General features: G+C 50.7%; 3 protein-coding genes across 6 annotated transcripts in view; 1 reads left to right on the forward strand and 2 right to left on the reverse strand.

The window, feature by feature from the left end:
* Positions 1 to 7,184, reverse strand: part of RPTOR (regulatory associated protein of MTOR complex 1) — a 289,467-nt gene extending 282,283 nt beyond the window's left edge. For all 3 annotated transcript variants that reach the window (XM_034789588.1, XM_034789587.1, XM_034789589.1), the window contains exon 1: positions 6,495 to 7,184. In XM_034789588.1, the coding sequence (XP_034645479.1) occupies positions 6,495 to 6,656 (162 nt within the window). In that variant the 5' untranslated portion in view covers positions 6,657 to 7,184. The remainder of the gene's footprint in view (positions 1 to 6,494) is intronic.
* A 23,822-nt stretch (positions 7,185 to 31,006) lies between these two features.
* On the forward strand, positions 31,007 to 36,337 carry NPTX1 (neuronal pentraxin 1). The gene is made up of 5 exons (XM_034790537.1): positions 31,007 to 31,522; positions 31,857 to 32,064; positions 32,883 to 33,127; positions 33,580 to 33,759; positions 34,393 to 36,337. Exons 1-5 carry the CDS (start codon positions 31,073 to 31,075, stop codon positions 34,612 to 34,614), a joined length of 1,305 nt encoding a protein of 434 aa, XP_034646428.1. The 5' UTR covers positions 31,007 to 31,072; the 3' UTR covers positions 34,615 to 36,337.
* A 32,116-nt stretch (positions 36,338 to 68,453) lies between these two features.
* Positions 68,454 to 70,958, reverse strand: part of ENDOV (endonuclease V) — a 16,607-nt gene continuing 14,102 nt past the window's right edge. Inside the window, exons 7-8 of one of the 2 annotated variants that reach the window (XM_034790403.1) lie at positions 69,952 to 70,028; positions 68,454 to 68,769 (exon numbers count right to left, since the gene is read on the reverse strand). In XM_034790403.1, the coding sequence (XP_034646294.1) occupies positions 68,742 to 68,769; positions 69,952 to 70,028 (105 nt within the window). In that variant the 3' untranslated portion in view covers positions 68,454 to 68,741. Of the gene's footprint in view, positions 68,770 to 69,951; positions 70,029 to 70,475; positions 70,722 to 70,958 lie in introns of those variants that run through there. The other variant, XR_004648187.1, reaches the window with a different exon arrangement.

Here is a 70,958-nt window from a genome sequence, read left to right on the forward strand (position 1 = left end):
TAGAAGCAGAAGACATCTAATAAAAACATACCAAAAATAGTTACTAGGATTTGGGGTAACAACGGGAGATAAAGAAAATAGAGAAGACAACAAATAAAATAGTTTCTAAATTAAATTATCCAGTATTTTAATTGTTCACAGTATATCCCTATACTCCAGTAGGAAAAGCGGCTAGACACATATGAATGGCAGATGTGTACAAAGAACACCTGACAAAGTTAGTCAGATTCACAGTGACACCCATCTATATGCTACAACACAAAACACCACTGGATCCCAAGACAAAGAAAAGCTCACTTGACACAAGTGACAAAGTTCAATGTAGAAGCACCAACACTAAAAGTCTTGCGGCCTGCGCTATACAGGAGGTCAGACTATCCCAATGGTCCCTTCGGGCCTCGGAATCTATGGATATTTATGGTTCAGAAAACTTTACTGCCCAAGTTGATGGTTCAAGATTTGCTCCTGTCTTCTTCAGTTACAGAAATAGTACATAAGCTCAACAATAATTCTGCAGTTACGTTCACACAGGGCCAGCCGTGCTCAGACTGAGTAGCACCGTACTCCATGAAAAGCTCCACTGAAAATAATGGGGCCTCTCAGGGAGGAGGAAGATGCCACTTGGCATAAGGAAGGATAGTAGATTTGCACCCTCGATAATCTGTATGTTATTCCCTGATAACCAGAAACTTCTATGCTCAAACTCTTTTCACTATGTTTTTTTTAACATCATCTTAATAAAAATTTCAAATCTGGCCCACAATGATTAGTGTAACCATTTTGAAACAGGTATCAGAGTAGCAGCCGTGTTAGTCTGTATCCGCAAAAAGAACAGGAGTACTTGTGGCACCTTAGAGACTAACAAATTTATTAGAGCATAAGCTTTCGTGGACTACAGCCCACTTAAATTAGACATTCACTGTGACTATAGTATACATCATTACATGATGAAACAGAGTTGGATTTGGAGCCACTCTTATTTGAGCATATACTATAAATCAGGGGTCGGCAACGTTTGGCACGCGGATCGCCAGGGTAAGCACCCTGGCGGGCCGGGCCAGTTTATTTACCTGCTGATATGGCAGGTTCGGCCGATCGTGGCCCCCACTGGCCGCGGTTCGCTGTCCTGGGCCAATGGGGGTGGCGGGAAGCCGCGGCCAGCACATCCCTCGCCCGCACCGCTTCTCGCCGCCCCCATTGGCCCGGGACGGCGAACCGCGGCGAGTGGGGGCCATGATCAGCCAAACCTGCCGTGTCAGCAGGTAAATAAACTGGCCCGGCCCGTCAGGGTGCTTACCCTGGCGAGCCGCGTGCCAAACGTTGCCGACCCCTGCTATAAATCAATGAGAATGGATTTCAGGAGCCTTGATCAGGTCAGTCTCATTCCTGAACCCTGACAAGAGAACTTTTCAGGCAGGGGAGGAAGATAAAATAGAAGTTTCATAAAAGAACAGTAGTCAATGAGAATCCAAGTAGAGTGATACAGTCATCATACACCTCAGTTCAAAAATAAAACACATATGGAACTGTCTACTCTCTCATTTAAGATGCACAGTGGGATTTCAGCTGGGTCAAGCAGGGCTTTACATTCTGTGCCAGATTTAGTTTGGGTTCTAATCTTAGAGTCTGAACGTTAGTCCCATTATTGCTTTGCCAAACCAAGATTTCAGCAGATGACTTTGATAGCTTCAAGAATGCTACCTGCTATTCTTCAATCTGAAAATCAAAAGGTGTGTGTATTCCCTCTACCAGCTCTGTAGCAATTAACTGACATACTCGGTTCCCAGTACTGTGTTCTCAAAAGAGAGGATGCTGGGGTACAAACGTTTTGGTATGACAAGTTGCTTAGAGCCCTGCACATATATAAAATTTGTATCCACATCCGATCCGAGTTCTGCAAACATGGTCCAGATGCGGATATCCATATATTCGCAGGGCTTTAAAGATGCTTACATAACTTGTTTTTTTATTTAGTGGCAGCAATATGCTTAATTCCAGCTTTGTTTAAAAATACGAGCAAGGGAAAAGCCAGAGTTGACAAGAAAAAAAGGCAAACTAAAAATATTTTCAAACTTTTTGAAGGTTAGCGTTAAACATTAAAAATGGACTTGCCCTTTCAGACACTCTTTGGGGAATCACCACTCTTTGTAATCGCTTATATTTTGATGGACTCTTCATCTTTAATCATACATGCTGAACTACTAACTTCTGCCTTCATTATGAAGGCTAAAAACTATTTTCCACAAGGACATTCATATGCATTTATTTAAAAAATCTTTAAAAAAAAAAAAAAGTATTAAATTTAGTGCTCATGGAAAGTGCCCAATTGACAATACTAGAAATCAAAGTCTTCTAATTCAAACACAGACCTGGCATAGCACGGGCAGTAGTAATGCAAGCTTTTCACATACTGCTCTGTTAATACACAGTAACTCTGACTTGGAAAGATCCTCTAGTGCAAAACAGTTCAGGTTCCACAGGCCATGTAGTCCTTTGCTTCTCTGCTGAACCTACCCACACGTGGGTGTAGTGAAACTTAAGTATATATTAAAAAAAAACAAAAGCTTAGACTACAAGTACAGTCCTCCTTTTATATTACATTCTGCTTGTTCAAATATAAAATGTCACAAAATTAGAAGTATACTATGTATAGAATACCTTTAATCTGCCTACTCATTCTAGACTAACAGATACTTTCATCCCACAATAACTTGGTGCTGTCGCACTATATTTCTAGTGTTAGAAGTTGCACAAAATGTTTTATTAAAGAGAGAATGTCAAGGCAGATAGGCACAGAAAAACCTACCAGCTGTGTTTTGGTTTACAGAAATATGCAAGTCATGCTGCCCAGCTGCGCCAACTTGTGAGAAAACTAGGTAGGAAACTTACAAATATGTTGCCTGCAGGAAGACAAGATTCTTGTATTTTTCATACCTTGCCTGCTCATAAGAACTGAGGCACAAGCAGCAAATTACCAAGAGCAACCTGCATTATCATGAATTCATCACCACCTGTTTGTCATTAATGATAACCCAGTTGCACAGCAGAGACAGATCAAGTTTGTCTAAGATGCAGCCTTCTTTAGAAGAGCTGATAAGATTTTTCAGGATCAGGAGAATAGTAGATGTGTATTTTGTTTTGTTTATTTTTAAGTAGCATTTTTACAGTAGGTTAAGATTTGGGCCAGAAACAATCATCACATCCCTATAATGAAACAAGTCTCACTTTGATACTGTAATTTTTTTTTTTAAGTGACTTCTGGAACATTTGAGTTGGAAAATGAGAGAAGTATAATTCCGTTTATCTAAAAATCTTCTTTCTTATCCCCACCTTATCTGTGAGTTCTTTATGCCAAAGATCAGAAAGGAAAAGGGATTCAAAAAATGAGAAGTTACTCAGCACTCCACCACAATGCCCAAATTGAGCAGGCATTGAGTTTGTATTTGTTTTCAAAGACAACTCTCTCATTCTCTCTCTGGTTCATAGGGCGGAGGATTTCAGTAGCACCAACACGTGGCTATTACGGTTTTTAATGTTTTTTTTATTTGGATAGCTTCACTGGGACATTTAACTTCCCAATTAGACTTTTCATATAAAAGTGAAAGTTAAACAGAAGCATATAAGCACTGCTGAATGACAAGCATATGAGCCTGTATTCTTCTTATAGCATCTTCCATCCCCCAAAGCACTTCATGCATTTTACTAACTGTGCAAGTTATATAGTTCACAACACCACACAACAGTTTAGGGCAGGAAATAAAGAACATGTATCCAACTGAAACTACAGTTAATTTTTTGTGCATGAAAAACAGAGTTTGGACAGGACATATGAGTTAACATTCTGATTCTTAGTGTGAAATGACCATGTCAATGCAAACACGAAGATCCCACTGCACCATGACCTACAGAATCTGCCAAAGACAAGATTAAAATCCCACAACCCTCTATGGAACCACATCGAGACCCTTACACCAAACTTCGACGCTGAGGCTCAATGGAGAGTCACATGGAGCTTTTTGCCCACTCAAAACAAACAGCTTCTCATTGACCCTGCCAAGGAACCGCTAGGTTTTGATTTATGTCAGAAAGACTGGTGCAGATTGACTCGCATCAGGACATCTCATGGGAGACGTGGACAAACCCTCTTTAAATGGAAAATGAGGCCAACAGCTGTATGCGACTTTGGTCACCAGGCACAAACGATGGAGCACATCACATCTGAGAGTTCCCTTCATTCTTTCGCCAAGGGCCTGAAGGACTTCAGCACATTGCTGCAGCAGTGTGCTGATGGCTATCAAACCTAGATATAAATGTGTAGTCATTGCTAAGTACCCAAGCCGTACGAAAAAAAAAATGTGCAATGGAGTCGTTAATAAGCACAGAGAAGTCTCTTACATAAACTGGAACCTCCAGTATCTCAGATCCAGCTGAAGTTGCACCAGGTCCAGGGGATAAAATGGGGCTACATCCGTGCCCACAACATCCCCTGGACCCAGAACTGCGTATGGACAATAGGAACCATGCAGTGCCTCCCTTCTCACCAGCCAACTGGCCTTTGGGGAAAAACTGCAGGGAGGAGCCAGCCAGAAACTAAAGTAGACAAAGCAGATACAGAAACAGTTTAAGCAGGAACAGAGGATATTTTCGACAGTTCTGACTGGACTTGGTCTTACCTGTGCTGGTTGGATGTTTGCGCCAACCTCCTCCTGCCTAGTCTCTTTACCTCAGCTTCACAAAACCTTAACCCGCTTCCTTGCCTTCTTGTCCCATGCACCCTCCTTGTTTAGCCAATACCCTAACACCCCTTCCCCCTCCAAAAACACTGTGGAACTAACATGACTGCTGCCATCATTTTGATCATTCTACTTGAACATTAGATTATATCCCTTTCCACTACCCTTTGTCTATCTTGTCTATTTAGACTAAATTATTCAGGGCAGGGATTGGTACAGTTGGGGCCCCACTCTTGGTTCGTCCCTAGGCACTACTGTAATGCACATGTTTAATAAATTGTCTCAGTATTCCCACAGATTTGAAGTGTCAGTGGAAATTTGGAGAGGTTGTTTGAAGGGGTGATTATTAAATAAGAATGACATGACAATTATGGAACATTCTGACGTCACAATTGTATTATCATAGTATCAAGAAAACCAAAAATAAAAAGACCTATTAGGTCCCATCTAGTCCATCTCTATAGACCCAATGCAGAATTGCTTCCTGCAATACAATTTTCAAGTTTACAATAATAATTAATTGAGAATGTTAGTTTTTTAATTTGTCAGGTAGCTGTGGATTTGGGACACAACAGGTGTCCATACACAGACACACACACAAGGGCAGTATATGCCCAAGATCTCAGAAATTCTATAGCTCATAGCCGCTTCTGAGAGTAGATCAAGTACATACCCTTTTCCTTCCCACATTTAGAGATTTATATTTAACCAGAAAAGTTTAGCTGCAGCAACCAAGCTACAAAGGATTGCATGGGCTTGACAGAAAGGTTTGCCTTTTAGTAAAAAAGCTTAGTACAGCATCAGTTTAATGTTCAAGAGATATTTGGTCAGGGGACAATATCCTGCTTGGCAGGTAAACACGTTTGAGGATCAAATAGGCATTTTCCATCTCAAAAATATTATGATCCTAAGACTGTTTTGGTAAGAATGCATTACTCATATATTCCATGCAACATCCCAAAGAGGGACTAAACCCTCCCCCCACAGGACAACTTCACAGAATATAATGTCTCCATTTAGTGCACTGTCTGCCCACACCATTAACCCAGGAGTGGCCAACCTGAGCCTAAGAAGGAGACAGAATTTACCAATGTACATTGCCAAAGAGCCACAGTAATACATCAGCAGCCCCCCATCAGCTCCCCCACCCCTAACCCCTCCCGCTCACCTGATCAGCCCTCCCCCTCACCTCCCGATCAGCTGTTCCCTGGCACGCAGGAGGCTCTGGGAGGGGAGGAGGAGGAGTGAGGGCAGGCAGGCTCAGGGGAGGGGGCAGGGCCTGTGGCAGAGCCAGGGGTTGAGCAGTGAGCACCCCCTGGCACATTGGAAAGTTGGCGCCTGTAGCTCCAGCCCCGGAGACGGTGCTTATACAAGGAGCCGCATATTAACTTCTGAAGAGCTGCATGTGGCTCTGGACCCACAGGTTGGCCACCCCTACCATTAACCTGATCCAGAGAAGTCTATTTTAAGACATCATTAATTCCACTACTTTGTCAGGAGAGCACCAGTTTCAAAGAAACTCAATGCGGCTATTTAAAATGCATATAATTAGGAACTGTAACGAGCATTCATAATCTGTGAATATGTTCACTTCCACTGTAGTCATGCAACAAGTGCATGGGACCACAGCCAACCTGACTACTGGGAACAAATAAACTCAGTGATTTATCCCAAAGCGTGCTGCAGACCCTGGACTTACACCAGAACCTCCTCCTATCCTTCCCCTCCTCCCCCACAGAAACCTCCGCCCCAGAGCATTACCCGGTCCTTCATCCTCCAGCTCTGGGCCAGAGACTTGGAGCCCTCGATCTTCTCACAGTGACGCTTCTTCATGAAGGCCAGAGGCAAGTTCCAGTCTGTCAGGTCTGCCTCATCCTCCTCCCCGAGCCCCAGGAGAGGGGACTGCAGCAGCTCAGACTCCATCGGGGGAGAAGGGGGCCAGGCAGCACGTGCTCGGCAATCTCCAGCCCAGCACACACCGGGAGAGGAAGGGGCCGGTGGGGTCCCGATCCCAGGAGGGGCTCTGAGAGGGGCTCTGTTCAGGGGCGTGTCCCTTTCCCCGGTGCAGGGGGTGGGGGGAACAGCGGGCCCCGTCCCAGGTGTCTGCTGGGGGGCTCCGCGCCGGCGAGTCTCCTGCTCGAGGCGCCCGCAGACAGCAGCCCCGGCCGGGCTCTCCTCGGCCCCGGCCGGGCTGAGGTGTCGCTAGAAGCACTCGGGGGGACCGGGCCTCTAGCCCCGCGGGCAATGCACGCTCCCCGGCTGCTGCGGCGGGCGCCGAGATCGGCCCATCGTGCCCTCCCCCGGCTCCTCCTCACACACACCGGCCCCTGGCGGCTGGGCTGGCTTCGGCCCCCGTGGGAGGGGAACCGTCCCGCAGCGCCGGAGAATTAAACTCCCCTCAGCACCACACCAAGGAGGCGGCCATATTGCTACGGCCCACAATGCACCGCGGGGACGGGCCGCCGCGTGAGACAAACCAGGCCGGCCGCGTTCGGGACCGCAACCACAGGGAGAGGAGGGGCAGGGGCTGGGTTACCAGAGCATCCTCTCAGCCTGCTGGCGCTGCCCAATCCCTGGTGTGGGCGTGTCACGGGTGATCCCTCCCAAGACTCCCCCAAAACATCCTCTCAGCTCCCCCCAAACCCCGCAGCACCCCTAAATTCCCCGGAACACCACCCCCAAAACACTACAAACTCCCCACCGCACCCCCAAATACCCCAGCCTTCTGCAAAACTCCCCAGAGCCCCCAATTTCCCCAAAATCCCACACCGCGCCCCCAAATCCCCACAGAACCCCCAAAACACCCTCCAGCAGCCCTGAAACACTCCCAAACTCCCCAAAGCACCCCCAAAGACCCCATACTCCCCAAACTCTCCAGAGCCCCCACACACCCCCACAGCCCCCAAAACACCCCACAGCACTCCAAAACACAATACACCCTACTATTCCAAAAGCAATCTCCAAGTCCCCAAACTCCCCTCAGCATCTCCAAAACACTCCAAACTCCCATCACACTCCCCCAAATACCCCAAACTCCCCATAGCACCCTCCAAATTGCTCCAAACTCCTAATTGCAGCCCCCAAAACATCCCAAACTCCTCCCTGCTCTCCCCCAAAAAACATTCAAAACTCATTACATCAGCTCCAATAGCCCCTCTCCCTACAACAGACTTCTAAACTCCCTTAAATGCCCCCAAACACTGCCCAACAACATTTCCACAGCACCCAAAACAGCCTCCAAACACCCCAAAACTCTTAACATGCCCCCAAATTTCCCCAGAACCTCCAAAACCTTGCTTCAACACCCACCAAAAAAATCACCCTCCAAAATCCCCACCCAGCAAAGCCTCACAAGAGACAGAAGCACACCCATAAGCAAGCCCATTTAAACAAAAAGGGCACCACACTATCTAACCCAAGGGCAGGAGAAGGAAGGTACTGAGCTTCGCATAAGAGTCGCTGTTCCATTTTCTATATAACCTTAGAGTATGTCTACACTACAGCAGCACAGCTACACACTGCAATTGTGCCCCTGTAGTGTAAACATTTCCTACATGGACAGAAGGGGCTTTTCCATCAATGTAGGTAATCCACCTCTCCAAAAGGCAGTGGAAGAATTCTCCTGTCGATCTAGCTGCATCTACAGTGGTGGTTAGGTCAACCTAACAAGTCACACGGGGCATAACATTTTTCACAGCCAAGTCAATCTAATGTTTAGCTGTAGACCAGGCCTTAGTTTCCCTGAGTCTTGGTCAGCATTTCAGGCAAGTCAGCATTTTTATGTCAATAACTGAAGACAATAAAGAACACTCACTGTGGCATGTGGTTGCCTGGGGTGAGGTGAAATGGGTCTAAAAATAAAGGTGTCCCTGAAGTTTTAGAAAAGCAGAAATTTGTGTATAATTATTTTGGAATAAGTTAGTCACAAAGTGTGTGTGGGGGGGTGCTATTTTATGCAGATAGGACATTGGGCAGGAGGTGAGATGGGTTTTATATACACAGCACTTTTAAGTAACAACTTTTCCAGACATTAGTTTTCTGCCTGAAGTTGTCAAAGGGACTGGGATTTGTTTATATATTTCAGGCTTTTGTAATAAATTGTGCAGAAAATTATGTAATGAGACAAAAAACAACCTCAAAAGAAAGCAAATGTATGATGATGTCTTTTGCTCCAAGGGAAACAAGTAAGACCTTGTGGTCCCCCTTTTTTCTCAGGGAGGAAGTGAGGGAATGAAAGGGAAAGCACAGATGTTTTGACAAACCCACCAATATATCTTCCAGGGCCTCTAAGTCACTCCTGGTAATTGTCTAACCATACTGTATTTGCAGCTTGAGCCTCTGTTTGACATGATGCCCTCTGTGTTCCTCTAATGATATGGCTTCGCGGAACACAAAACAGACTAGCTCATCAATTACCATTGGGGCCCTAAAATCAGACACACACAAAACCACACAATTTATATTGCTATCACTCAAGACTCACCACAAAACTGATCGCAAGGCAGGCTTTTCAGACAAGCTTACACCGAAATGTACGAATTATGTTCCTGATGATCTTCACATAAGGAGAGTGTAAAATGAAATCTGTCTTTGATTTTAAGTCATGAGGCCTGACTAATTTTACACCAGTGTAACTCTGTTGGGCCCCATTCTCTGTTGCCCTGTACCACTGCAAGGTGAGTGGACATTGTCATTAATCTGATGTGACAGTGTTTTACACCCACTCGCATCTGCTTTGCACGAATGCAAAGGACTGTGCAAAATGCAGAGAAATGGAGAAACTGGTTCATTGACTTCAATGGATTTACTTACTCCTCATTCTCAAATAGTGATCAAAACACAAATGTTGCTTTAAATGGAGGTTCTCCTGCCCCATTCTTGAGACTGTTTACCTTTGATGGCAATCCAATCAAACTGCACCCATATTTACATTTTAAATGCTTTTCCATATAATTAGATTAATAAAGCCATGTTGCATTTGCCTAAGATTCTAGCTATATTTTTATTCATAAGATACATTTTTTAAAATATACCAATATGCCCCAACAAATAGCTGGAACAAGAACATTCCCTGAAAAGTTTCTGGGACGGCTAAAGGGGCTTTTTTGTGACTTTGATTTATTGGCTGCGTGAGCTAATTTATTTATTTGTATCTGATTATTTAGTGCTGATTGGTTATCATAATTATGTGATTGTAAGTCTAATTAATTTTTAGGGCACATAGGTATTTATTATCATTTAAATAATATAATAAATTAATTACCACCTGTCATAATAAAATTCTAAATGCTAGGGTAACATCCTCATACATAATAACAAAAACATCCAGGAAAACTAATACACCTCAGGCAAAAGTCGGAGTGAACAGATGGGTTTTACACCATGCCCTGAAGGTTGATAATTTGAGATTCTATCAGACTACTGGGGGGAGTGTATTCCAAAGTCAAAGATTCTCCATGGAAAACTCTCCATTCTCCACCCCCACCATTCAGACCTAGGGACTACTAGCGAGAATGCTTCAGATCAACACAACTGCCAGATGGGCACAGAGAATGAGACAGCTTCTCCCGTGTCTAGCACTGCAGCCATGCAAGGTTGTTCAAATTAGAATTATTTATTGGGGGGGGGGGTCGCACACTTTGTTGCTTCTATAGGCCTAGCTCATTGCACACACCGGGAGCTCTTTGCATACCTCCAATCCCCAAGCTCCCCTGTTTGCCACCCTCCTAAGCCCCCCTGTTTCAGGGACTTGCTGCAAACGTCCTCCCTCATGCCAGGCACTCTGTGCCACATTCCTCCCTTCTCCCTTTCCCAGGGTCCTTCATTGTCCTTCCCATGCCAGAGGCTCTGGATACCTCCTTTCCTCCATGCCAGGGGCTCTGTGTTCCCCTGTTCCTCCATGCCAGGACCCCTCCTTCTTCCCCCCATGCCAGGGGCTCTGTGTGCCTCCCTTCGCCCCTTCCCCACCCTTATTCTTTCTCCTTCCAGTTCTTCACTTTCCCCCAAAATCGGTAGGACTCTGCCACTGATGCCTTGGATAATCCTGACATTTTGGAACTGATCAGATGCAGCATTTGAAAGTTGTCACATGACAGACAGACAGACAAATGTCCAAGCAGAGACATACGGTCAGGTTGAGTGTAGGGCCTTACAAGCTCAGCCAAGTATTTGTCAAGTGCTAACCACGTTGCTGATGTTGAAATTAGAACCTGTTTAGCACTTATGTTCTAACTGCATGTTGTGTTTCTCCCACATTAATGACAGCACGAAAGCAACCTTCCCTCTGGGTGCCCCCTGCAATGGAGAATGTAAACTGCAGGGACAGCCTGTAGATTTTAAAGATCTCCCAATAAAGGACAGTTCAAAGGGATTCCTCTGGGAACCTGTCTATCACTTACTTTCAAACAATATTTTGGTATTGTCAGGCAACAAAGTGATACATTTTTTCCAGAGTTAAGACAGGAACATTCTGCCTTTGCTGCTTCATTCCTTCATGGACCTCTGTTTCTGGATCTTAATGGTTACAATGCGGACACTGTGCACATGCATTTTCTGTGTCTCAATTTCTCCCTCTGTAAAATGGGGGACAGTAACATCTCCTCACTTTACTGGGATGTTATGGTGGTAAATTTATTAATATTTGTAAGACATTCACATATGATGGTGATTTTATTTTATTTTATAATGGAGATATCCATCTCCTAGAACTGGAAGGGACCTTGAAAGGTCATTGAGTCCAGCCCCCTGCCTTCACTAGCAGGACCAAGTACTGATTTTGCCCCAGATCCCTCAGTGGCCCCTTCAAGGACCGAACTCACAACCCTGGGTTTATGATGCTAATAGAAAAGCCTATAGATCAATAATACTGTACACAAGCATACATGCATGTACACAGACCGATTTTCCCATCTTGCTTTTAGGAGGGCTTAGACCACTTGAGCCTGCACTTATTCTCAATGCACAACAGGAGAAATCAGTTCAAGCCAGTCCTTGATAATCCAATGAGTGTCTTTGCCTGTTGAATTTGTCCCAGGTTCCCTCTAGGGAATTCTTCTCCAGCCTCACTCTGCGATGTAATTGGGCTCTGCACGAGACAGCAATATAACCACAGCCTGCTACATGTCAGCATCACTCCACAATGTTAGAGTAGATTTTTAAAATATCCCATTTTAATAAAACTCCAGTCTCTTAAATCCACATTAAGCATATGGTGCAACCATGTGTTGGCTACATTCTTCCCCTGCAAACCTAATGTCTGTCCCCTTGTTTATATCCCACATCTGTGGAAACATAAATCCTACTTAAAGTAAATTGTCAAGAGTAATTACCTGAACATATGTGAGATATGTAAAAACTAAAGCTAAACATGCCCATTCTATCCCCCGAAGCGTGCAGGCTGTAGTTCCATCAGCCATCCGAGGCATCACAAGAAAGCCAAGGGCAAATGAACTGACAAGTACTGGAGGGCAATACGTATCCCAGATTGCAGTGCTTTGAAGACAACCAACCCCAAAATCCAGCCAAATGGAGGGCCTGACTGCACAGCTAAGAGCCAGTCACGGTGAGGGCAGACTGGCAGCAAACTCCTTTCACACAGCTCTGCTAATGCATCTCAATCCTGACCCGCAATACCTTTTATCATCCCAGACACATGTTGCCCACACAGCTTGGCCTGAACCACTCACTTCGCCGGTTATTCCAGGCCTAAGGCAGCACACAGCCCTGTCAGCTTGCTTCAGTTCTCTGGCTGCGCCAGTCCTATGACCCCAGGTTCTGAGGTAAACAATAAGTGTTAAACTGAAACGTTAAAAACTCGCTTTGCTTTAGAATAAGAGGCTCATAGAGGAGCCCTCCCCCATGCAGTCATTTACACCTGCACCAAGAACACATTGGACGTGTACGTGCCTGCTGGAGTGAGTGAGGGGCACATTCTGACTTGGCAACATTTTATATTCACTTGCTCCGGGTGTAAACGGCTACACAAGGATCAGGGCAACAGAGAATTAGGTAGGGTGACCAGATGTCCCGATTTTATAGGTACAGTCCTGATTTGTGGGTCTTTTTCTTATATAGACTCCTATTATCCCCCACCCCCTGTCCTGATTTTTCACACATGCTGTCTGGTCACCCTAGAATTAGGCCATCTGGATTTCTAGCCTACAGGGGGAAAACCAGCAGAAACCACATAGTTAACTGTGGAGACAGGTGTTGCCAACAGGTTTATGTGCGCTGCAGATCCACATGGCTACAAACCTGTTTAAGAGGAGAGTGTTACGTTATGTCGGCTACATCCCCCCTTTTACCCGTGTCACTGGACATGGCTTTGGTGTGAGGGAACCCCAGATCCTGCTTCCCATTCCATTCCCACCAGCTCCCTCGTTACATATTGTTAATGTCTAAATTCCTTTTCGCTGGGCTTTGTCTGTGGGCTCCCAGTGGAATGCAACAGAATCACACAAGGTGCAGAGCTTGAACGCTATCGACTTACGCGGCAGCGGGGAATTCAAACCTGTTGTGTTACTTTAGATGGAATATATGGACCAAAGGTGTTTACACAACCCAGTCACTGTCCAACAATTAGAGTAAATTTGTAGGCCCACTTATCACAACATACCCTACAGACCCTTTAAGGCTGTTATGCCAGCTCTAAAGGCCATAAAGCAGCCATAGGGCTCCTCATCCAGGGAATATCCCCTACACAGGTGGCCTCTCTGTCAGGAGTGGGCTGAGGGCAGGAGAGGGCACAGTTCGGTGTGTACCTACGCCTCAGCTATTCAGCAAGCCTGCAATTGCCCAGAGCAGTCACTGCAGTAGGGTTGTGAGTTAGGGAAGTCCCAGGATAGGGGAAACACATCACATGTCCATTTGGTCTCTACACCAGTGCAATTCAGGCCACAGTGACTAGTACAAGCACAGGAGTCCTCAGAGCACCAATGAATGGAGAAACAGGGATGCTGCCATTGTTACGATGGTTTCTGGGACCTGACCGGGATGATGTAATCACAGTTTTGAATACACACATTTTTTTTATGCATGATGAAAAGGGCATAGCATTTACTTTTAGGAAATTTGTGACTGGGGATTCTTGAACTCCAAACCCAGTAAATATCAAAGGTAAAATAATAGAACTTTACATTACCAGTCCTTTTGCTGAGGCTCACAGATTGCCCTTTCTAAAGGACAGATACTGCCGGTCATCAGGGACCCGGTCTCTATTTGAATTCCTAATTTTTGCAAGTTTTCATCAAGATCAAAATGAACTGATTTATTCAAATATAGCACCACCAGGAACTTGGCCCTGATGGCATCCAATCTCTGATAATGAAAATCTTCAGGCTAGTGGTCATGGCCTCTCCTTGACGTTAGTAGCTGAATGCATTACCCAGAGCTAGTCATCTTATTTCATATCCATAGAGTGAGGAGCAGAGGGAGCCATAAATAATCCCCATTTATAGCCCCATAAAAATTTGCTATTGAAAATTATTCCTTTCCCATGGTTCCTATTGTTGCAGTCCAGAGTCCAAGGTCAGATCCAGGATTCTCTCACAATGGACAAATTCTGCAGTTCTTACTGGAGCAAAACTCTCATTGATGTCAATGGACCACAGAACTTGGCCCAGTGCCACTAGATTACAGTTTAGACTCTCCATGTGTTTCTTCAACCAAACCCTGCCTTGAACTATCACATGTTAATGTTCTTCTTTTTCTCTCTTTTCCCCACTTCTCTCTTAACCTCTTTCCTTCTTCATCTTTCATTCTCTAATGATAATATTTTATATTTATTTTATATTTCTATTAATATCTTTATATGAAAATGATCCTAAAATGCTCTACAGCCAATATATAGATAAAGGAACCATTTCTCTCAGCAAAGAAATGCAGCCATCTCTGGGGTGGAATGTGACATCTCTAACTGTACAGAGGAACAACACACATTAGTTTAGGACAAGAAGAGAAGAAGATCAGCGATCAGCAAAGATGGAAATGGAAATATAGATGAAATGCAAGGGGGGTTGGGTAAAACATTATTTGTGCTAACAGAGGAGTCCAGCGTCTCCAGCTGCAGTCTCTTGTCCTTAGCCCCTCACTCCTCCTGTCCCCACAAAACAATAATCACTATATTCTCCATTGCCAAGGAAACTAGATGTCTCCAAAACAATGGGAATTACAAATCTGTTCAATCTGAAGTGTCAATTATGTTAAGTTTCCTGACAATGTGACTCAAAATCCTGTAACTGAAAACACATTTGACTTCTTCACTTTCAACACCAAAGCAGCTATAATTATGAATAAAGGGAGCTATTCCAACTATTGCTCTCCTTAGAAGTGCGTTGCCTGATACGTGTGTTTCTTTACTGCCCTCATACATATGTCTGCCTACACACACACACACACACACACACACACACACACACTTCATTTATTGAATTTTGTGCTGGGGGGTGAGTCTGTATCTGAGTCACAGGTTTCAGTCCTAGACCTTCACTTTTACAAAGCTGAATCTTGGTTTAGCAAATCGGCTGCTGGTGAGATTGATGCTTGCAAACCCCCCAGCTCTAAGTAGTCAAGGGAAAAGGAAACAGCATGTCAGGTGGGCCATGCAGGGATGTGTCAAATGATATCAGACAGGATCACCTGCAGCAAGGTCACCAGAAACTCTCACTTTGGCAAATTTTCCCATCTTCTATCAAAACCCCCCTATAATACTGGGGTTCTTTTCCTCCAGTTCCCATCATTGTTGATTGCAAAGACGTAGATGGGTAAAAATCTCCTCCACAATCAGCCTCCCCCTCCTGCCCAGCCAGCTCATTCAGTTTTACTACCGGCTACTTTTTATGGCATCACCATTCAGCACGAAAGAAAAGGAAAGAAAAGGTAAGGAGCAGGAAAAGTCGATTACAAATATTATCAACTAGTTTTAGGCAAATCAGTTATGTTTTTTTAAATGGTTTTAGAAAACCTAGTCTCAACAGACATTTAGAAGAGAGGAATCAGTTACAACAATGTGTGAGTGTGTGTGTGTGCGTGTGCGTGTGTGTGTGTAGAAGCAGATAGAGGGATTGAAACAATCTAGTACAGTGCTGTGACCCCCAAATCAGCGCTCTTGTCCTAGTGCATGAACACCAGATAGTGAAATTGATTCGGAAAAACAGGAGAAGCTGGCCAACCTGTTTTTATTGTCCAAACTGAGTGACAAGCAAATAGTAAAAAACGCATCATAAATAGCAAAGGAAAATCAACCTGATAAGACTCTATCAAATAATCTAAGGCGCTATTAGCAACAGAGATAAGGAACGTTATTTCTAATATGTGAGTACTGTGCTGACAGAGCCACTTTAATGGGCCGTTAGTGACATTTGGAATGTTGTAAGGTTCTTTAAATTCTTTCTACTTGTGTATCATCTTTACCTAACTCAGTCACAGTGGCCACCCGATGCCCTCAAATCAGTTCCCTCTGTCACTGGTCACTCCCTGGCCCGGCTGCAAGCTACAAACATCTAATTCCAGCTCCTCTGATTTGGGGAGGGATTGGGAAGGAGAAAAGTATTCATAAACATCCAAGAGGGATTTTAAACTTAATTTGCATCAGTTGAATTCAAAAGTCACCAAATTACTCACAGACTTAAAAGCTGCCCTTTCGCCAAAGAGATCTGTCCCTATTTTCTTAAATGTTTTAGAATTATTTTATATCTTTCTATAGATATAAAACCCTTGACCAAACAAGCATTGTTTGTAAAGTCAGAAGTGGTCTGACTTAGGGTCTAACACCAGGGTTTGTTTTAACACTTCAGTCGGGGGAGTTTTATATCCTAAAGACAGTATGTAAAATATTTATTACGAGGAATATCTATTTTTAACTAAGGATGATTTCAGTTCTATTATTTATGCCTCTGCAGTGCACAGCTTTCAGTGCTTGTCTCCTTGTAGTAAATGTGAATCAGAGCATTGGAGCCTGGAAACAGGAAGCAGGTTTTGGGGTTGGGGGGGAGGGGCAGTGAGAAGGAGGAGCTGCTGCTACATGCCAGATTCAATGTGCACCCTCAAACTGAGTCAGACGCCTGATTTTCCCTTCCCCAGCCGCGCCCAGTAACACCTGCCTCTCTGAGGGAGGCTGAGATAGCACAGAAGGGCATGGTAACCTCTCTCTCCACCATGGAGCTTTTGAGAAAGATCAGCTGTAGTATTAAACCTGTCAGACTCAACTTAACAGAGCGTCCTTCAGGCTGCCTGCCAAAGGCACTGGAGTACAAAGCATCATCTGATAAATAGCTACTGCTGAAGCCTGGCTTCTGCGTCTAAGCAGGTTACACACCGCACCAGGGGGCCACTGACAGTGCTTCAGAGGAGCAGCAAGGCTGCAGCTTTCTCACCCCAAGATGCGGACTAGCTGGGTAGAAAGAGAGCAGAATAAGAGTCAAACTTGGAGGGAAAAGGGAGGGGATAACAACACTTTTTTTAAACAGCTGTGGATATTGTGTCTTATTTCAGCTCATTTTGCTTTCAGAGATGGGAACACACAAACAATCTGGGGCCTCTCCACTGTGTCTGCCGTCCTGCAGCCCCTTTTTGCCACGCTGCAGCACAAAGGGCCCATAAGAAGGCCAGAAGCAGCCCTCAGAGAATACCTCGCCCCTGCATAAGGGAGTTCCACAGCTGGCATAAAACTGGGGGCATGGCTCCTAGCTCTGTGGGGGTTACCCAGGGTTTTCAGAACCCAAAGCAGGGGTAACTTAACTGTTTCTCTCCTGGCGGTGTCAGGAATAAATCAATGGGGACACAGCTCCTCCATCTGATAAACGATTGGTACAACCAAGAGTGCTTTTATCTAAACCCACTTTTTTATTAGGTCTCAAGCACACACCCAAATATATGCAGTTGCAATAGGTTCAGAGCATCCCAAAATGTTTATATTTACCCAAAGTCTGAGATGGTTTCGAGTGATCAGCAGCCAGGCTTCGGGGGGCCCTCCTTCTGCCCAGCTGCTGGGGAGTTTAGGTGTCAGCTCCTTGGCTGAAGAAACGCTTCCTCGGACTGCTCCAAAGTGTATTCTTTTGCTTAATCTTTGATAGCTAATTTAAACAAAGCATGTCACTCATACTGGCTCCTAGTGGGTCACCATAGCAACCCCTAGGGGGTCACCAATTCTCCTAATTTCAGCAAATCACCCATTATCTCATATCATCAAAGCATTTCTAGTATTTCTAGTCATGACAACAATAAAACTTATATGCCAGGGGCACTTAAAACCAAGGTCAGCTGTCCAACCATTCATGGTACATGAACTCTCTGTCCCATCCTCCCATTTTGAACTGTAATCATGCAACTGTCTGTCCTTGCCTCTCAGAGCCTAAGATTATTCCTACCTAGTTGTATTTGGTTTTCAGCTAACAGTGGCTGGACCCCAAACTGTCTGACTGCAGTAATGTCAAGTTCTGGGGTTACTTAGGAGGCGGGAGAGACATGTTCAGAGTGGGTTGCACACCAGCTATTCTCCACTGCCCACAGCCCTGGGGGCTGCTGTAATTCACTGTTGGGGCTGGGCGGGATGCAGTAGCCTCCGAATGCCGGAGACACAAGTTGAGTGTAAAGCTCCCCTCACCCCTACCCCTCCCAGTTCCTGGGCCGGGGCCGGGAATGGAACAGCTCAGAACAAGGGGCACTTTGCCCAGATAGCAATGGGACAACATATGGTGTCTGGCCCGGGGAGATTCAGACCCTTGATGTTCAATTCGCAGATTGATGTCACCTGGCAAAAAGCTTCTGAGGCAAAAAGATGCTGGGGTGCAGGCTCATGTTCTCCCTCCCTGCTCCCGTCCACTTGCTCCCTTCCCCTGAGCACATGGACTCTTCTTTGTTGCTGGGTAGCAGGGTTCGAAGTCAGCTGCTCAGGTAACACCAGATTGATGACTTGTGACAGAGGCATATTTCACACACTTGTTCGCACCAAAAGCCTCCAGGAGCTTGTAAGAGGCACCTCAGGTTAGCAGTAAGGACTTGGGAGTTTCGTCAGCCCAAGAGGAGGGAGGATGGATGATATCCTCCAAGGCCATCACCCTGCTCGTTAGCTATTCATTTCTGGCAGATTTCCAATCAAAGAGGTGCAAAGACAACAGGAATGGATGGGACCCTCTCGTCATGTAGAGCAGGGGAGACTTGTAAGACCACCCCCTCCCCGCCACCTTTTCCTATTTGTGCCATTATCACTTCTCTCCTGTTTAGCACAACTGCCAGGGCCCAGTGCCATAATATGCCAGCAAGTCCTGGGAGAGGAGGCCTGAGTTACAGCAGTTGTACTCACTGGGGAGGTGCACCTATCCCAGAATAAGCCTATGTCTACACTATGCAGCCATGCCACTAAAAGGTGCGCAGTGCAGTCGCTGTTTGTTGGCAGGAGAGAGCTCTCCTGCCAACAAAAAACTTCCACCCCCAACGAGCGGCATTAGCGTTATCCGTAGGAGAGAGCTCCTGCAGACAAAGTGATGTTCACAGCAGCTTGTGTCATCAACAAAACTTTTGTCTTTTGGGGGATGGGAGGGGTGTTTTTTTTAACACCTTTGAACAACAAAAGTTTTATCTGTCACTTGCCAGTGTAGACAAAGCCTTAGATGAAGCAACAGAATTTCATCTTTCTCTTCCAGGCCAGGATACATTTTAGGTCAAAATCTCTCACCACACTTTACATGGCAGAAGTGCTCTGCAATCAGGAGAGGTATTTCAGTGAGCAAGAGAGAGTGAGCATAATATAGTGGTTAGAAGAAGGGGACTAGGCATCAGGGTTTCTGGTTTCTGATCATGGTTTTGCCACTGCTTTACTATGAAAGGGCCAGTCAATTAATGAATCCGTGGCTCACAGGGATGCTAATTAATGTACTTTGAGATCATTGGATGAAAGGTGGCATAAAAAATAAAAGTGAACATGGATTTTTAAACAGCTGCTGCAAAGCACCCCAGAAGTGTCTGCACTTCACTGATGGGCGTAAAGATTCATATATACTTATACACACAGTGAAGTCTCGCCTAAATGACCACTCCCAGGACTGACAAAAATTGGTGGCTTAATGGAGGTGGTTTTCTTATAAAACACGAGTGGAGCTGTACTCAACACAGCCGGGGATACAACAGATTTGATAGTTTGTACAATCAGTGAGTAGAGTTCTCAAACCACTTGGCTATCCATCTCAATGAAAGGCATTATCTAAATGTAAGATCGTTCATTAAATTACCATTATCTCTTTGTGCCTCTTTGCAGCTCCTGATAATTTTCTCTGTCACCAAGGTATGTCTATTTAAATAAACAATAGTTGTACTGTTATAGACATCATCATCCGAACAGATATTAGCCAGCTCTCTCCTTTAGAAGGGCAGGAATGTTTCCTTGAACAATTTACAGGTACTATAGATCAGTATCAGCTGTGACTCCATGGCAAAAGAGCCCCTAAACTATGAGAAATGAAGTCAGTGAATTCTGTTAGCTCTTTCTGAGCCTGTCCAAAGCACTCAGGCCAAGTGCCTTATTTTCTGGGATGTCTTTTTTGCTGTTACCATGTCAAATGTACCTTACCAAAGAGGGTGGACTGGACTTTACATTCTGTCTATCCAGAACTGAGCTGCCTAATAGGAAGAAGTAGTTTCACGTTTTACAGAGCATTACTGGGGTAAATGCTTCTGAGTCTTTGGGCTCAGGAACATGGAAGTTATTCCACAGCCGCAGCATTTAGAAATGATGCTGCTGAGATTGCTCCATAATCAGAACCATTAAAACGTTTGGTTTTATGATGTACAATAAAAGACAGAAAGACAACAACCAAGAGACTCATGTCCAAATAAAACAAGTCCTCAATGGGAAAAAAGCAACATTTTCTGGTCCCTGTAAAATTAAGGCTAGGGTCCTTCTGAATGAAAAAAAAACCCTCTCTCCCCATTCTAGTCAGCCATGGAAATGCTGCCCTTTTGTGGAATCTGTATAATCTCTAGTCCCCTCTTTACCGTTTTGGCAAAATTGACCAGTTATAACGGTTCTCCCTTTCCTATCACTTCTCAAATCTCAAATTCCCCAGAGTGACCTAAGGATCAAAACCTATTTCCCATTCCTTCTCTGGGTTTGGAGGCTGATATGTGAACTTGATAGCAAGCTGCTGGAGCTGTGGGAATTCGATTGGCCTCTGTGGTTAATCTCATTATAATTAACAGGGCAGTTAACAAATGTGATCTGGGACTATTGATATTAGCACACACACACTCCAGGGCCTGACACTGCCGCCATTTACACCAGTGTCAGTCAGGAGTAACTCTGCTGATTTGAACAATTAGACTGGCATAAAGTGGAGTGAAGCCCACGGAGTCTACGTTGACAAAGTCATTACTTTGCGTGTGTAGACGAAGAAGAGTACTTTCCACAAGTTTGGGGTAGTGTGAGAATTCCAGAGGAAGGAGCAAAGGGGAGCCACACAGGCCAAACAAATAATAACCTAATTATATAAAGGCCCCAGCTCAACAGAACATTTAAGCAGGGGTTTAAATCCAGCCCTTTTCATTTCTGTGTGTTCAGTTGTGTACCGTATATGGTAGAACTCCAGTTATCTGAACTCCCTTTATCCAACAATCCGAGTTATCCAAATCCACAGTGGGTCCCCCCATGTAGCTTATGTTATTGAATAGCACTTCCCATTTATCCAACTGCCCAGTTACCCAAAACTTTCAGCTGTCTCCCCCGGCATTTGGATACATGGGAGTGTACTGTGCTATATACACGCATGCACTGCGTAGGCTAGCCAGCCCCTTCCCTGGAATTCCCATCTTGACCTGACTCCCATTTTCCCCCTGTTGAATCCCTCCTATAATCACCACTCTCCTGGAAGGCCGGCACAGCCTCACCTTCCCTTCCATGTAGCGTTAACATAGGGATCAGTGAGAAAGAGAGAGTGCAAGAATGATTCACACTTGTAGAAAAATCATGGCACTGACACTCATTGCTCAGTCACTGGCTTTTGTCATGTCTCTTCTCTCCCTCTCTTTCATCTCTTGGGAATGTGAGCTTGTGATGGGGTGCCTGCCCCACACTGGGCTCTAAGGGGTTAATAGAGCCCTAGGGAAGGCTGTGCAGGAGGCAGCCAACCAGAGAAGGGCTGAAGGGAGCAGCCAATCAGGGCCAAGCAGGCCCATATGAAAAGGGAGCTGCAGGGGGGAGGAGGGCAGTTCTCTGCTGGGAGCCCAGGGAGGAAGGGCTGTGTCTCTGGAGGGCTGAGAGAACTGCCAGCATCCTGGACAGAGCAGTGCTGCTAGCAGTGACCAGGGGAGTAAGAGACAGCTCCTGGCTGGCTGCTGGGGTTTGCAGGCTGAGGCCCTGAGGCAAGGGCAAAGAGGATGCTGGGGCCCGAGGAAGTAGCCAGACAATACACTGCAGTCACCACTAAGGGAAGTGGCTGAACAGCAGACTGCAGGTCCCCCGGAAAAGAGGAGCACAATGCGTGGCACGGCCAGAGGGCTGTGTCGCTGAAGAGGACACCACAGTCCTTGGAGAGACATGGGACCTAGAGCAGGAGTGATGGCGGCGAGGCACCACCCAAAGAGGGCACAATACCATGCAGAGCTAATTCCCAAGACAGCCAGCAGGAGGTGCCAGAGTGGTGAGCGCCCCCCGTTACAGAGCTCTTCGCAGCAGGGGCTTGGGCCCCAGACTTACACGGAGTTCCATGTGGATGCAGAGGGCTGCCGAGGCAGAGCCGCTTGCAGGGTTGAGGTTTAAACCTGGGATTGTCCAAGGAGCCTGGGTGCCCAATTCCCACTGAATGTCACTGGGATTTGGATGCCAAATTCCTTTAAAATCTCAGCCTGTCTCTGGTTTTGTCAGAGCACTGCCTGGAACGCTGTAGGTGCTTTATAAATCATAATAGTTCGGTTCTCTATGGGGCTGGTTTCCAGTGCACCTGCAACTCCAGTTAAAAATCAATGGGAACTGCAGCTGTGCCACACCTCTGAAAATTAGGCCCAGACTTATCCATCAGATGGATTATTTGCATTAATGCAAATAATTTCTGCATTATTTCGCCGTTCATTTCCATGGGAGCAGGATCAGACCCGATCGAGGCGATGGAGGAGGAAAATGACACAGGCGCAGTAGCGCTGCTCTCTGAAGAAGCTAGACAAGGACACCAATGGGCTCTGAACACATTCATGCTGATTGTAAGCGTGAAATACAGCTGGGATGTTTTCTCAATTAAAAAGTCAGTGAAAAAAACTTAATTTTCTGTTTAATTTTTCATGGAAACGTTTATTCTATTTCACAGCAGCTGGAGACTCGGCTGCATGGGGGGGGGGTTATGTGGGGAGGAGTGTAGCTTTTGCAGATGCCTAAGGCAGGCTCTGAGCCTGTGTTTACGTCGGAAGCACCTACTCCTTATTACGAAGAGACTTTCCCTCCTCTTATGGGCACAAGAGGCTCACTGTCATTTTGCCCCCTCACAAGTATGGATTTTATAACCCTAAAGCCACGATCACAGGGTGGACCCTTGTGGGCAGCCTCAGCAGAGAGGCCAAGAGCCAAACGGGCCACAGAGACTGAACACCTCCCTCCACTCCTCAAGGGGCCCCTGCCAGCTCCAGGCTGAGCATTGTTGGCACCCTGTGCTAACGGAGAAAGACATAGCTTCATGTCCTAGCACTGGGATCTGGTACCTTTCGCCATCATCAAATTCACACTTAGCTTTCTTTTAAAATGGGTGAGTGAGAAATTCTGGGAACATTGGGGATTAGGATGATCAGGTAAATGGCTGAGGGGTGGCCAAGGGCCAATGGCCTCCTTCCATCTAATTCTGGCTGCCAAACATGGGTGCACAAGGAATCCTGCTTCGTTCCAGGAGTCAAGGAAATGCCTGTGGCAGTTGGCAGTGATCAGGAGGGACAACAAGGCGGACAGCCACTCAGATGTGTGTCATCTCTCCCTTTCTCATTCTGTTCTATTCAGGTTCTTACACAGAATGCATCATCATGGTATCTGAGCCCCTTGTGTATCTCCCCCTGCAATTTCAGGGGATGCAGGATCCAGCCCCAAGCACCAAAAATGATTTCTCTGTTACACTTTTAAGGGAATGCTGCAGTTTTAAACCACAAATTAAATTTTTAATGAAGCTTCATAACTGTAGTACCCAAATGTAATGTAATATTGATGGGGGCTGTGCATCCAGCTAGCTGCGATTGCCCCAGAAAGCTGTTCAGAATGTTATGCAATATGTAGCTAAATTAATTATTTGTAATGAAAGGGTCCATGTCCCTATAGCATCTCTGAGCCCTAGCTAGTATGAAGAACCATCTTTTCATCCTCGCTGGCTGTAAATGTCAGGCATAGAGAAGAAAACTGACGTTGGATCCAGGAACAGTGAGAGAAAGAAGGGAGAAGACAGAGAAAGGGAGCGATCTGCAAAGAGAGACTGCAGCTAAATGCAGCAAATTTCAGAGCTCCAGTGCGAAATGTTTGCCTGCTGCCTGCTATGGCAAGGAACACTCCACCTTAAAAGCACAGAATGTCTTTTCTAGTTATCACACCGGACCAGTTTTCACACTGATCTAACCATGTATTGTGGATTTTAGAGAGTGGGGGGGGGGGAATCAGCTTTAAACAGAAACCGCCTAGCAAACTTAGCCGTGGAGCAGCAATAGCTCGTTCTGAGCTCATTTAGTAGTGCTCCTTGTCCCATCCTATGCCTTAAAGAATTGTAAAAGAAACTCAGCTCTCCCTGTTAGTGGGACATGGCAAGCAAGAGGTGCAGATGGCATTACTGGGTAATCTGGGTAAAGATCCTTTCCCCATTGTGTTCTTACCCAGAATAACCCTCAGGTGCCAAGTTCCACCCTAAAGCACATTTTTGGATGAATTATAGACACATACAATCCAGGGGTCAAAGAAACAGGGATCAGGGAATCTCTGCTCCCTCCTGGGTCCTTAAAGATAGCACTAGCACACTCGACAGTTAAACTGCCTATCAGCTGACTCCTCACTGATGGACAGGCCAAAGGGGCGGGGATTTCTCACTAATTGAAGCCTAACCATTATGATTTCCCATCTCAAAGCTCCCTGTTCCCATAATGGATTGTGCTGTCCCCACTGCAGAGAAGAGAATTATCTGTGAAATTAACACTACCCCAGAGGAGGGTGCTTTATGTACAGCAGACTTCCTGAACAAGAGAGACTGTTCTGCACCTCATTGCTCTCTGGGGCTCCAGCTTCCAGGATTAAAGAGATTTGTTCACTTTTTTTTTTAAATCCTTTTTATATTTGTAATTCAGTTGTTCTCACCCAAAGGTTAGCGTCGGACAGATTGAATATTTACATATATTACCTCTTCCTCAGGCAGTGGGCTCTGGCAAAGGTTATTGTGAAGGCAGGAATCTCGGTCCCTTGAAGGAGCAGCTTGGACTGCTTTGAAATATTGTAATATCCTCCCCTCCAGCCACCCCCCACATGCACACAGTGTTCCCTCTGCCTGATATTCAGCACCAAGTCATCTGGAGGGGTCCTAGCCAGTGGTGTCTGGCAGGCCTCAGTTACAAAGGCAAATCCACTCTTTGGAGGTGGGGAGGGAATGTTTACAAATAAAAGGAGCTTGCCCTGTACACCTACTAAATCTACAAAAGCAAAACAGACCCTGGTGCATGATGCAACTTTTCTGAAGAAGCTGAATTCTAGTTCACAATTGCCAACTCTTCCTTCGAGGTAGGAGAACCAAGGGGTTGTTTTGTGTGTCTATATAGTTCCCATTTTTTCCTATCTAGGTCTTTATATGCCCCACAGTATCTAAGCAGCTCTTGTGTTGCACCTGTCACCTTAATATCACAAAAGTATAATGTCCCGTGAACCACAAAGGCTTCCCCTGGCTGGGTCCTAGTTAAATCAGCTGTTCAGTGACACCAGCCGTTTGTGAATAAGGTGGATGTTTGCAGAGGTGGAACCTGAGTCTGTTCTCTACACCTGTTTTACCCAGGGTGTAATTCCGTTGATTTCAGGATTTACACCAATGCAGAGACCTATAGTCTTTTCAGACTTTTTCATTCCATCCCCTTTCTCAGAACCAGCCAGAACAAAGGGACAAGAGAGCTCAGGTTTGGCCAGGTAAGGCAAGAGCCACTGGCCCTGCCCTACAACACCCACCCCCATTATTTTTGCACTCAGAAAATGCAGGATGGATGTCAAAGAGGAGAAAAAGAAATCAGGCCAAATGGAGCAAGATACGAGAACCCGAGAGGAAAACACAGGCCTTTCCACTGACAAATTCCTGAGCTAGGGCCGGATTCAAAGGACACTGAGTCAGAGGTAAGATTCACAATGACTTCAATGGGCTATGGATCAGGTCTCTCCAGAGCAACATGTGCTAATAAAAAACCACAGAGTACAAAGAAGTGAGGCCATTATAGATCGAAGTTATGATCATAATGAGAACAAACTGTCACATAAGCTTTTTCCTAAGCAATTATTATTAGGGAAATACAACCTAGATCAAGCTACTATAAGGTGGGTACACAACTGGTTGGAAAACCGTTCCCAGAGAGTAATTTTCAGTGGTTTACAGTCAGGTTGGAAGGGTCTATCAAGTGGCGTCCTACAGGGATCAGTTCTGGGTCTGGTTCTGTTCAATATCTTCATCAATGATTTAGATAATGGCATAGAGCGAACACTTATAAAATTTGCGGACGATACCAAGCTGGGAGGGGTTGCAAGTGCTTTGGAGGATAGGATTAAAATTCAAAATGATCTCGACAAACTGGAGAAATGGTCTGAAGTAAGTAGGATGAAATTCAATCAGGACAAATGCAAAGTACTCCACTTAAGAAGGAACAATCAGTTGCACACATACAAAATGGGAAATGACGGTCTAGGAAGGAGTACTATGGAAAGGGATCTGGGGGTCATAGTGGACCACAAGCTAAATATGAGTCAACAGTGTAACGCTGTTGTAAAAAAAGCGAATATCATTCTGGGATGTACTAGCAGGAGTGTTGTAATTAAGACATGAGAAGTAATTCTTCCGCTCTATTCTGCACTGATTAGGCCTCAACTGGGAGTTGAGTTCTGGGAGCCACATTTCAGGAAAAATGTGGACAAATCCAGAGAAGAGCAACAAAAATGATTAAAGGTCTAGGAAACAAGATCTATGAGGAAAGATTGAAAAAGTTGGGTTTGTTTAGTCTGGAGAAGAAGAGAAGACTGAGAGGGAACATGAGAATGGTTTTCAAGTGCATAAAATTTTGTTACAAGGAGGAGAGAGAAAAATTGTTCTTAACCTCTGAGGATAGAACAAGAAGCAATGGGCTTAATTTGCAGCAAGGGAGGTTTAGGTTGGAAATTAGGAAAAACTTCTTATCAGAGTGACTGTCAATAAATTGCCTTGGGAGGTTGTGGAATCTTCATCATTGGGGATCTGTAAGAGCAGGTTGGACAAACACCTCTCAGGGATGGTAGATTATACTTAGTCCTGCCATGAGCGCAGAGGACTGGACTAGATGACCTCTTGGGATCCCTTCCAGTCCTAGGATTCTATGTTATTATAATTTATTTGTATTTTTGTAGTGCCTAGGAGACCCAGTCATGGTCCATGACCCCACTGTGCTACAGAACCACAAGACAGTCCATTGTTTACCAGTTGTTATTAATCTTTGCATCTTAAATTCTGTGAACCCAGAGCAGGTTTCCAGTGGTGGTAGATTCCTGGGAGCTGACAGTGCATAGGGGCAGTACTTGGGGGCGGGGGGGGAAGGGAGATAGAAGTGAGCAGTGACCGTTTATGGTGCCTGTGGTACAATTTGGAAGTCTCAGGAAGGTTAACTGTAGCAACTACCAGTGTATGTCCTCTGACAATTAGAGCTCAAGTGGCACTAGTGAAAAGGTACCAATGCAAAGCCTTGGAGAAGCGTTAGGGCGAGCTACCAACGGAGGCATTGCAGTGCTCAGGGGACAGTGACCAGTTATTTGCTCACTCCTTGGGCAGGGATGGCGTCCCTAGCCTCTCTTTGCCAGAAGCTGGCAATGGGTGACAGGGGATGGATCACTTCTTGATAATTGCCCTGTTCTGTTCATTCCCTCTGGGGCACCTGGCATTGGCCACTGTCGGCAAACAGGATACTGGGCTAGATGGACCTTTGGTCTGACCCTGTATGGTCATTCTTATGTTCTTGGTCGCTTTCCTTAGCTTTTCATTGAAGTTACAGGACCTGATGGAATATAGCAAGGGATTCACCAGGCCTTTATACCAATGACCATGCCCTCTCCCCAAATGTCGAAGAGACCAATGCATAAACCATTTGCTTGAGGAACAGTAACTATCATATTTTTTCCCCTGTGCATGAAGTGAACCTCAAAACTTTGGGTTTAACTCTCATATTAAATCTACTGGACTTTGCTTAGTTAGGAGGAAAGCATAGAGATAGATAAGAATGGTTTCAGAGAAGGGACCTTTAATGTTTCAGTCTTTTGTAATGAGACTCACAGGGGACATCTGGAGTTAATTAAATGCTTGCATTAGAAGTTCTGTCAAACTGATTCACACTGTCACACACGCAAACTCTATTGTGAACAACATGAAAGGCTCCCTTTCTACTCCATCTCCTGGAGAGATCTTACTAGGCCTGGATAGCAGCCTGAAATGGGAGGTAAAATGAGGAAGGGGTTGGGAAGTTATGTAATACTCTTCTTTAAAGTACAGTGTTCCCAGACTGGAAGTCCTTGCATCCCTTGACCCAGGGGTGGCTCTATGTATTTTGCTGCCCCAAGCACGGCAGTCAGGCGCCTTTCGGCGGCGTGCCTGTGGGAGGTCCGGCTAGTAAAGTGGATTCAGCAGCATGCCTGTGGGAGGTCCGCCGGTCCCGCGACTTTGGCGTACCCGCCACCGAATTGGCAGCAAAGCCATGGGACCAGTGGACCTCCCGCAGGCATGCTGCCGAAGACTCCCTGACTGCTGCCCCACAGCGACCGGGAGGCCGCCCCCTGCAGCTTGCCGCCCCAGGCACGCGCTTGGTGCGCTGGTGCCTGGAGTCGCCCCTGCCTTGACCCACTTCACTAATCAAAATTCAGCCCCCTCCTTGGCTTCACTCCATTTAAATCAGTGGAATCTTACACCAGGGCAGACTTTGGCCCTGAACGTTCTGTTACCTAAAAAACTGAAATGTGGCGAGACCACTGAGCTGGCCCAATGCATATAGGGAGAGGCTCTGGGCAAAGGATAACTCAAATGTCATCAATGGGAACTACACCAGCCATTTTCCTTTCCAGCACCCAGGGCTCATTTGGCGAGTCAGAATGTGCACATTGAACCATCAGGTCCCCAGAGTGAAACGGAAACCCCACTTTTCTGCCCGGCTGTAGATGCCCATAACAAAAGGAAACAAACAAAGCAACAAAGAGAACCAACCATGCAGAATGGATGGAGGAAAGAGATACAGATCATTTTATCTGTATGCCTCCATAAATGTGTGAGGAAACAACAGTGATGGATGCATCAGAAAAACATGATAGCTAGGTAGATCTGAATTCATCCTAACAAATTCCTCTCGAATTTTCCGATACTCACCAGGTGGTATAACCTTTTATTAGTGACTGGAGACAGGAAACAAATTAATGACACATCTAGATTAGACAAGGCAATATGTACCATGGACCATAAAGAAGCGTATTCTATCTTGCAGCAGCATGTATCACTCTGAAATCCCCCCCGGTGCTCTCATGCGAATCTCACAACTTCCATTCAAAGAAGAGCTCTATGGGTTCCCATCTGAAGGGAATGGTGGTGGGGAATGAATACAAACAGAAACGCCACATCCTCCATTCCCAAGGCTTGAATAATAGTCAGCCTTGATTCAAGTACTGAAGATAAAAAGGCAGCAATTTCTCTGAGTAACCGTGGCTACCAAGTACCCTCACCAAGGCCTTTCATTTTGTCAGTTCATTTGTTTTCCCATTTCAATAAAAATGCTCTTTCACACCCACAGCCAAGTGATGTGTCAACATGAGTCCTGTGTTCCTGAAACCGACACGGCCAGAGGCCCAGTCTAGACCAACTGTGCGTAGGGCAGGACTTGGGGTGGGGTTGAGCGGGGGGCTCTGATCCACCTCTTGGCTCCCCTGATCCCGGTGCCACCTGGAGGCTGAGCTGGTCTCTGGCGATCGAGCAGGAAGAGTCCCCTAGGGACACCCCGACTCACCCCGGCCCCCAGGACCAACCTTCCATGAATTATGATCATTACTATTAATGTTGGATTATGGGAGGGCCCCGAACTTCAATCAGGGATCAGACCCCCCCCCATTGTGCTAGACACTCTGCACACAGGGGCAGGTGGCACAGGGCCAGCTGGGTACCCCCAGGGGTTCCTCTGCAGCGGGGGATCCCCAGATGTGCATGGCCTGAGCCCACAGCAAGGGCCCAGGTTCTGGCCTAGACTGTTCACACCGATGGCGGAGCGGAGCGTTTTACTTGGCTCGGGCGCTCGGGTCGGGGGGGTTCTGGGAAGGCTCCTGCTTTCGGCGAGACCCTGGCAGGAGTTAGCGCTGCTCCGGCGAGCCAGGCCCGCAGGATGCGCCGGTGTCTCCTCTTCCAGCTCCGGGACTCCGTCCTGTGACCGCCCCCAGTCTAGCGTCCCGCCCGCCCGGGACTCCGAGCCTGGGAACGCCGCTCGCTTCCCGGCAGAGCCGGGCGCCCGGCCCGGCCCCGCTCGACTGAGCCCTGGAGCGCCAAGGCCAGCCCCCGCAGGCCGGATTAACAACCCCTTATCCGGCAGGCTTTAATTTCTGCGGGGGGCGGGGGGGAGAGCCAGCGCTGAGCCCCGCACGGGAGCTCGCGGCACCCCACTCCTGGCCCCCCCCCGCGTGCGTCCACACACACACACACCACTATCCCCCCGGCTCCGCACACTCCCCCCGCGTGTACACACACACACACACACAGCCCACTATCCCCCCCGGTCTGCACACACTCCCTGCGTGTACACACACACACACACACACACACACACACACACCACTACCCCCGCGCGCACGCTCGTTACCCTCCCTCCAGTGACCCCCCCACCCCCTTCCAGGCACTGTCCCACGGAGCGCGTATCTGTGCGTGGGCACTGCCGCAGAGGGAGGGGGAGCCCCCCGCCCCCTCCCGGGCCCCCTTCCCCAGCGCGCGCCGCGAGCCAGGCAATTAAACCGGGATTCCACCCCGTGGTGACGTCAATGGCGGCGTGGCCCCGCCCGCGGGCTATAAAGCAGCCCGCGTACCGCAGTCGGCTCGGCAGTTCGCTGGACAGCTCCCGGGTGCTGAAGCCAAGGCCGGGCTCGGCGTGGGGGGAACTTGGCGCCAGGCCCAGCCATGCCTGCGGGGGCCCCGTGCAGCCTTTTCTTCGCCTCTGTCCTCTTGCTGAGGGCATGCGCCCAGAGCTTCGGCCAGACGCGCTTCATCTGCACCTCGGTGCCGGTGGATATGGACATGTGCACCTCCTCCCTGCCGAGCAGCGGCACCGCCGAGGAGCTGCAGACCACCGTCCTGCAGCTCCGGGAGACAGTGCTCCAGCAAAGGGAGACCATCATGAACCACAAAGAGACCATCCGGGAGCTGACCACCAAGCTGGGCCGGTGTGAGAGCCAGAGCCTGCCGGAGGCGGGCCCCAGCGAGTCCAAGACGGGCGGGGGATCCAGCCGCAAACAGCCCGGCTCGTCCAAAAACACCATGGGGGATCTGTCCCGGGCGCCAGCGGCTGAGACCTTGAGCCAACTTGGGCAAACTTTGCAGTCACTTAAGACAAGGCTAGAAAACCTAGAGGTACCTTTAATGTCGGTTATTCCTTAGAGCTAGACAAAGGGGGAAGGGGCGATCCTATGTATGGCCCTGTCTCGTGCACCTCTTGGCTCCGGTGTAACCTGGAATGGTGCAACGTTGTCCAGTCTGAGGGGCAAATGCAGCAAGGCAAAGCACAGCCTAAAACGTGACTACGGCGGCGGCGTTTGCTTTAGTTTAATTAAGCAAGGCCGCTTGTTTGATAAGAGCTAAATGAGTTTAACACTCAGCTGGGGAGCGCCGGGGCTTGTCCCGGGTAAATACCGCATGGTGTCCATTGGGTTTGTAACAATCCACTTCTTATCTTTGCTCCCCGCAGCAGTTTAGTAGGATCAACTCGTCAGGCCAGACCAACCACCTGAAGGATATACTCCAGAATAAAATAGATGACTTGGAGAAGCAAGTTCTGTCCAGAGTGAATAGCCTGGAGGAAGGAAAGTTAAATCCCAAGAACGAGTCCGAGGAAAGAAGCAAAATCGAGAGCACGCTAACTTCCCTGCACCAGAGGATCAGTGACTTGGAGAAAGGTAAAGGCTCAGGCTGCAATGGACACGGTGGGGTTTAAATGCACCATTCCTAACCCAAACCCTAGCGCAGGGCGGGATAAAAACCTCACTCCCTCGCCCACCCCCCGCCCAAAGAGACGCGGGCTTGAAGTTCCTCTTTCCAACCAGTGGCCCGTTTTTAAACCCGTGTCTCGTGCTGTGTCCCTTGGCGGGACCTGGCGGCGGGGGGCGAAGGGTCCTGCTCTGCTCACCAGGTATCCGGGAAGCGCCCTAACCCCGCCGTGTTGTGTCCTCGACCCAGGACATCTGCCCCGGGAAAACACCCAACTGGCCCATGAGACACCATTGCGCTTTGGACGCGTCTGGGGCCCGCGCCTCTGCAGGGCTCTCCTCTAGCTGACCTCGGGGCGGGCTGGGGCGTGTGCGAGGCGCCCTCCTGCCTCCCAAACTTCAGCAAGCTGCGAGATTGCGCCCGGCCCGGCCCGCTGCGCCTTGGGGCCCTGACTGGGGCCGGTCCCTCCGGCTTTATGGCGGAGATGGAAGCAGGCTGTAAGCGGGGGAGGGGGACCCCAGTTCCCCAAGCGCTGTTCCAATGGGCCGGATAGAGCGCAGCGGCGGGCTGGCGGGGTTGGGACGGTGCCATCTTAAGGCTTGTTACATAACTGGGGGATGGAGGACGATGCGGGTGGTGGGAGGAAAGGGAGGGCCCCTGGCGCCGCTAGCCTTGGTCCTGAGCAAGGGGCAGGCCGGCCCAGCTGTGTCTCCACAGGGCCCCTCTCCTGCTCCGTGCAGAGACCCCGCACGCGGAGAGCAAACCGCCTCCCTCTCTCCCCGGGCAGGGCAGAAAGACAACCGTCCCACCGACAAGTTCCAGCTGACCTTCCCGCTGCGGACGAACTACATGTACGCCAAGGTGAAGAAGAGCCTTCCCGAGATGTACGCCTTCTCCGTGGGCATGTGGATCAAGTCCAACGCCTCGCCCGGGGTGGGGACGCCCTTCTCCTACGCGGTGCCGGGCCAGGCCAACGAGCTGGTGCTCATCGAGTGGGGCAACAACCCCATGGAGATCCTCATTAACGACAAGGTAGGCTGGGCCCCCGAGCCCCCGCAGCGCCCCCGGGCTCTCCGCTCCCCGCGCGTGGGGTCTCCGCCGTTCCCACGGGGATGGAGTGGCGTGTCTCACCCCCCTCCCCTTGCGCTGGGGAGAGAGACAGCCCGGGGCAGGGCGGTGTGGAGCCAGGCCACAGGGGGCCCAGGACAGACAAACCCAAACAATTTACCCATAGCTCGGTCTCGTACGGCCAGTGGAGTCCAGGTCCCAGTCCGAGAATGGGCCCGATCCTGCGGCACTTGAACGCCCTGGGAGCAGGGGCAGGTCCCAACGGCGCCTCTCTCCGGGCTATGGAGCTCCCTCGGCTCCGTCCCTATTAACTCAGAGATGGCGGGGGCGGGGGGGAGGCTTGGGCCGATGTAGGGACCTCACTGACTCGGCGGCCCCGGGGCTGCAGTAACCCCTCTGTGTCCCCCCCCCCCCAGGTCGCTAAGCTCCCGTTCGTCATTAACGATGGGAAGTGGCACCATATCTGCATCACCTGGACCACGCGGGACGGCGTGTGGGAGGCCTACCAGGACGGCACGCAGGGGGGCCACGGAGAGAACCTGGCTCCCTATCACCCCATCAAACCGCAGGGGGTCCTGGTCCTGGGTCAGGAGCAGGTAAGGTGCCGCCAGCGCAGGCAGTAGGGGCTGCGCAGCCCCGGGGAATAGGCCTGGGCTGCCTTGGGGGGCTGCAGGGGAGGGGGCCGCAGGTCAGGGCTGGAAGAGGGGGAGTGACCCGAGGGCTGGCGCGCGCGCGCTCTCTCTCTCTCTCACACACACACACACACACACACACACACACACACACACACACACACACACACACACACACACACACACACACACACACACAGAGAGAGAGAGAGTCCCCGCCCCGGCCTGGGACTAGAGCAGGGCGCAGCTGAGGCCGGCCCCTGGCAGACTTTGCGGTGGGTGGTTGGGGTGGGGGGCAGCGGTTGCAGAAGGGGCCCGAGGCAGGCGGCTGGTTCCCCCTTAGCGGTGGAGGGGAGCCTGACTCGGCAGGGGCTCGCTCTGATCCCCGGGCCTTGGCAGAGCCAGGCTGCCCCACGCCGGTTCCCCAGCTGGGCTCCCCGAGGGGTGACTTGTCCCCGGCTGGGCACAGGAGCGACTCGGGCCCTGGCTCCAGGCGACTCCGAGCCAAGCGCCGGCGGGCAGCAGAGGCGCGAACCGCGCTCCCGGCAGGGCCGGGGGGCCTTGGCCCTGGTGACCCGCTGTTGCCTTTCTCCGAAGGACACCCTGGGCGGGGGGTTTGACGCCACCCAAGCGTTCGTGGGCGAACTGGCCCATTTCAACATCTGGGACCGGAAGCTCAGCCCCGGGGAGATCTACAACCTGGCCACGTGCAGCACCAAAGCCCCCGCCGGCAACGTCATCGCCTGGTCCGAGACCAACATCGACATCTACGGGGGAGCCACCAAGTGGACTTTCGAAGCTTGCCGCCAGCTCAACTAGTGGCTGGAGCGCAGCCCCCTCCCCGGAAGGAATCCAGGACTAAAGTCTGTCTCCCCCTCCCCCGTCTGTCTGTCTGTGCAAAAGCAAACCCAGCAAAGCAACAGGGCAGGGGCATTGCCCGCTCTGGCCGGGGGGCCGGGCCCCGGGCAGCGCCGAACTGCGCAACTGGCGAGTAGGTGAGAGGGTTGGTTCGTTCTTCTTCGCTTTTTCTCTGGAGCGCTGCGGCCCCGCTTCCAGCTCCCCTGAACCGGCTCATTTCTGTCTTGCCAACTTCCTTTGAAGCCTGCGTGCCTTGGGCTGGTGCAGCTCCTTAGCACATCTGTCTTCATTTGCATCCTCGCTCGGGAGAGCGCGCTGTCCCTGCTCTCCTCCACCGCTCCCCAGCGCCGCGCCTTCCCTTGGAGCCAAGCGGAGGGCATGGCCACCCCAGGAAATGGCGCGTGGGGTGTGTGACCCTGGGGGGGGGGGCGCTGAGTTCTTGGGGCCATTCGTACCCGCACGCCCCCACCCCTGAGCACCGTGGCAGTGGGCCGGAGCACTAGGCGGGCCTGACTTTGCTTTGGGGGGGGGGGGGGCTGACTCAGGAGCCTCCGATCCCCGGTTACTTTTGGGGGGGGGCTCCTTCAGTCTTTCAGTGCCAGGGCGTGACTCCTCTTTACTTGGACTGGCTCTGCAGGAGCATAGGAGAAAGACCCCCCCCCCACACACACACACTTCCCCACCCCTCCTTCCCTTAGTGGGCTAGGAAGCGGAGCCGCAAACCCGGGCAGAGCTCAGACCCCCTTTCCTCGCGGGGTAGGGGGACCTGCTTTCTTTTCAAACCCCTCCGACTCCCCAGACTCCTTTCTTCTCCACCCTGACCCCCGCCTCCATTCAACGTTTGGCTAGCAGGGGCGTTTCTTGGCCAGTAACAGCCCTGCCCTTGTGTCCTAGGAATGGGGGTTTGTGGCCAGAAGACCCCCCCAGGAGCCAGGTGGGATCCTGCTCGGTCTCTGACTTGCTGAAGCCGGCGCACCTTGGGGCCCCTGCTGGTTTGCTGGCCCCTGATTTACCGTCAGCTCAGCCTAGGTCTCTTCCTCGGCCGCAAAGCGCCCATCCGCAGGCCCCAGAGACCCGAAGGGCTAAGGGGAGCTGTGGGAGTGGGGGCAAAGCAGGAGATTTGAATCCTCCGGCCACAGCAGGGACCCGAGTTCGGGTCAGGCGCTTGCAGGGGCCCGGACTCTAGTCAAGCACTTCTTCCCAGACCCGACCTGGCCCAGCCGCAGCCACCCCTCTCCAGCCGGGGGAGGCGGGTTAGGTCTCGCCTGGGTCTGCGCCCGGCCGCTCTTGTCCCACGTTTACTTGTCCCAGGGGCTGTTTATGGAACTTTCTACGGGGCGGCCCAGCCCCCCCGCCCTTTGAGGCACCCCTGGCAGTGGCTTCCCGCAGAGGCGGCGTGGGGGGGAGCTGGCTTCGTCTCGGTTACCGAGCCTGGACTCGCCTGCTTGCATGGGCTGCTGCAGGCTGGGGTCTGCCCGAGCGATGTTCATGCCATAGGATGTCCTGGGGGCACATTCCCAGCAGGAGGGTGGCTGAGGCGGCAGCGTTATCCCTCCCCGGCGCCCCCTCCCCCTCCAGCTAAACTGCTCCAGGCGTTAGTCTTTAAAACACATTCAAGTCCCGCTGGCCTTCAAACCAGCAGCCCTGCGACTTTTAGGAGCTGTCCCTTCAGCACCACGGCGGCCCCCCGCCCCGGAGCTGTCCCTTCAGCACCACGGCGGCCCCCCCCCTCCCCGGAGCTGTCCCTTCAGCACCACGGCGGGCCCCCGGAGCTGTCCCTTCAGCACCACGCCTGCCTCCATCCAGAGCTCGGGCTCGCTGGGAGCTGTCCATCCAGCACCAAGCTACCCCGCCCCCACGCCCCGGCGAGCTCGGGGCCTGGAGTCACCCGGCCCTTTCCCTCCTTGGGCGCCCCTCATGCCCGAACCCTTTCAAGAAGGGAGAGAGGACGAAGATCCTCCATGCCCCTGCTGTTCCCTGGTGCACTGACTGAACCACGCCTCTCTCAGGTAATGTCCTTTTATAAAATCCGAAGCACTGCAGAAGCAGTGTCTGTTTTGCCTAGCGACACAGGCACCCTAAGTGTGACAGCTGTCAAATAGCCTTTACTGTCCCTTGAAAGTTTAGCTCCCATTTCAATCTTCAGCCTTTCTGCTTTTGATAACACAGGATATTATTTATCTTATTGTAAAAGGAAGTTTATTACCAATAAAAGGTATTTTTATGAAGGAGAAAAAAATAAAAGAATATAAAATTAACTGAGCGTCCCTGAAAAATACTTTAAGACTCCACAGGGTGTGATAAAGAGAAGCTTATTTTGAAATAATAGATACATTTTGTATGGTTTCCTTTGAAAACTCCTGGTCTGCAGGAGATCACCCCCTCGCCCGCTTCTGACCCCCATCTTCGGTGGTAGGGTTGGGTGAGGCAGAGAGAATTCACATGAGGCTGAACCAGCCTTTATGACAAACTCCAAAGATGTGGCAAATAAATATGCAACGTGGACGGACATGGACTAAGCAGTTCAAGGTTGATACTGCGCTCCAGGGCTGATCCAAGTCAAGCCATGAGAGAGCTGCTCACATGACCAGCCGTTTTAAAACACAGCATTGAGATGCAGAGAAATCACCATCCCCAAAACAAATCCCGTTACCTTGATACCAAAACGTGGCTCAAGGCAGCATATTTTAACTGTGCTCTTAAAAAACACACACATTGTAAGTTCAGTTTGTTGAGGTATTGATTGGAAACTGTTGGCTTCAGCTATCAGCAGCTTAAGCACAATTTGCTGAGGGGAAAAACTGATAATTGGAAAAAATAAATCTACAGTCCTAATTGCATCTGATTTGCCAAAAAGAGTGATATGTATATACTGTACAGAATGGTAGAAAATAAATATATCTTAATTTGTCATTATTTTGCTAACCAAAGCTGTACATTTTTCCTATGACTTGCTATCGGTCTTTTTTGGGTTTTGAATGGGTTATTAATATATCACACAGCCACAATCCACATCAGCAGTTCTGGAAATGCACTGTTTCTACTGGTATTCATGCTTTTTTCATTTTATTGCTGAAATTACATGAATTGTTGAGTTTATTTTTACACAATAAAGAGTGAAGAAAGACACTGGGCTCTTTTTCAAATGTTCTGTGAACTTTCCTGACTAGCCACGTGACAGGTCTCTTACTGGGATGATGGGTAGGGCTGGCCAGAGCTTGCTTGTTATTTTAGAGTAATTTCTGTCCAAGGCTCCTTGAAGCCTAAGCTAACCTGAGATTTAGACTTCCTCCCTGCTGCCAGGCCTATCCACTGAGATCATCTAGTACAGGCCACATTTGACCTTTTCTTGTACCTTAGCTTTCACAAGTGGTTCAACACCTAGTGCATTGCATCAGTTAGCCCCAGGAAATAGGTCACCTGAGTGTGGGTAAAGGGACTGGAGAGAACAGTGGGGTGGGCTAGACCACATAGATGTCACTTACAAACTTCTGTTAGAATTGAATCTGAAGAAGCCCAGTCACCAAAAAAGAAAACCATCCTATAAGATACAGAGCATTCACAGTAAAAGTCCCTTTGCATGTTATACCATTAGTTTGTGATGCTACATGTATCAGAGGGGTAGCCCTGTTAGTCTGAATCTGTAAAAAGCAACAGAGGGTCCTGTGGCACCTTTAAGACTAACAGAAGTATTGGAGCATAAGCTTTCATGGGTGAATGCGTCTGATGAAGTGGGCATTCACCCACGAAAGCTTATGCTCCAATACTTCTGTTAGTCTTAAAGGTGCCACAGGACCCTCTGATGCTACATGTATGTTTTTTACGGCGAGGTGTCTAAATGATATGTTCCTATATTTATATGCCTATAACATTGGATGTGTGTGTTACCATTCACGCTGAAGCTATCACAAGGCCTTTCATACTAAGGAGGCAGGTATTGGTAATGCATTGCTGATTTAAAAAAAAAAAAAAAAAAACGGCTCCAGAGGCATCCTCGCAGTTACAGACCAGTAAGCCTAACTTCAATACCAGACAAATAATTGGTTGAAATTATAATAAAGAACAGAATTATCAGAATGACAGACAAACATGTTCCATGGTGGCAGAGTCAGTGCAGCTCTTGTAAAAGGAAGAAAAATCACACCCCACCAGTCTATTAGAATTCTTTAGGGGAGTCAACAAGCCGGTGGACAAAGGCCAGTTGATACAGCATACTTGGCCTTTCAGAAGCCTTTGACACCAAACATTCTTAGCAAACTAATCAGTCATGGGATAAGAGGGAAAGTCATCTCATGGATCAGTAACTGGTTAAAAGATGGGAAACAAAGGGTAGGAATAAATTGTCAGTTTTCAGAATGGAGAGAGATAAATAGCAGGGACTCCCAAGGATCTGTATTGGGACCAGTGCGGTTCAACCTATTCATAAATGATCTGGAAAAGGGAGTAATCAGTGAGGTAGCAAAGTTTGAAGATGATACAAAATTACTCAAGATACTTAAGTCTAAAGCTGACTGTGAAGAGTTACAAAGGGATCTCGCTAAACTAGGTGACGAGGCAACAAAATGGCAGATGAAATTATGTGTTGATAAGTGCCAAGTAATGCACCTGGGAAAACACATTCCCAACTATACAAATGATGAGATCTAAATTATCATTTATCACTCAAGAAAGATATCTTGGAGTCATCATGAGCAGATGTTTTCAAGGAACTATCCAATGTGCAGCACCAGTGAAAAAAGCAAAAGAATGTTGGGAACCACTAGGAAAGAGATAGCTAGTAAGACAGAAAATATCATAATGCCATTACGTGAATCTCTGGTGTGCCCACACCTTAAATACTGCACACAGTTCTGGTCACCCCATCTCAAAAATGAATATTACAACTGGAGAAGGCTCAGGGAAGGACAACATTGATTAGAGGTATGGAACAGCGCCCATATGACGAGAGATTAATCAGATTTGGACTTTTCAGCCTAGAAAAGAGACAACTAAGGAGGATATGACAGAGGTTTATAAAATCATAAATAGTGTGGAGAAAAAAATGTTATTTACCCCTTCATGTAACCCAAGAACCATGGGTCACCAAATTAAATTAATAGGCAGCAGATTTAAAATAAATATAAGGAAGTACTTCTTCATGCAGTGCCCAGTTCATCCTGTGGAACTCATTGCCAGGGGATGTTGTAAAGTCCAAAAGTACAACAGGGTTAAAAAACCAATTAGATAAGTTCATGGAGGACAGGTCCATCAATGGCTATTAGCCAAGATGGTCAGGGATGCAACCCCATGCTCTGGGTGTCCCTAACCCTCTGAGTGCCAGAAGCTGGGACTGGACAATAGATCCCTCGATAATTTATAGAATCACAGAATATCAGGGCTGGAAGGGACCTCAGGAGGTATCTAGTCCCACCCCCTGCTCAAAACAGGACCAATCCCCAACGAAATCATCCCAGCCAGGGCTTTGTCAAGCCTGACCTTAAAAACCTCTACGGAAGAAGATTCCACCACCTCCCTAGATAACCCATTCCAGTGCTTCACCACCCTCCTAGTGAAAAAGATTTTCCTAATATCCAACCTAAACCTCCCCCACTGCAACTTGAGACCATTACTCCTTGTTGTGTCATCTGGTACCACTGAGAACAGTCTAGATCCATCCTCTTTGGAACCCCCTTTCAGGTAGTTGAAAACAGCTATCAAATCCCCCCTCATCCTTCTCTCCTGCAGACTAAACAATCCCAGTTCCCTCAGCCTCTCCTCATAAGTCATGTGCTCCAGCCCCTAATCATTTTTGTTGCCCTCTGCTGGACTCTTTCCAATTTTTCCACATCCTTCTTGTAGTGTCCTATTGTCCTATTCTGTTCATTCCCTCTGAAGCATTGGGCACTGGCCATTGTTGGAGGACAGGATACGGAGTTAGATGGATTATTCATCTGACCCAGTATAGCCATTCTTATTGTCTGTGTTGGTAAATGTAGAAGCCATGGCATGCTCACCTATTATTGCCTGGGACATTAGAATCTGTTTTAGTGAGGAATGGGATTTTGGCCAAGACAAGTGGGTTATCCCGACACTTCTCAATGGGCCCTTGAAGTTCTAAATTCCACAGGCTCAGAGAGTAGAGATGGGCAGAAGGGACCTAGATGAAACATCTTCACTGAAGCTGTACATGAGAGGAGGAGAGAGTTCCCTTCTTTCAAATCTCTCTCCATGTCAAGCAACAACATCATGGTGCAAAGCCATAGAAATTTTCCTCTGGGTTTTCCTCACCAAGAGTAAGATTCACATTCAAAGTTGAACCTCCTCCATTTCCCCTGGCTGGACTGACGTATTTGTGATTGGGAACATGGTGACAGACCACATATTGTCATGTCTGATAGCTGTTAGCTTCCCACCAGGGCCATCATTGTTTCTCAGCACTCACCTGGTCCCAGTCACCATAGAATCTGAGTGTCTGCCAAAAGTAAAAAGACTAAAATATCTTCCTTCCTTCCCTCCCTGCTGGCAAGAGCCAGGTTTGGTGCGTATTTGTTTGCTCATTAAAATATGGGTTATGAATGCGGGAGTGACAGAGCATCACCACTGAGGGAAAGCTTGAGGTGGATTTTGTATTTGGCTCTGAGGGCAGAGATGACCATTCTCATTTCTTCTGTCAATGAACACTGGCGGCAGTGATATGCATATAGCATGCAGTCACTTCCTGACATAGTTTTGCCCATCACAAGGCAGGTTATATTTTTGGTAGATAATTGCTAGAAATGTCCACTGGTTACTAGGTCTGTTGATTAATTGCAGTTAACTCACGCGATTAACTCAAAAAAATTAATGGCGATTAATCACACTGTTAAACAATAGAATACCAATTTAAATTTATTAAATATTTTGGATGCTTTTCTACATTTTTCAAATATATTGATTTCTATTACAACACAAAATACAAAGTGTACAGTGCTCACTTTATTTTTATTACAAATATTTGCACTGTAAAAACCAAAAGAAATAGTATTTTTCAATTCACCTCATACAAGTACTGTAGTGCAATCTCTTTGTCCTGAAAGCGTAACTTACAAATATAGATTTTTTGTTACATAATTGTTCTCAAAAACTAAACAATGTAAAACTTTAGAGCCTACAAGTCCACTCAGTCCTACTTCTTGTTCAGCCAGTTGCTCAGACAAACAAGTTTGGTTACAATTTGCAACCAAATTGTCCAGTCCTCTGGTATGGTGGTTGAAGCATGAAGGGGCATATGAATCTTTAGCGCATCTAGCACATAATTATCTTGCAACGCCAACTACAACAGTGCCATGCAAATGCCTGTTCTCACTTTCAGGTGACATTGTAAACAAGAAACGGGTAGCATTATCTCCTGCAAATGTAAACAAACTTGTTTGTCTGAGAGATGGGCTGAACAAGAAGCAGGACTGAGTGGACTTGTAGGCTCTAAAGTTTTACAATATTTTTGTTTTTGAGTGCAGGGTCTTTTGTACATAATTCTACATTTGTAAATTACACTTTCATGATAAAGAGATTGCAGTACAGTACTCGTATTAGGTGAATTGAAAAATACCATTTCTTTTGCTTTTTACAGTTCAATTATTTGTAATCAAAAATATTAAATGAGCACTGTGTACTTTGTATTCTATGTTGTAATTGAAATCAATATATTTGAACACGTAGAAACATCCCAAAATATTCAAATAAATGGTACACCTCTACCCCAATATAACGCAAATTCGGATATAATGTGGTAAAGCAGTGCTCCGGGGGCGGGGGGAGGGCTGTGCACTCCGGTGGATTAAAACAAGTTCGATATAATGCGGTTTCACCTATAATACGGTAAGATTTTTTGGCTCCCGAGGACAGCGTTATATCGGGGTAGAGGTGTATTCTATTATTGTTTAATGGTGCGATTAATTGCAATTAATTTTTTTAATCGCTTGACAGCCCTACTGGTTACACATTCACCTCACGATGGACTCTCCGGATAAGTTGCTTTTAACATGTAGATTCTTAAAAACCAAGAACGGTTTACTGACTACAGCTGGGCCTCAGAAGCATCTGCAATTCCAAGCCCGTTCCTCTCCAGATGTGAAGGAAAACCCAAGAAACCTCTCTTCTGAGTCTCAACAGGAGCCAGTGCTCTACACTACCACTGGAGAGACCAGAACTTCACTTCCTGTTCAGTCAGGGGCTGTACATGCTTTGGCTGAACATCCGCAACTCCTGCAGGAGACAGGCCTCCTGTTGCTCGGCAGGACGCTCTCTGGCTGAGCGAGGCGTGGCAGCAGTGTAAGGGAGTCCCAGCCAGGGCAAAGATGCGAGTCTGAACGTCTAACAATCCGCATCTCAATAAGACAGGAACCAAAGAGGCAATGGTGGGGGCATGAGCAAGGGAAAGGCAGGTCAGGTAGCAAGATATAGGGTCCCAGGCTTTGGTAGCAAGATCATAGTCCCAAGTTTCTCTGGTGTTGCGGAGCACCCTGGGACACTGCCGAGCTGCAGCCTGCTCCATCCCAGGTGGCAGGGCTCGGGAAAAGCTGTATCTGCATCCACTTTACAGTCTCTGCTAAGGACATCCCTAAACATTTGGCTCCCATCTCCCTCATGTCCTTCTGCCTTCTGGTTGTCAGGGAAACCGCTTCCTTGGGAAGCGGCTCATCCATCCAGAGCATGTGAACCTGCCATAAAAGCCTTTTCTCCCCAGGAGGGTTTGGGACCTTGATCTGCCCTGTTCCTTCCAGGCTTGTTTCAAGTAAAAAAAAAAAAAATCCTTGAAGAGGGGGGAGGGTGCCTCAAACTGGACTGCTGGCTTGATTTTGTTCTAGGGGAACCAGAGTATATGTCTAGCCTGAAGATTATTCTACAAGAGGCAATAAAGGCCTAAAGCATATGCAGCCAGCCATGGCTGGAACAGATGCAAACACTAGCATTTGGTACCCTTGGCAGGGACGGGCAGCCTTAAAACTCCTCCAGCAGCAAAGGTACAGTGCTACAGTATATCAAACCCGTGTCAAGGCAATTTGCTCAGCCTCCCGGGGACAGGCAGGAAGTGAGACACGTCCCTCAATAGTGACTTTTCCAGTCGATTAAAGAGATGGTGCTGACGGGTTGCCAGCGGAGTCCCGCCCAAGACTCCTCGATCAGGAGGCTGGGGACTAATGTGGGGCAAGGAGTTACAGCTGGGGAATGACAGGGATCTAGGAAGGAAGCAGAAGATACAGAAGGGGAAGAAGAGAGGAAAAAATGCAGCCTAGGGAACATGGATTCCCAGTCGCCATCTTTGCTAGTGTCCTGCTTGTTCTGGGCACATCCCGAGTTCCTCAGGTTCTCCCTAGATTTGGGGGGAATTTACATGAGCCCCCTCAAAGCCCAGTGAAAGGGTTTGGTATTGTACAGGGAGCCACGGTCACATCAGGACACTGAGATCATACACACACTCCCTCCATTACAGTAGACGTGTTAACGTTCTCCGGGGCTGGTCTGAGGTTGTAGAACAAAACATAGCCAGGAACTAAGAGCCATCACAAACCTCAGCACCTTCTGCTCCATGGGCAAGACTCATGTCTTTGACTTTGTTTTCTCTAACACAGACACACAGCAACGGGTATATTTAATCCCCCTCCCCACCAAAACAAGACACTCCACTCCCCAGGCTTCTCCCCCTTGGGGAGAGGAGGAGAGCCAGAGCTTTAGTCACATTGCTAATGCACTGCTTGCAGGTCTTCAGATACTACAATGAGGAGTGTGGTATAAGAACACACATAGAGCAGCAGAGATTGATATCCCAGGATACCAACACCCTCTCCTCCAATGTCACATGTCCGACAATTCAATACTTGCCAATGTACATTTCATATTTTTTATAAAAATCTCTCTGCTCCAAGGACAGGCTGCTCAACCCCATTATTAGTGGAAGCAGTTTACCTCTTTGCAATGGAAATGCTATTCCTAGTTAGCAGAATTCATGGCTGATTCTGTCCTGTGATCAGTGTCACTCATCTCCCCAAGACACTCCCTGGGTCTCAGAGCAAAGACTTTCCAAGGGGAACATCACATTAGTTGCACTCAAATGTTTCAGTTGCTGGGGTATAACCCTACTGTGCCCACCCTCCAGTCTGGAAAAGGAAAGCAATACCAGCAGCTGCAGGTTTCTATGGCACTACAGTTTCAAAGTAATAACAATATACACACTGAACGGCACCTCTTACCAGCAGCGGGAAAATGCTGCTCTGATTAAAATGACCTTCTCCTGCCCCCCCGGAATAGCAGGCAGCGCTGTGGTCAGGGTTAAAGGCTGTATGTGGATGTAGGAGTGTAATAGAGGGGGTGGAGGATTGCAGTGCAGGCCAGGGTCAAAGCACATTGGTGCAGCTGAAGGGGGGAGAGAAGCCCTGCACCAGCAGGGGTTAAGCAGGGCAGGAGTGAGATGCATGGCACCTGCTCACACCATGTCTAGCTCTCAAGCCCACACTCTCACCCCCTACCCCCTTGCTTTAATAGGCACGGAAACTCATCTAGCATCGTAGATCCCTGATCTGGGGGGGCTATTGGGCCCTACCACTGTCTAGATATTAAATAATAACGTCCCTGAAATAAAGGGGATGTTTCCTTGCAGGTGTCAGGCCCCTTGGATAACATCACAGGGCGCGAAGGATGATTTTACCTCTGGCATCTTCTGCCCTCCCTATGGCTCTGCTGAGGTACCTGCGCCAGCCTCTAGAAAAGAGACCTTCTGACTCACTTCATAGAGAAAACAAACGCGGAGCACGACGGGCATGCTTTATGCAAATCAGCATGTCAATCAGGCTGGGAAAGCTTCAGCCGGACTGCAGCTGTGGACTAATAGCTCAAGCGAAACGGTTTAACGGAGGCTTTTGCCCACCATGCGAAGATCTGTGTAAGGAAAAGGCAAAGGACCTATCGTCTGCCAGCAGATACGGGCTCCTTCCCCGTCCCCCAGCTGCTGGAGGCTGCAGAGACCTGAGCAGACTAATGGTTTGTAGCCCAGCCCCTGTGCGGAGAGCGTGTGTGCATGGGAGAAAGAACCAGGCTGCTTTCCACAGCATACTGCATTGGGCGGGTCAGACCATTCTCCCCCTACCCCCGTCTAGTTGCATTAAGGCTCCCTGTAACGCAGAACTCGGCAAAAGCTGTTGAGTGGCATGCAGCGAGAAAGAGATGGTTTGAGTCCCAGCTTCTCTCTGTTCCTCTTGCACACTTCTTCCCACGTCTCGCCTGCTTGGGCCTCCGTAACCTGCTGGGCTTTCCGTGTAGAGGGCTGTCCATGGAAGGGAAAGAACTCGACCATCCTCCCCCTGGAGCCGAACAGAACCTCAGCTTCCTGGTTACACCTTGGTGGCTGTGGAGCATCCCCTTCTCTCCACTGAGAGATGATACCGCTTGGCACCTGGCTGCTTGTCTCCTGGCTTTCTCAAGCCAGCCTCTGAATTCAGCTACACTAGACACGTGCCACTGCCCATGAACACACTCAGCAGACATAGATGCCATCATGCCCTCCACAAGCGCTTTCTCCGTCACCTAGGATCATGTGGCTCGTTGGCAGTGCACTAAACTGCAGCATGGGAGGAACCCTGCTGGAGATCCAACGGCCAGGAGTTCAGGGGGCAGAGGGGAAGCAGAGTCAGATGAGAATAGCCCTGAGGGACATGTTTGTCAGAGATGCCCAAAGGCCGTGTGAGAAAGGACAGCAAGGCAAGTGACCCCATGGCTCCACATTCTCTCAGCAGCCCTGCAAACAGCCCTGTCACTGGACTGGAACCCCATCTTTTCTGGGCAGTTGTATCACTTTACCAGGCTACATCAGCCAGTGCTCTCCACCTGCCAATCAGGTGTGTGACCTTCAACACCATGTACACCTGGGGCTGCCCCAGTCACAGTTAGGTGGGGATTGGAGTAGCCCCAGCACCACGGTATTAAAGTGAAAACCCCTCAAGGGGAGGTGGACTCCAGAGGCACTTTGGTAGGGAAAGGGAGCGTCAGTCCTGATTCCTGGCCTATTGGTTGGAAGACACTGCAGCAGCCTTCAAGATTACTCTCGGCTCCAGGAGACGGCCCTGCCTAAGTGATACTGGGCGACTGCCAGGGCAAATCGCCATTCCAGAGGGAAACAAACAAGGGAGGATGTTATCCTTGCCGGTGCCAAGTGCATTGAATCCAGGAGCCCTTGAGGGCGCAGGAGCAGATGGAGAGCTCAGGCTGAGTGAGGACAGAGCCTACGTCTTGGGGAGTGTTCTTAAGGGTAGGGTCTGATTCGGATTTACAGCCCTGATCTGCCGCCTTCTCGGTGACACAGTGGGAAAAAAACAAAACAAACATACCGCACACACATTCTGCCCTCCACGGTTGGCTCTATTGTTCGAGGGACATTCCCCTTCCCCCATGAGGTTGGCTGTATGATTAGAGGGACATTCCCCACCCCCAACCCCCACAGCTGGTTCTACTATTAGAGGGAAAGACTAGGAGATATTTTTATTATCCACATTTACGGCAAGATCTTCCAAAAGCCCATAAAACAAGAGAGAGGGATACTGGACCCACCATCCAGAGTCCCAGCTCCACAGCCCTGAGCACCTGAAGCTGCTTTACCAGGCAGGAAACAAAGACCCAGGCTCCCGTCTGTCCCAGGGGTAGGAGCATGTGTGTGTGTGTGTGTGTTGGAAGCGGAGCTCCACTCATTACTGGCGCTTTCTGGAACGTAGGTTTCGGAAATGTGTCTCAGCACCCGTGTGAGGTTCAGGATACAAGACACAAGGGAGGTGAGGTCATGTGCTTTTAGGGGACCACCTTCTGGCCGTGGAAAGGACAAAACTCCCTTCACAGAGCTCTTCCTGAGACCATAGTATTATTGTTCTTTATACAACACCAAAGGCCTGCAAGATGCTGCATAATGTACGGTTAGATTAATTGGTGTAATGTGCACCATATGCTGTCAAGCAGGGTGCTCAGAGCCTGTGGCGTGATGGGAGCTGTATTAAATATACAGGCAACCCACGGTAGGGGGCCTGTGTGTGGCTGGCTAAATTTCCCCGGGGGGAGTTAGTGGTGTGAATAGGTTCTTGCTCGGTCTGGTACAGGGAGGGGTGGTTGTTGCAGAGAAAAGCAGGGGCTGTTTACTGTACACAGCTGCTGAGATTGCTTTGCCTTGATTTTGCCAAAGGCGAGTCAGAGTGACGGGGGAGTTAAGTACCTTGCTCCCCACAGCTCAGCTCCTAAATGACCTCCCCTGGGAGCCTGGGGTGCTGGCGTCATCCTTCCCAGCTCCAAAGCCAAATCCCCCAAGCACTGCAGGTTCCAGCAGATGTCAGGCGGCAGCTCTGTGGACTCCAACCTGTTTCGCCTGGAAACATACATGCCTGAGCTGTAACCAGCACCGAGCGTGCTTCTCGGCGTCCTCGGGCTCCCCCGCCCCCCGGCAATGAGCCAGGAGCTACAAACTCAGCGAGTGCTGGGCACTGCCGGCACCTCCACTTGCTGAGACTAATTGCCGGTGACATGCCTGACGTCACCGCAGGGCTCCCAAACTCCCCTAAGGACTCCATCCAGGGACTAATTACCAAGCTAGTGAGCATGGCAGAGGAGCAGGTGGGAGGGAGAGCTGGACGGGGGGGGCAGGGAGACAGGAGAACATCACTAATGGCAGAGAGAGAGAGAGCGCGCACACACGTGTGCCCAGGGTCACTAAAAACATGCCACTCTGGTTTCCCTGGTCAAGACCTGCAGGGCCAGAGAGCAGGGCAGGGTGGTAGAACCAGGCTGTGTCTGTGAGGAGCTGGAAGGTTTCTTTCCCCACCCGGAATCACAGGGCTGGAGTCTAGTCGCATGTGAGGCTTAACTTCAGTTGGCCCCGCACCTTGGGCAGACCTGGAGACAAGTGGGTAAAATGCTACCAGCGCAGATCCGTCGTGTGCTACGTTCACTGTCCACAAGCTGCGGGGCTGAGAGCCTGGCACCAGCCTGGGACCATCCCGGCCCAAGTCAGCCTGCACAGAGGTGCATTTCAGCACCCCTTCCCCCTCCTACCCGTCTAGGGTTAGAAAGGTGTCCTGGCATCCAGCTGCCTTCTTCAAAGCCGTATCTCAGCAGCGAGATAAGGAAGGTCTAGCTCCCAGGACAAGGTAGAACCCAAAGCCCTGGCGTGGCAGGCCAGGCCTCTCTCTGGAGGAGCAGCGGCAGCTCCTTGGCACGCGCCGTGCAGAGAAAGTAGGTCAGTAGAAGCAACAGCGAGAGGAAGAGAGAGGAGGAGCTGGAGTCTCTCTCTGCTCTGAAAGCCCCAGTCACTGGGGCCCAGTGCAGGTTTCTTTGGGGATTTTCTGGCAGGTGAATCACTGGAAACCACATCCTTTTAGTGACCCAGATTCCTCATTTTAATTAGGCTTTGGCTGCCTGTAGGATGTATTCGAATACGCACTGGTCTCATCAAGTCTAAACAGGGGGCAGGCAGCTCTCGCAAGGCAGCAGCAGAGAAAGGCCGAGTGCAGGGTGGTTGAGTCCAGTATAACCATTGCCCGTCCCTGCCTCTCCCTGCAGGAATGCTGACTGGCGCTGGCTTCCCACTAGCACTGAACTGGGCCGCTCCCTCCTCCGCATGCTGGACATGCCCTGCTTGCCCCCAGCGGGGTCCCTGCTTCCTAGCTCTGGGCGCCTCCAGCTGGGATGGAATGACGAGATTCTCTTGGTATCATCCCTGCTTAGACACATCTTACCAACAGATGCGCCCTCTTTCGGCGGGAGAGAGGGACCAGGCAGCGAGGACATTTGCCTCCAGGCTCTGAGTGCCACATGGCCACTGGTACCAGACCGTGCTGTGCCCCCTCAGGTGTGGGCAGGTTCGTCTCTGGCTCGCCGGAAGCCTGTGAACAGCTGGGGCCTGGCTGTGATCGGATGGCACGGACGTAAGCCAGGAGTAAAGCTATTCCAGTTAGTGGGGTGCCAACAGAGTTAGACCAGCGTGAGGACCAGGGTGTGGGGAAGAGCAGTAGTGCTGCGGCTGTCTGGAGCTCTAGCCAGGGTCCCTGCCGTGGACTTCCCTGGGCAGGGTAGGGCCCATTCATGCTGGGAAGTGGATTAGGTTGTTTACAGGCACTACAGGCCAGATGCTAAAGCCAAGGAAATTCCTAGTGGGTGAATAACAGACAAAAGGCCCAGACTTGTTTTCCTACATGAACTCTGTGCAGCTCTGGAGAAAAGCCACTGACCAGCAGCGTGAAGGCAGCGCTGCCCCCGTGCAGGCCAGAGCAGAATAAGGGACGTGAGCTGTCGATTCTGTGCTGGAGGTCAGGGAGCACGGTTCTCCTGCATTGCACCGAGCGATTGAAAGGCGGACTGGCATGCGCTCCACACGAACAACTAGTTCCATAGTGAACGGAGAACAACCCCATTCGAGCATTTCATTGCAGGGCACAAACAAGCCTGCCAAGTGCCAACGCTTTTCCCAGGATGCATTTCCCTGGGCTGCTAGGGAGCCGGGCGTTCAGAGCGAATGGTCAGTTGGTAGCTTGGGTGAGAGGGCAGGCGGGAAGAGGTGACGCCCCTTCTAACAGCAGAGGCTGCTCAGATCCGGTCTCTCCATCCTCCCAAGCTGTTGGTTGGGATTCTCTCCTTGGCACATCTTTTCAGGCTGTAGAGTTTTGCTCTGTACATCTGTGTTCGCTGTGGCACAGGAAGGACGTACAAGGGAAATGCATGGGAATGGGGGCACCTGCCCCCTTACAAAATCCCCACCAGGCATGAGACGCTGTTTTTAGGGTTAAACCCAACAGAACTGCCCTTCAACCCCTCGTCCCCAAATACAAGCCTGATCGGTAAGAGTTACACCAGATTTCTACCCATCAGCCCTCCTGTAAAGGAGCCGTATCCCTCTCTTTGCCCATGGACTTTCCTCTGAGGGGCCAATCTGAGCGAGAGAGACTCCTCCTCCGACAGGTACAGACCCCTGAGCAACGCAGCAGCACTGAAGAGACCCAAGCGACAAGGTCCAGCAGTTTGTTTCAACAGTAAATCCACATAACTGCCAAAAACTGCCAGGCCCATCCCCAGCCCAGTCTGAGGTTAGAGACAGAACGCCAGGGGGCCACCCAGGAACGCCCAACGTCGCTGCGATTTCACCTTCGGACAAGTCCTTAGGCTGAAATGTTTGAACACGGAGGGCTAAAGTTGGGCTCCGAAATCGGTATTTCGGCAGCTCAGGAACAGGGACCTGAACCCTGTTTGTTGTGACCTGATTGGGTGTGTTGTGGGAACGCCCTGGGGCCAGGCCCCATCGCACCCACAGCCTCACGAGAAGCTGCAGGTGCCTGGTCTGTCTGGGAATTGTCAGCAGCCTAAATACAGACGTAGGAATGAAATTCAGCCCCAAGGACTCTGAACATTTCCACCTACGGCCCTGGGGAACCGAGGAGCAGCCAACGCCCAAGGAGAGAGCTCCCCGTCCACCACCGGCCGACTGAACTCAGGGTGGGAAGGGCCTTGTGAAGAGGAGGGTGAGCAGGAGCTAGAGGAAGCCTGACAGCAAGGACATCGCGTGAGCGAGTGGAGCACTTCTCAGCAGGAGCCCAGCCTGGAAAGGCCTCTGCCCAGGCTCCGTCAACAGGCCCGGTTACATCTCCTGGAACTGGCAAAGGGCATGGGATGGAAGCGCAACAAGATTCCTAATTACTGCCGTGTAATGGTCTTAGGTCAAAGCCGTGCCAGTGCTCAGGCGACCCAGGTGAGCCGTGCGAGCCGGAGGGGTGTGCGGGATAGTTTATGGTGACGTGTGGCTGTTCCATACAGCACATTACTCAGCTGCGCACACAGACGGGCACCTGTATAACTGAACTGAAGTTGACATGGAGAAGTGACCGGCGCTTTCCTGACTCTCCTATGCTGGGCCAGCATTTATCCATCACATCACCAATAGGCATTAACCGCATCATACAGCTATCAGTTTATATCAAGCACAGAATAGTAATAGAATAGCAGTTAGGTAGCCTAAATTGGCCGATGCTTTTAACATAACCCTGCTCGCTAAAGCTAAGTATTGCGTAACCCCTTGTATTCACTTAAGTAAATTCTGGCTTGAGCAAACAAGGCAGCTGTCAAGCTCAGGACAGACGAGTGCTTTACCATAGCAACAGAGGGGGAGATATTCTCCCAGGCCTGTACTGCAATGTCCCAAAGGAAGAGGACAAGACATGTGGTCGTTCGACCCTAGTACAAACCTAGGAGGTGCTGTCACGCCCCTTGGTACTTGGAATGTACGCGTTCAGAACAGTGAGGCGGGGTATGCCACGGTACCAGGAAAAGAAAGGAGAAAGCTGATTGGTTAAGTCTAATTTCAGATGATTTAGTTGGGGATTGGTCCTGCTTTGAACAGGGGGTTGGACTAGATACCTCCTGAGGTCCCTTCCAACCCTGAGATTCTGTGATTCTATGATGTCCGCAGTTCCTTTTATTGGCAAGCAGGTACAGTAGCACCTGCCCCCCGCCTCCGATCCCACTGACTCCAGTTCTGGTTGCTCAGCACTTCTGAGGATCAGGACCAAGTGGCAGGACAGGCCCTGGGACAATACCTCAGGCGGGATGGATATTGGCTCCTCCATCATAGGACCGCCACCCGGCCATGCCCTTGCCACACCTCCAGTGGAGGCAGGCACAGGAGCGCTGTTAACCCCGGGAGGCCTGGGCAGAGGGGGTTAATAGCCAGCTGTGGTAGCGGGAGGATGCCGCACTGGCAGCATCCCTTTAAAATATGAAATAAATGAAGCATCCTCCCATAAAAAGAGCTCTTCCTAGCTCCTTCCCTGAATTCCTGGCCAGCGGCACAGTCACTGGGGCTTACCATACCCCACAAGTCGAGCTTCCCCAGAACAATGACTCAGTTCCAGGAACCAGGCTAACTCTTAAGGTTTTTATTGTTTCCTTAAGGTTTTTAAGCGTTGGCCGTTCCCAGTCTCCCCCTCATTCGCGCCCGGTTACTGGGCATCTCTCTTCCGGGTGATTAGTTTTAAAGCACTCATGGAACAAAGTTGAACTTTCAGATCTCTCCAGGTGGAGCCATTCCCGCCCCGGCTGTTGCTGGGCAGAGGCGGACAGGCCCCGTGCTAGTGGGACACTTTGGTGGCCTCTCCTAGAAGAGCTTTGCATGGAGGTGGGCCCCCGCAGCCCACAGTCTTTCCCTAGGCAGGCCAGGCCCACATGGCTGTAATATGGAATCAGAGGCCATTTTGCAGGCTGGCAGATGAGAGGAGTGGGAGTGACATCTCCAGAGCAGCAATAACAAAGGCACTTAAATAGTCAGGCTGCGTTTACCTTTTCAGCAAAGCTGGTGTCAGGGATACAGGAGAGTTTTAAGGCTCACTTCCTCTCCCATTAGCAGAGCGGGCCGATGGCACCAGTCCCTGGATGTCAGTGGCACCCAGCCAGGTCGGACAGGGCAGCAGACTCTGGGTGGCTGAGACCCACCGACTCAGTGATGAATGTCCCCGCTCGGGATTAGGGGGATCGCGCTGCAGCAGATTCTGGGATTTTTACAGCACTTCCCATCTTTACACACACAACTTGAGAGGCAACTTTGCTTTTCCACGTGCTGCAGCTTTCTGGGAAGTCACCCTCACCTAACGAGGAATGAGATTTGTCCTCCATCGGTAGCAGGCGAGCAGGTTTCGCCTAGAGAAGGCAGAGAGAGGCGTGTCTAGAAAAGGCTGGAATTGGCCCTGCTTGCTAGGCCCCTTGGAACATTTTTGCAAACCTTCCTGGGTTTCCTTTTCCTGCGGTTTTATCAGCTGCATTCTTAATGCTACCGGAACAGAGAGTTACGCTGATTTTCTCCACTTCTTTCCAGTCTGTCACCAATGCCTTCCAGAGTGACTGATCCTAGCAGGAGCTGCTGAGACCCCACGGAAGATCTTCTAGGGGAACATGCCTCATTGCTGGGTGCATTGAAGGGGAAGTTTTTGCAGCCCAGGAAACGGATGGTGGTGGGACCTCAGACCACATGGGAGGTCCCCAGCTGGTGTGGGGAGGGGTGAGCGCTGAGCTCCCTGCCCTCGCTGCAGGGCAGAGGGAGGGTGTCTCTTCCCAAGCAGAGACAGATAGCCTCAGCGTCTCACTGAGCACACTGCATAGCTGGCATGTGTTTGTAGCTTGGGAGCAATGCAGAGGGAGCCAAGCCGGACACCGAGTATCTCCTGCGCATCATCCCTGTAATGGGAGGTTCAGGCCCCAGCAGCAGCGCCTCCCGCACATGCCTGGGGTTTGCCTGAGGCCCCTTTCCCCAGCCTCATCTTTGGGAATCAAATACTGAATCGGAGCCAGGTCTGCAGATTCTCCCCACCCCCCACGAGCCCCCAGGAGCCACGTGGCGTTCCCACGGCATTGCCTCCCTCACACACGTCACTCATTGTCAGCCCATCTGCACCGAGACAGCAGCAACAGATGACAAGAGCCACAATGAGATCTGAAATTAGGTCAGCAATAGCCTGCAGCAGACTTTCACATTTATCATCCTGGTTCCTCTGCTGCAGAGACTCGCTTATGTAACTCCTCGCTGCCATGGGGCAGCCCCCGGTCTGGGCTGGCTCCGCACTGGTGCAGCTGCAGGTGAAGGAAAGGTGGGAAGACCTGACCCACCTGCAACCCCCAGAAAAATCAGAGCTCCCGGAGCTCATTTGATCAGTGAACTCAACGGTTCTGAAAGCAAAGAATTAACAGCATCAGCTGCAGAGACAACGTGTACCCTTGCAGCTCGGCTGCTGCAGCTCGGCCCTGACCTGTATTTCCTCCGCCCCAAGCCCGTCGCCCGCCCTAGGCCCTGTGCGCTCCGCTCTGCTGGAGCCGCTAATCCCCAGCCCACAGCTACTCTTGATCCAAAGTGGACAGCACGGCTAAGCTGCGTGTCAGTTCTGTGAGAATCAAACTACCTTTCTCTTGTGTGGCAAGACAGGATTTGAACTCATCTCCAGACATGAAAGATGAGTGATTAAGTTCTGTGCCACCCACTCCCATCCCCAATTCACCGGATCCTTTTGCTTCTCTGCAGCTCTCCCGTTCCCTCCCCACTCCCTTCCCTCCTACGCTTGGAGACTGGATTTGTTTTGTTGCATTGATGGATTTGGGATGAGTTGTGCTTTCACAATTGGCAACTTACTCTTCTCCCTCCATTCCTCCCCCCATGGATCATCCATATGTCAGTGTCATTAATATTTATGAGACTCGAGCTCCGAGACTGGGCTGCAAAGAGACTCACCCATGAATGCCAGTCTCATAAGTAGGGTATTGCATTGGGGTGCTGGACTCCAAGTCACGCAGGGCCCCCAGAGAACTAGGACAGCAGGTGGAGATGGTGTTAGCAGCTGATCTCTCAGCTCCAGGGCCAGCAGGCACCAGGGTGTCTAAACCCCTTGAGCCTTTGCTGGTGGTTTGTAATTTCCACTGAACAAGCCTCAGTTCAAAGCCATGTCAACCAAGTTCTCTCTGAGCTACCAGGTGCATCCCAGCTGGTGTTGTGAGCAGAGGTGAATTCAGCCTAAACGCCGAGCAGAACCAATGTGACCCAAGGGCCCCCCAGCAAACCAGAGTGCACCTGGCATCCCTGCTCCCTATTCTGCCAGTGCTCCCTCCTGCTGCCCTATCCCCAGCGCTCCCTGGCAATGGACCTCTCCATGAACCTTACATCCAAACTCTGTGGGTCTTCAGACCCCTGATCCCATCCACAGATCCTGCCTCAGTCCACCCCACCTTGCACAGCTTTCACCAGTATGGCCACCAAGATCTTTTCCTTCCCCTCAACCCCACGGCACAGTCAGCAGAGGCCTGGGGCACCTCAGGATGGCCAAAGTACCAGGTTACCATGAACGGGGAACACCCCACCCGAGACGGGGAACACCCCAGTCCCCTTGTCACCTTCACAGCCAGGCCACAGAATAGCAAGCACCTTCTCCACCCCCCAGCAGCACGCATGGAAAGGGTGGGCAAGGACCCGGTGGGGGCCCGGATGGGAGGCTGCCCGCTGGCATCTGGACATGCTTGTATTTAACGTGGGTTTAGCCCAGATTGTATCTTTGGTGGCTCAATACCTCCAGTCCTCCGCCCCGTCGCTGGAGGGGAGCGTCCCAGAACAGCAGAGCCCTGCTGGGGAGATGTCCCCTCGCTCCTCCTCCTCTTGGCCTCTCTGACTGACTCCTGGTTTTCAGAAAAGATCAGCCGGCCCTGGGCACCAAGCCCCACTGAGAAGGTAGCTCTGACAGCGGGGACCTTGGTTTATATGCTGCACAGGTGTTTTACTCCCAAGCGACAGGACGGAGCCTGTCCGCACTCTTCCTGGATCAACAGGGGCAGAGGTGTACCGTGTGCTCTGCCTTTAAAGTCCCAGCATGCCCCACAGCTAGGGCAGCCCAGCCTTGCCCCACTGCAGAGAGCACATTGGCGTGTTCCACCCAGGTAGCTGGGCCATGGGCTTTCCAGGCAGCCCACGCTCCAGGGCGTTGCCCCATCCGGGCCCCATCACCCGGTCCAGAGCGCTTCAGGCAGGGACAGTCCAAAGTGCACCCTCCTGTTTGCTGCCCAGCCCTGGCCAGAGTGAAAAGCGCAAAACAGGAGGATTTTGTCCTATTTTGAGAGGAAATCTCAGCTAGGGAATCGCCTCCAACCTATGCAGTAAAAGTTGTTCTAGACACAGAATCTGGCTGCTGAATTGTAACCACACACACCAGGGCCCGTAACACATTCCCCGAGGGTGGGGGGTTGTGGTAATTTGCTCAGCCACACATTCTTTTAACTCCGGTGCTGATCTAGGTTTGACTTCTAGGGCTCATGCTCTAGCTTCATGCCTTCAGTCCATGCTACCCTGGCCTCGCTGCCTCTTCTCCAGAGCTCTGAAACCAGGCCTGGTAGAAACAGGGCAGCATGTGCCCTTGTGCCCTGTGTTTATACCTCCTGCGAGTAAGATGCTCCGGAGTGCGTTCCTGTCCCTTACAGACAATCACCACATCAGGCTAATTGGAGACCAGATTTCTGCAAACAAAAAGATTCAGGTGACATTTTCCTAGTCAGTAATTGACACCGAAGTCATTTGTCATGGAAACCTTGTTACACACCAGCCAGATTCCCCCAAGCATCCTGTTTCTGCTCGCCAGTGACAAGGTCGGGAGCTTTAAACAGGGAGCTTTAATCACATTGCTACTCCTTGTAATTTCGAGTGAGTTACAAAGCTACCAGATTTATCACAGACTTTCAGATCCTAAGAGCTCTCTCAAGAATTTGTCTGATATTTTATTAGCTGGTAATAATGCTCTTTACAAAAGGGAGAGATTTTTCTTTTAAGTGATGACTTGACAACCAGGTTGGCTCCCAGGGTGACCTCTCTTCCCTTGTAGCTGCTTCCTGAACCCATGTGGTTACTGACATCTAGTTCCCCTCTCCAACACGCCAGTGGGACACTTTAACCCCTTCACCATGCTCTGCACACATCGGAAAACTGCCCTGCAAAAACCACTAGCCTGAAGGTGCCTCTCCCCCAAGCAAAGCCTGCTGCATCAGGGAGAAACGCCAAAGATCTCGGACGTTCACCAAGGACCTGCCACGTGCGAGTTTCTCAGGAGGGCTCAATAAATATTATATTACAAACAATCAATGCAACCAGCACGCAGGCAAGAGAACAGCTGGAGCTTCACAGGCAAGGGCACAGCAGCCAAGCAGCGAGCCCAGGCGAGGTAGGAAAAGCACCTTCCTGAGGCAACATTTGGTAACCAGCTCTTGAGAGAGGGAAACCAAACCGAGAGCTGGTCACTCGCAGACTTTCAGACTGTCACGTTCGGTACTAACCAACGGGCCCACTGGACGAGGCATGTGCATGCGATGAGTGTGCATGTGTGCGCTGCGAGAGGGTGTGTGCATGAGATGCGTGTACATGCGTACGCTGCACAAGGGCATGTGCATGCGTGCGCTGTGCGATGAGCGTGTGCACACGTGTGCTGCGAGAGGGCGTGCTTGCGACAAGCGTGTGCACTGCAAGAGGGCGTGTGTGTGCGTGCGACGAGTGTGCATGCATGTGCTGCGAGAGGGCATGTGCTGCATGGGTGCACGGGTGCGTGGTGGGAAGAGGGAACAGTAATGGAGCTGCAAGTCACAGAAACGCTCTGGGGTGAGAGCCGTTTCCTCCCTCCCAAGCCAGCCTGCTCCCTCAGCCTTATCGTCAGCCTGGACATCACACTCCTTACGCGCTGCTGCCTGGCTGCCCATGAATCTCACCTGCCTTCGAGGCTGCACGCAAAAGGGGGCCAATACTGAGAAGCAGGTTTGCCGAGCAGGCCCAGGGCTGTCTCAGGCTGGCGCCGGGCCCATTGTAACCTTTATCCCAGGGAGCAGCTGCTTTGGCAGCAAGGGACAGGGCTGGGCGATAAGCTGCAATGGCTTTTGTGCAGGCCGACAGCCACAGCTCTCTGCCGGGTCCCCAGCCGCTGCAGGGACCAGTCCTGCTGCTTTACCTGGTGGAACCAGGCGGCTGGGAACAGGGTTCTGGCCATGTCCGAGACTCAGGAACAGGCTCCTTACCAGGCTGGTTTCTCACCCTCCGTCTCTTGGGCTTGCTATTACTACAGCCCTTGATCCTCCCGCTCCCGCGGCGCTGCTGTGGGACAGCCCCACGGCCTGGAGGGGACCTGCCGCCTAGGCCATCCTGCTAGCAATGTGCTTGGCCCCCTTGCTTGGGCTCCTACTGCCCCCAGAGCAGTTTCAAGCCTCTCCCCTCCAGCCCAAGGAAGGGACACGTGCAGGGCTCCCCAGCCTGCCGGCCAAGAGTCTCTTCTGGGCCCCGTGAACAGAACCCAGGAGTCCGCTGCCTCCCGCTCTGCCCACTAGCCCACACTTCCCCTGCCTGCAGGCCTGCCCTGTGCTGGCCCCTCAGTGCCTGTGAGGTTCCCCCACCCCCCAGACAAGTGTCAGCAAACAGCGGTTTGGATCCTTTCAGCTCCGGGGGCTCCCCCCCTTCTCCTTTGAAAAGAATAAAATAAAGCCTTTTGGCCTTTCCAATCTCCACTTGGCCGAGCCCAGTCCGGGCTCCTCCATCACACTAATGGCACCGCACGTAGTTACCTCATTTGCTATTAATTTGGATGTCAGAGAAATTTGATTCATTTGCCCTGAATTAACATGCCTTAAAATAAAGCTGTGGGGCTGGCCCCCACTCCAGGCCAGGCAAGGAGAGCAGGCTCGAGGCGGCTTGTTTCCAGGCGCACAGAGGATAGGTTACAGCAGCAAGGCCAGGCACAGTTCCCCTCACCACTCAGACGCAGCCCTGTCGGCACGTTACACCGGATGTGCCAAAATCAGACACAGCTGAGACCACCCCCGAGGCAGCCGGACGCTTCGGACGGGATTAACAGAGCCATCACGGAGACAGGCCCCACAGGGCTGGCACTGGGGGGGGCGGGACTCAGCCAGGAACATGGAGTCTGGAAAAGGCAGAGACCCGCCAGCAGCTTTTCTGTCTCTCGGGCCCGTATAACCCAGTTAACCTGAGACTGAATTAACCAGAGGCCGGTCATTGCCCAGTCTATCCGGTGCCCCACACACGGCACCGCTGGTTCTATAAACCCTGTTTCCCCCATAGGTGTCAGAGGTCAGGGGCTGCCCTGTATTGCAGACACACCCAGCAGGTGTACAGTCACCATCATAGGCATTAAGCCAACCCACTGTTTCAATGCGTGTTACACGTACTCTCCTAGGGCTTTCCACAGAAACAGATAAATGCCAACTACTGCTGCCAGCTAGTGGAATTACAGCTTTGGGGCAAGGGGTGGAGAGCCATGCTCTTAGTGCCGGAGGGCTTGGGTTCAAACCCTGCTAAGCCACAAGGGGACGTAACCACCAGCGCAGCATCATGGTGGGTTACCATTAAACTGGCATTTCCAGGATGTGGAAAGAAACCTCTCCTTGATGATAGGAGAGAAACTCCTTATGGGGTCCATCTTGACCCTGCTACAGCCTGGACCTGCCCTCTTCTCCCTGGGAGAAATACAGCCAGCGGGGGGACGGCTCTGAGCAGGGATCAGAGTGGGAGAGACACCACAAGGCGAAGCAGCCACCCCGACCGCCTCAGCGATGACCACCGCCTGGGCTGTAAACCAGTGCCAACCAGTGCATGGAAGCAGCTTGTCAACTAACCAGGAGTCTAATTAAATGCCAGGCAGCGGAGATCAGTTTCCATTGAGCGCTGGTGGAAGGAGCTGGCTTCACAGACAGCACTTTCCAGGGCCGTTTACCCACTGAGCAGGGCAGCCCAGCCCCAGAGACAGCACCTCCCTGGGCAAAGGGGGGTGAACGAGCCGAGCCCTCTGTGCTACGAAGAGCAGACGTCAGCGACATGGACACCTGCCTGTGACCTCTAGTCACACAGGCACCAAGGAGCTCTCTGAGACAGAGGACTTGCAGCCAATACTAACCTGGCTCAGACTTGGGCTGGAGAGCTGGAGGTGGGTGGCTCCATAGCCTGGTCCATCCAGTATCCCCCTCCTCATCTCACACACTGCAACTGGAAGCCACGCAGAGCAGGAGACCCCTCTCCACTCAGAGCAGCACAGGATTTCCCTGGCGCCTGGGCGGTGGCAAGGATAGCGCTCATTTCCTCGGCCAAACACCTAACTGGTGTTGTCTGGTCCTAATGCTGGACACCGAGACTTCGGTCCAAGGGGAAGCTCCATTTGCTGTGCGCTGGGTCACCACCGAGGTGGCTCCCGCCTGGGCCATTCATCGTTCCCGAAGTCGCTGTTTCCTGGCGCTGATGGGGAACAGAGCGCCCCGGGGCTGGTGCGGGAAGGACAAGGCCCCTGCTGAGGTCTCGGGCCAGCGTCTCAAAGCTCCAGACATGAAGACAGACACTTGGCTACACTAACTCTCTGTTCGGAGACAGCCACACGGGAAATCTGAGGGGAAACTCAGCTGCCTGATTTGTGCATGGAGTCTCCTCGGGCTCCAGGCCTGTGACAAAACCAAACGCAGGGGTTCTATGATCCTGAGGGCCTGGTCTCTCCTCTGAGTGCCCAGGAGTGTCACAGCCCAGGGGTGCAATAGAACTGCCAGCCTGGCACTTCCCAGCAGGGTGAATGGCCACCCGCCCGCCTGGATCCCAGTTAGTCTTTACTTGAATTACCAATTTCCCAGTTACAGGAGCCCAACACAGGGGGAGGGCCCATGAGCAGCTTGTGAATATCGTGGCTCTGAAAGCCACACAGCCGTGCACCCTGCACAGACAATGTGCATGGGAGGCTGAGCGGGGGCAGGCCAGGTGGATCCCATCGGCTCCAAGAACAGACTAAAGCGATGCTTTCCAAAAACCAGTCACATGGAGCGGAACGGAGACTCAGCTGTGCTCTGCAGAGGCGCCCCCAGTCTGGTAGCGTTTGCGAGGCTGAAGGGGGACCAGGGATCTAGCACTGAATGTGCCGCAGGGAGTTGGGGACACTTGGAAGGCTTCTGGATTTCGTAACTGTTAGACGTGTTGCTCAATATTTGACTCGGTCTGCGTGGCCTGGATGACTCCAGCCAGAGCCTGGCTCCAAAGCCAGGCCCAGGACCTGCCCCTACATTAGCTGAGCTCTGTGGTAGCACAGGCTAGGTGAGGACAATCTGCCCCCTGCTTTCCTCCCAACCCACCTTCAGGGGACAAAGGGAGGCCTATTGGGGAGGTGCGAGGCCCGAATTGTCCCCACAAAGCTCCTCTCCCTTGGGAGGCTAAAGAACCAGCCCCTGTGGCTAAAGCCTCAGCCCTTTCCCCCTGGAATCTGGCTGCAAATAGATCCCAGGTGTACCAGAGGAACTAGACTCCATCTCCTCCGCCTGCCCTCGCCTCACTCTCTACCCCCCATTCCAGGTTCTCTCTCGCTCGCATTCCCGCCCTGCTGCCTCAGCTCTTTGAGAGCTCTGAATTAATGTCTCGTTAGGAATATTACCAGAGAGCAGCTTTCCTAAATGCACCAGACTGGCTGAAGGCCGCTATGCACCTGCCCTGGCACACGTTGGGCCTTGGGTGAAATCGGAGATGGATCCTACCAGGGCCAGCTCCGTATTTGTAATTCCCACGCCCTGGCCTGGAAGCCAGAAGGGAGTGGGATCTCCGGACACTGCAGGTCTACATGGCATCACTGCTTCTCATTGATAGGAAGTCTCATTTGCAACTCACCATCCAGCAAGCCTGTCCCACAGCTTGGCTCATCCACCAGGCCAGGGGAATCTTCATACATTGAGCATGATGCAGAAACTCCCCCCTGGTCATTAAGGGATATGCAAAGAACTCTCCAGGCGTTGACGGGAGAACAGACCTCATACCAGCCGGATAACAGTCTGCACGGGGCAAGGACCACAAGGACAAGAGAAGCTCTAGCAGGCAGAGGGTTAGAGAGGGGATGATGCACAAGAATATACTCAGGAAGGACTCACAGCTCCACACTCTGAGGAAGTTTCATGCATTTACAAAGCTATTGCATAGAATCGTAGAATTGGAAGGGACCTCAAGAGGTCGTCCAGTCCCCTGCGCTCATGGCAGGGCTAAGTATTATCTAGACCATCCCTGGCAGGTTTTTGTCCAACCTGCTCTTAAAAATCTCCAATGACGGAGATTCCACATCCTCCCTAGGCAATTTATTCCAGTGCTTAACCACCCTGATAGGAAGTTTTGCCTAATGTCCAAACTAAACCTCCCTTGATGCAACTGAAGCCCATTGCTTCTTGTCCTGTCCTCTAAGGTTAACAAGAGGAATTTTTCTCCCTCCTCCTTGTAACAACCTTTTATGTCCATGAAAACTGTTATCACGTCCCCTCTTAGTCATCTCTTCTCCAGACTAAACAAATCCATTTTTTTTCCAATCTTTCCTCATAGCTCATGTTTTCTAGACCTTTAATCATTTTTGTTGCTCTTCTCCGGATTTTCTCCAATTTGATCACATCTTTCCTGCAATGTGGCACCCAGAACTGGACACAATATTCCAGTTGAGGCCTTATTAGCAAGGAGTAGAGCAGAAGAATTACTTCCTGTGTCTTGCTTACAACACTTCTGCTAATGCATCCCAGAATGACTTGTGCTATTTTTGCAACAGCGTTACACTGTTGACTCATATTTAGCTTGTGATCCACTACAACCCCCAGATCCCTTTCCACAGTACTCCTTCCTAGGCAGTCATTTCCCATTTGTATGTGTGCAACTGATTGTTCCTTCCTAAGTGGAGTACTTTGCATTTGGCCTTATTGAATTTCATCCTATTTACTTCAGACCATTTCTCCAGTTTGTCCAGATCATTTTGAATGTTAATCCTGTCCTCCAAGGCACTTGCAACCCTCCCAGGTTGGTATTGCCTGCAAACCTTATAAGTTTTTGCTCTATGCCATTATCTAAATCATTGATGAAGATATGGAACAGAACAGAACCCAGGACTGATACCTATGGTATTTCCAGCATGACTGAACCACTGACAACTACTCTCTGGGAACGGTTTTCCAGCCAGTTTTGCACCCACCTTATAGTAGCTCCATCTAGTTTGCATTTCCCTAGTTTGTTTATGTGACGATCATGCAAGACAGTATCAAAAGCCTTACTAAAGTCAAGATATACCACGTCTACTGCTTCCCCGCCCCAATTCACAGGGCTTGTTACCCTGTCAAAGAAAGCTATCAAGTTGATTTGACATGATTTGTTCTTGACAAATCCATGCTGTTACTTATCACCTGATTATCTTCTAGGTGTTTGTAAATTGATTGCTTGATTCTTTGCTCCATTATCTTTCCGGATACTGAAGTTAAATTCCCTAGTTTATAAACCAATTAGACAAAGACCTGGCTAATCTCCCACTGCGTTCAGAGGGCCAGAAGCAGTGGCCAAACAGAGATTTTCCCCCTGAGGATCTGATTCATTTAACCTCTCTCAGGCTTTGGCAGCGGAAAGAACTAGTGCCCAGCACAGGTACAGAACCGAACTGCCTCACCACAGTGACGGGGCGGGGGAGGCCTCACACCGTTAGCGCTTCAGAGACAACTGCAGCATCTCAGCCCAAGGGACAAGGCTGGGGATCCCACTCAATCCAATCTTAGAGAGGGGAAGTTAACCGAACCTCACCTGAATTCAGCTGCACCCAAGATAGCAGGGAGCTGGGGGCAAGTGGTGAAGGGGCAGTTCCCTTTCAGGGATCAGACTCACAGCTCTGAGCACATCAGCACAGAGACCTTAGCTCCCCCCACCTGACTCCAGAGCAATGCAGCTGGCCCGCAGCAGCCCAGGGTTCATTAGCCTGGGACCCAGCTGAGGGACTCAGCAGGCCCTCGTGTGATGCTGGGGATGAACCCAGCTGAGGAAAGACTCCCAGAGCAGAGGGATTTTCACAGTCCTGCCCGGCTGAGACATTAGCTCCAGCTGAGGCCAGTTCCATTCCCTGAGGCTGGATTCCCCAGCAAGCCCATCACAATGCCTAGGAGCAGGTCACGTGTCCTCTCCCTGCAGGGTCTGTTCCCCGTCCCAGGGGGGGTTACATTGCAGGTGCTGGGAGACCCCGAACTCCTGCAGCTTTCAGACACTCACTCGTTCCTCTTGCGTAGTCAGGCCGGGGAGAGCTGCGGTTCCGCCATCTGATAGGCAGCAAAGCACCTTTCCAAGGGGTGATTTACAGGGAGGGGCCCAGCTGTTGCAATCACAGTACTAACCTACAGGGGCTATTTCCAGGGTCCTCCTCCCCCCACCCAGTGCACCTGGCTCACCCTGAGTGACTCTGGTTTCTCTCCTGGTGTTCTCTGGTGCCTGCATAGCGGGTCCAAGTGAAGAGAATAATCACCATGGAGATCACTGTACAATGAAATGCTGGGATAAAGCAGAGCTGGGGAGAAGCACCTGGGATCTCACACACTCTGTGGTTCCTGAGTGAGGAAAAGCTCAGCATGCTGGCGGGGCTGGCCCAGGGGGAACTAGCAAATGAGGGCCAAAGTAAACTCCATTAGTATCCTGCCTAAGGGGTTTAGGAGCACATGTCCCATTGACTTTGAATGGGATGTGTGTTCCTATAACCATTAGGCACTTTTGAGACTCCCCCTAAGCGGCTCAGCTAGGTCATTGCTCCAAATTGGAAGCCAGTGAATCTTGCTCGTTAGTGACCCACCTGAATTAAGCTCTGACTCCCAGGAGTGTGCGTGATAGTACGTCTGGAACTGCCCCTGGGGAACGGAGCTCCACAGCCTGGTGGCTGCAGCGTGACAGGTCACCCCTTTCACCAGCACGATCACCTCTCACCCCGGGTGTGCCAGGCCCATCTCAGAAGGTGTTTCCAAACCTGCCGGCAGCAGGGGCCGCACCTCCCCAGGCGCAGCGGGAAACATGCCTGCTGACTGGTTCCTCGCGCCAACCCCCAGGTGTGGAGTGCAGGCTGCTCTACGCCAAGAGCCCCCAGGGAAGCCATACAGCTCCCCTTAGCTGCAGCCCCGGCTGAGGTATGTGGGAGGGCTCCCAACTCATCCTCCTTAACAGGCTACTGGCCATCGACTCTTCCCTGGATTCCCTGTGCCCATGCCCCCCTCAACACCAATTGTAGGTGCCTCACCTGTTCCCTTCTGCAGGGAAGCAGCCACTCCAGCCCCAGCCAGGAGTTTGTGGCAGGTGAGGGGAGAAAGTTATATGCTGAATATTGGGCTCTGCCGCCAGGACTCCCCGGACTTTGCGAGGGGATCAGCTTTGTGCACGTGCAGTTGGACGCTGGAAACCTAGAGTGTCTGTTGCAAGTATCGTACTGGGGCTGAAATGCCCCCAGGGCTGCGTCCATGACGAGATGGTGCATGGGCAGCACATTGCAACTCCCATGAGAAATGCAAGGAGGGGACCTGAGAAACGCCCTCACTGCTCACCTTCTGCTAAATGCCCAGGACACAGTCAGACTTGGGAGGGTGTCAAGAGCTGGTTGCTTCCTGCTTCAGAGCTGTCAACCCAGTGTACACAGGGAGGCCTGAACAATGCCTCACTCTTCTCCAGCCCTTCCCATCTTCAGTCCAGGGCCTAAAGCAGAGCAGGGCAGTGAAACCAACCAGCCCCTTTCTTTGCTGTGCTGTAGACTTTCCTTCAAACCGGTCTGATGCACCTTGCGGAAAGGCACTTAGATTTCAGAGCGATGGGCACCAAGAAAAGAATGTGGGTGGGTAGCTGGCTGGATCTAGCCCATGGGGTGAGCTCCCCATCTGGCAGCCCTGGCATGCCAACAGCTGTGCACAGCTGGCACTCGCTAGTTAAGCTCGATTGACTTTGCCGTTGCAGAGATCTCCACCGATGCCAATTACACTCATAATAATCCTTCCTTGTAACTGTGTGTGAGCTGTAGCCACTCCCCCTCCAGCCACTCCGATGATGAGTCACTGTCAAGTTCTCCACCCCCTCCGCCCCCCCTCCACACCTGTGAGATCTGAGCAATGGCTTTGGCTGGCATTAGAGGAGCACAGGTGGCCCTGCCGGCTGCAAGGCCTTTAGCTCTTGGACCCCTGACAGCTCTGGGTCTTTTCACAGTTTGTTCAGTGGAGGATCAGCGAGGAGGCAGCAGCGGGGGAGGCGAGTGGTGGCGTGTTTGTTCAGCCGTTTCATTGGCTTCTCAAGCTGGCATTCAGCACTGGTTCTGGGCTTTCAGGAGGAGCTGTCCGGGGGGCTGTTCCCTGGGGACATGGTGGTGTTAGAGCTGGTACTGCACTTGTCGGATGAGGAGTGGAGCTGCATGCATGGCTTGGGAAGACTTGCACAGCCTGCAGCCAGCGCTCCACCTGGTGCCTCCCCCACCCACCCCCTTGTGATGGGCTCAGACACGAAATCAAATGCCACCCTCTTTCCTTCTCTGTCTGTGCCCACACATGTCACCATGATCAAAGGAGTCCAGCCTGGCTCTGAAGGGTGGGAGGGGGGGAGGGGGGGCTGGCATGCACCAGCAGCAGGAGCGTCCCGTCCCCATATGCTGCAGCTTTGCCCCACCACCAGCCTTGCACACCCACCCCCATCGTCGGCCACTGGACCCCCCACTCACTGCCGGTGGGCAGGAGGTGGGCGAGCAGGGATCCGGCCAGCAGCAGGACCCACCAGTACTGGTGGGGGTGGGGGGGAAATATGGGACAATTTGCCAGTTTTTAAGAAAAAGTCAGGACCTCTGCAGGAGGGCCTAAATATGGGACCGTCCCTTTAAAAATGGGACGTCTGGTCACCCTAGCCCAGGCTCCTGGCGAGAAGAAAGGAGTTTGCTCTCTCTCGTCTTAATGGGGCAGTGCTAACAGGGTAAGTAAGCCAGGGCCCCACGTGCTGGGTGCTGCACTCACCCAGAGAAGAGGCTGGATTGTGCTTTATTAAAACAGCCCGGCTGGAGAGAGAAAAGAACGACAAAGAACGATAGCAGGGTAAATGTGCACTGCCAAGTGTGGAACAGAACCCAGGAGTTCTGACCCCACAACCACTAGAGAACTCCCACTTCCTTCCCTGGGATGTAAAAACACCTGTGGGGACATTTCCTGAAGACAGCTTTGCATGAGAGGAACAACACTGATGGGGACCTGAATTGGGGGTCTCCTTCATCTCAGGGGAGTGCCTAACCACTAGGCTAAAGGTTATAGAGGAGGCCCGGCCCGGCCCGGTTGCTTTGTGGAGTCAGACAGCCTCTGAGCACACTGCCCAGATCAGGCCTTGTCTGTGACTTGGGCAGCAGCCAGCCAGCCATCTTCCCCTGGTTCCTGACTCACTCTGGGGCTCAGGTGAGAGGCGGGTGCCTCCAGAGATGGGTGCAGGCTGTTTAGTGGCAGAAACAGGCAACAAGGGAACTTTTCCTGCAAAACCTTCTGCGCTGAGCGAGCTGAGGCACCTGCAGTGTTTGGCGGCGGCTGTGGGGGAGTTTGTGAATTCCAGTAGGGCCTAAACATGGGACTTTGTGGATCCCACCAAACTGCTGAATCCAACCCCTGAACCCAGCCCTACAGGGAGAGGCTCCCAACTCCACCCACCGGACTTTGTTTGGTAGCCAATGTGAAGGTTCCCAGGCTGCTTGGTGTCTGTCCAAGCTCGTTAGCCAGCAAGCAGCTGTTCCGGTACCCTGACCCCAATGCCCCTACTCCTTCAGGCTATCGGACCCCTTGCCCGGGCGTTACTTGGCTCCTTGCTATGGAATGCCACTTCTGTTCGGTTCTTTGTGAAGGGTTGGCCTGTGCCATTGGCTGTGAGGAGGGTCGCTGGAACAAGGTGAATCAACGTGCCATGCTGTGTGGATGCTGCTCCCAGCAGGGCTCGCCATGCAGATCCCATGGGGACTGACAAACCTGCAGCACCGTTTACACAGAGGACTGATTTCTTGCATAGGGTTCGGTAACTGACAGCAGGCAGAACCGCAGCCATTGAGGCCTGACGGACCAAGGACTGCATGACCGGTGTACCAGGGAGCCCGTTTGCTTCCCAAGGATCCGAATTCAGGCCTTAGAGCCTAGCAGCTCCCCTCCTCCAAACCATGCAGCAGATTGTTGGCTCCCGCACCTCCCTTGCGAGTTACACGCCCACCCAAAACACAGAGTCCTCTGCCCGTCTGTCAGGACTAGCAGCAGCGAGTTATTGGGCTTCTGTTCCCTTGAGATGTGTGAAGTGACACAATCCCACAGGCTGGAGGAGGGGGAGGAAAGGGTAAGAGGATGGGGAGCCGGGAGCCCATGAGACTGTGCCGCTAAAGGGATGGCAAGAAGCCAGTGTCAAACTGGGAGCTTCACATTGTTTTTAACTCGTTTGTTAAGAACCCCCCCAAAGTGAACTCTCACAGTCTTGCCGCAAATAATCCCTCCCTTGACTCCCAAACACCGCTTTGGGAGTGTACCAGTGCTGGGGAGAATTTATTTTTACAGCGTGTGTTTTCAACATTGGAATATAAAATATTCTCTAGAATTTACACACCATCAAAGACTGGGGCTCCTGCCCCATTAGCAGAGCCCAGGGGGAAGCCGTCTCCTGGCTTTTCACCCCATGAAGTACCCTGAGTTCCTGGCGTGGACGGTCAGTCACGGTGCCCTGGAGAGACTTCTCGGAGCTCTGATCCCAGAGGGGGTGGAAGGCTCAAGTTCACAAATCAATGCTTGGGCTCAGCCTCTTCCTTCCTGGAACAAGAACAAGGAAAGGTCACGAAGAATAAAAAAAGCCAAACCAACCTAGGTAACTCCCTGCTACTCTGGGAGCTGGAGCTGGAGCTACAGGAACTCTGGGGCACCAGCTTCAGACACTGGTGCTGATCTCTCATGCCCTGAGTCTGGGGTCTCAACTCGGGGCATGCATTCAATGGGACTGTCAGCATCTGCCCAGGACTGGCCCAGCAGGAAGGTGCTGCAAGTCGGGATTGAGGGGCATCAGCCAAGCCGTGGGTGTGGGGATCTCTAGCAGGCAGTGCTGGTATGGTGCATTGCAGAGCTGTGCAGAGGTGCCAGGCAGTGGAGCAGACTGTGGTGCACAGCTGGAGTTGTTCCTGCGAGTTCTGAACATCGCCTCCCCCCATCACACCTGCAGCCTCCGATCAGCAGTATCGGAGCCTCACATTAACCAGCATCAACCTCCACGCCACATCCAGCTCTGCTCTGCTCTGCTCCCCTCTAGGGCAGATCAGCCTGGGAGCAATTTGCCCATCACTAACCAGGCTAATCTTCATTCAGTTTTATTGTCCTGTATCTCTCCAGCCCCTTGTTTGCGCAGGTGACTGTAGGACTGAGAGAATCCAGCTATGAGCTGCCAGGAACTGTGCTGAACATGTTGCCTCTACATTTAAATAAAAAGGGCCTGGAGGGACAGAGGGTTGATATAAAGAGAATGATTTAGAGAATCTCACTTATTCCGGATTGACACCAGTGAAAACCCAGAGACCCCAGAGGGGTTTCTCTGGATTGACACCAACATACCAGGGCAGAATCCAGCCTGGTGGTCTGGCCCTTTCTTTATGCATTAAGGCACAGAGGCCAGCTCCTTGCAGGGTATTTTTGTCCACCCTCACATCACACACAGGGGCCTTAGCACTTTGCTTATCATGTACACCGGAAACAGACAAAATCCCCAGTGACCTTCCGCAGTCTCATGGTGCAGCCAGCCCAGGACGCTGCCCCTTCGGCGGGAACACATGGTGCAGCACAGACGGCACCCATCAGAAATCTCCTGCTCCGCGGGGGCAGCATGCGCTCTGCTGCCCTTTATCCCGCCTTGTTACCCCGACTGTCCCTTTAATGCAATTACCCAAGAGCATTACAAGAGCAGATCCCCTCTGGACGTGCGGTTGCTTAGACCACCCACACACCTACCTCCCTGGCCCAGGAGACGTGCCCCCCAGTGGGGAGGACAGGTGCTTCCGGATGTACTCTCTGGATCTGATGTCAGCCTGGAATTGGGGAGGAGATGGATTAGCGAAGACTCAAGACCTGATTGGTCAGACCGCCCCGCGCCCTCTAAAGAACTGTGCCAGGCAGATGCTCCCAGGCAGCTGCACAGGCCAGGAGGGGGAGTCGCTCTGCAGGGCCCTGGTGCGCTAAGCGCAGCATTCATCCTCTCTGCAAGTGAGCGGGGCGGGAAGGCTCAGCCCCAAGCTATCTGCAGAATATGGCCGGCAGTCCCGGGTAGGGCTCCCACACACGGAGGGACCCACCTGCCTCCCTGACCTTATTCCGCTCTATTCAGGCCCTCTGCCTCAACTGCACCTGGGCTGAGAAGACAAAGACCCAAAATGGAGGAGAAGGGTCTCGGCCCAGGCAGCCTTCGCTGCAGCGCGGTTGATTTTGGAAACAGAAATGAGATTTCCCAAAGCTCAGCTCCCCAATTCTGCATTTACCACAACGGAAGACGGCAAGGCACAGAGTAGGCAGCGGGCGCACGCCAGTCAGTGCCAGGGGCCACCTCAGCCCTGGCCCTCTCCCAAGCACTGGGGACGGGGGGCAACAAAGTACAAGGGTAACAGCCAGGCAGCTCAGCTGGGAGAGCAAATCCCCATCAAATCCCTCCAGCTCTCGACGCACAGTCCAGGAGCGCTGGTGAGTTCAGCTGGCCTCAGCCAGAGGCCTCGGAGAGACCTGAGTGCCTGGGATGTCCAGTAGAAATACAATTAACATCCCTCCCCTACCCCCACGGCGACCCGTGAGCCTCTGCACAGCTCGTACCATACTCAACCCTCCCCCGACTGGCATCTGCCCCCACTCCTCCTTGGCTCTGATGCCCTCAGATGTGGTGCAGGGACATGACAGGCCAGTCTCGACTTACGGTGGCAAGGGGCAAAGCAGGAGGTGGATGCTGACCTGCAGAGTGACTCCAGACCCCT

The sequence above is a fragment of the Trachemys scripta genome, chromosome 14, assembly GCF_013100865.1.
Source record: "Trachemys scripta elegans isolate TJP31775 chromosome 14, CAS_Tse_1.0, whole genome shotgun sequence".
NCBI lineage: Eukaryota > Metazoa > Chordata > Testudines > Emydidae > Trachemys > Trachemys scripta.

Bases quoted from the DNA above. Each gene is read 5' to 3' on its own strand.
- NPTX1 (XM_034790537.1), top strand. From the start codon at position 31,073: ATGCCTGCGGGGGCCCCGTGCAGCCTTTTCTTCGCCTCTGTCCTCTTG. The intron at 33,128-33,579 runs GTAGGCTGGGCC...CCCCCCCCCCAG, and splicing joins AGATCCTCATTAACGACAAG to GTCGCTAAGCTCCCGTTCGT. The intron at 33,760-34,392 runs GTAAGGTGCCGC...CTTTCTCCGAAG, and splicing joins TGGTCCTGGGTCAGGAGCAG to GACACCCTGGGCGGGGGGTT.